Source organism: Hordeum vulgare, chromosome 5H (assembly GCF_904849725.1).
Source record: "Hordeum vulgare subsp. vulgare chromosome 5H, MorexV3_pseudomolecules_assembly, whole genome shotgun sequence".
Taxonomy (NCBI): domain Eukaryota; kingdom Viridiplantae; phylum Streptophyta; class Magnoliopsida; order Poales; family Poaceae; genus Hordeum; species Hordeum vulgare.
The window spans coordinates 490,681,309-490,751,789 of NC_058522.1; the positions used below are offsets into that span (position 1 = coordinate 490,681,309).

Genomic DNA, 70,481 nt, shown 5'->3' on the forward strand with positions numbered 1-70,481 from the left:
CTAGAGGCAGTGGTGGGATAGGTGGTGGACTTACTAGGACTGGTATGCGTGGATACCTACGAGGACCATTTCCGTATGTCACATATTTCACTTATCTTTATCATGTTGTTTTTTATGCTCCTTTGTGTGTTATTTTACTAATTATGAGCTTTGATGCCTGTTTTGTAGGTATGGTCGCTTCTCAACCGAACAAGGCAAAAGCGGAGTGGGGGGAGGAGAAGGATGCAGCCAGTGAGGAGCAGCTGTTGATGGAGAGGGCTACAAAGATGTTGAGAGAGGAGGATGCAGTGGAAGCGCGAAAGAAGAAGGATGAGGAGCATAAGGAAAAGATGGATGAGGACTGGCAAATGTTCCTTGAGCATAAGCGATATGAGGCTAGGATAAAGGAGAATGACAGGAAGACGCTAGAGAAACGTAAAAAGAATATGAAGCTAACTTTAAGAAGATGTGGGCAGAGGCCGCAACAAAGAGAGAGAGGGAGCATCAACGCTTCACGGGGAGGGTTAAGGAAGAGGCTTCAAAAATGCGCAAAAGGGAAGAGGAAGAGGAAGAAGAGAGGAAGAAGAAGAAGGGTAAGGGGCCTTGCTCGACCCAATAGAGCCGGATGCTTCTATTCTATGTGTTGTTGAACCTTGTTTGGTTCCGCGCTTTATTACTATGAAACTCCACTATGTATGCACTTTTGGACGTATGTTACTTCAAGAACCGTATGTATGTTTGAACTCCACCACCACTACTATGCGCTTTGTGTTGTATGTTTTAAGTATGTATTTGAACTCCTCCACCACTACTATGTGTTGTATATTTGTGATGTATATTTGAACTCCTCCACCACTACTATGCAGTTTTCAGCATGACAGAATGAGCCTTAGGCGCCACACAATTGAAAACCTACTGGCATCGAAAATGCACACTTTCTGTTCCTCTATTTCACATGTGTGGCACCTAAGCCTAAGGCGCCACACCTCACATGTGTGGAGCCTAAGGCTTATGCGCCACACATGTGAAACAGAGTAACCTGGCTAGTCTTAGTTTCACTTTGTTCTAATTTTTCTCTTAGTTTCACTATGTTGGTCTTAGTTTCACTATGTTGGTCTTAGTTTCACTATGTTGGTCTTAGTTTCACTTTGTTCTCATTTTTCTCTTAGTTTCACTTTGTTCTCTGTTTCATCAAGACTTTGTTTCATTATCCTTGCTGAAATTAAGATAGAACTTGCTCATACAACTTCGTGAAATCTACTGAGTCCAACGTGGATGTTTTCCTTTTCCATCACTGGCTTCTTCTGCTGCCTTGGCCGCACGAGCTCTTTCTCTCTTTCTCTCCCTCTCAGCTTCACGGGCTTGTTCCCACTGTCTGTAAACCTCCTCCAGCCCTAGTTTATCTTCTTGGTTTTTCCTTATCATCTCATCAAGAAAAGCCCTCTGCTCCACACAGTACTCTTGCCACTCTTTCTTCTGCGTTGCTTTCTCCTCTGCTTCAGCCTTCTCCCAGCGCTCTTCCAAGTCCCAGCTAGCCCATGCACGGCGACCTCTTTCACGAATCTCGGTCACCGCCCAGTCCGGCATTTCCGTGTCAATCCAACGATAGTACATGCAGAGAGGAGGAGGAGACTACGAGGAAGATCAGATTCAAGTAAACAAAAATATCACATAAACAATAATCTGGATGACTTGAGCATACCGGAGGACTGATGTACGCAGAAATACATTCGGGTGGATCAGATTCATAATTGGCGCACATGAAAAACTTCATGCCCAACCAATCTGAAAAATCCTCCACCTCCTTCACCTTGCAGAGATCACCGCACCAACATTGAACTGCTTCCACACCCCGAGGTAAACTTGCACTCTTCATTTTCTTAGGCCTGATGCTTTGATCCGAGCAAGGCAAACTCATATTGACTAAAGCGGTGGTAGTGTTCTCAAGCTAGGGTGGATGACAAAGGAAGGCAGTCCAATGCCTCCTTTTATAGACCGGACGAGGGAAAGGTGGCGGGAACGAAGGAGGGAAAGGTGGCGGGAAAGGAAACATGGAAATTTAGGCGGGAACGGAGGAGGGAATGGTGGCGGGAAAGACGTCATGGAAATTTAGGCGGGAACGGAGGAGGGAAAGGTGGCGGGAAAGGAAACGTGGAAATTTTGGCGGGAACAGAGGAGCCAAAGGTGGCGGGAAAGAAGACGTGGAAATTTTGGCGGGAACGGAGGAGGGAAATGTGGCGGGAAATAGTGGGCTTTGAGATTCCAGCAGGTTTTCACATGTGTGGCACCTAAGGCTTAGGCGCCACACATGTGAAAACCTGCTGGAATCTGAATTTAGACAGCAATACAACAATTTTGACAGCATCAAGTGCAACAGCATCATCATATATGTACACTACATTTCTGACAGCATCAAGTGCAACAAGTGAAATCATCATATATCAAGGAATCATCAAGTGCAACAATTATTGACATCATCATCATAGCCAACAACTAAATGGTTCACAACAAGTGCAACAACAACTAAATGGTTCACAACTCGAAATAGTTCACAACAAAAGTAAATAGTTCACAACACAAGTGCAACACCAACTCCAAATCACTTGGGGCCTCGTCCCCTCTTGGATACTAGCTTCTTCCTTCTCGCAACCACAAATTGCTCCGGGTCATCCAACTCATCGTCATCGTCATCCTCAACCTCATCGTCCATGTTTCTCATCCTTGACAAACGAGAGCCCTCGGCCACCGTATTCTTTCCTTTCGCATAATCATCTGGTGAGTACCGCTTAAATTCCTTCCTGGGCTTCAACATGTAAGCGGAGCGTTGGAGAGCCTTCAACGTCATGTTGTCCGCAGCCTAATACATATGAAGGTTGAAAGTTCAAATTTGAAGGTTCAGAGCTGAAGGTTGAAAGTGCAAATTGTATGGCTATGTCATACCTCTGGAGTGTCAACATCATCCTCTACAGTATTTCTTTGGGTATTAGCCGCCGAGGTAATGTCACCATCATCCATACGAGCGCCCGAAGAAGCTGAATCGTCAAGAGTATTTCTTTCGGATGAACCGGATCTCGAAGGTGAAACATATTCAGGGTCAGGGCAACCTAAAATGTTGGATAGGCACCGTAACTTCTGGCCCTGTTCCTGTTAGATTCAAATATGAATGACATATATTAGGTAACCTATAATGTTGCATTCGTGGGCAAAATAATAATAATGACACATCACCTTTATGAATAGACGAAGTGCAGATTCTCCCTTTTTTCCTCCAGCAGTGTTATCTAGAATATCTTCGGACTCATCAGCTTGTTTCTTGACCTCTTTGCGCTATGATCACAAGACAATGACAACAAATAAGTGCAAGTGAATAGGTCCACTAGAATTCATAATTTACATAGGGGAGCACACATACCACAAAGTTCAGGACAGGGGCGAAGGAAGTTTGGTACCCTTCGCGAATCAACTTGTTGTAACGGCCTTGGGCAAGTGCATCGTACTCAGTGGGTTCTTCCAATATGCCCTCCTCGTAAGCCGGCGGACAAATCTCGACACGAGTACTCTCGTAAAACCATCTTAAGTAGTTGCTGAACGCAAGAGGACAATGATGGCGGTACTGGGTTCGTCGTATGCTCGAAGCTGCCTGCACACTTTGCTCGAACATAACGACATAGCTCTTATGATGCTTCTGCCAATCCTTGATTTTTCGCTGCCTCCTCCTATCCAACCTGCTTTTAACAAAAGACATCAGCAGCTCGCTCAACACTAAGAACAAAACTAATCAGTACTTTTTTTTTACCTGTGAAGCTGTGTGTCCGTGTCCACCCACTCCGGCGGGTGTGGCTGAAAGTACCCAAATTGACGCATCACAAGATGCGGGAGATGAAACTCAACCGCCCAATTGCACATTAGGGGTCAACGCATTAGCCAAAGATGTCTTTCCTGCAGGCATAGTGGATTCAGGTCGAACGTGTGTGCATCACCAAAGTTTTGCCCGACACCATATGGCTCCCATTCAACCTACAACACAAGATGAAAAGCACAATTCATTTTACTCACAACATAGAAGCTGGAAGTCAACTCTGAAACAATCTTACCTGCTCGGGGGTAAGCGAATCCATCTCGTTGGTGTATTGCTTGTACAATAGGTTAACTTCGCTTGCCACCTCCGATACCAAGTCCCACTTGTAAGCCCATGTAGGTTGTCGTACAGAGTTGCCGTGGTCATCCCAGGTATTCCACTGTGAGCTTTTAGGGCGTCCAACAGGTAGGCGTTTCCAGCTCCATGCTGAAAGTAGGAGCATACAACCACCAACTCCACCGTCCTTTGTCGTCCTGCGACAAGCATCGTCCAACTACAAGTAACAACAAACATGCATCAGTTTAGCAGAAAAAGATAACAGAGAGTACTTAATACTAACAATTTATTACCTGCCGATACAAGTAAGCCAGTGCGGCCGAGCCCCAGCTGAACTTGTTGTCGAAAATAGTCAACGCCTTCAGCCACATCCATGGAGCATTCTTGCCTGTGCCGTCAGCAAAGATAGTCCTAGAGATGACGTACCACATGTAGACGTGAGCATACCTCTGGATCACCTCGTCATCTGCGTCCTCAGGACAATGAGCAAAGTTGGCGGCAATCCAAGTGAAAGTGGCGCCGACAGGGACTCTATCTTTCTTCCCTCCATCTTCTACCTCCGGCTCCTGCAGCGACATACCAATAAGAGCCTCCATTTGTGTCGCCATCCCTCAGAATCAGTGCTCATACATAGTGGCTTCCCCTCGATCGGAAGAGCGGTGATCATGGAAACATCTTGAAGAGTAACCGTCATCTCTCCGGTCCGGAGGTGAAAACTATGTGTCTCCGGCCTCCAACGATCAATGAGTGCTGTGACTGTCGCAGTGTTCAGATTGGGAGTTGACCGACTCACAAGCTGCACGAATGGAAGGAGTCCCGTCATCTCGATGTACGGGGTGTACCGCTCATCATAGTGCATTACAGAGGATGCCCCATGAGACCGGATCTTCAAGGGCGTAAGCTCCTGCAAACATATAGGAGAAGAAGATATCAAGTGCTTATTACATTTTCAAAAAATTACTCATCTACTAATCATTTTCTACTTACCATCTTCTTCTCCGACATGAAATAGGCCCGGTGTTCAACGTCATAAACATTATTCAGAAGCCACACCATCCTACAAATCATAAATTATTACTCATATACTAACTAATATTCAAATAAGACTCATATTCAAAAAATTACACCATCCTACAATCCTAAGAACTACTACTAATACTAACTATACTCATATGAACTACTACTAATACTAACTACTATGAACTACTACTAATACTCATATTCAAATAAGACTCATATACTCATATGAACTACTACTAATACTAACTACTATGAACTACTACTAATACTCATATTCAAATAAGACTCATATACTCATATGAACTACTACTAATACTAACTACTATGAACTACTACTAATACTCATATTCAAATAAGACTCATATACTCATATGAACTACTACTAATACTAACTACTATGAACTACTACTAATACTCATATTCAAATAAGACTCATATACTCATATGAACTACTACTAATACTAACTACTACTACTAACTACTACTACTACTAACTACTCATATACTCAACCAAAACCAAAACCTAATACAATTTCTATACCTACTACTACTACTAACTACTACTACTACTAACTACTAACTACTCATGTACTCAACCAAATCCTAACTCATATCCTAACTAGTCAAATCCTAAGAACCTACTCAAATCAATCTACTCAACCAAAACCTAATACAATTGGATAGAAGGATGGGAAAGGGAAGGGATAGGGGAGGACATTACCTTGGGGGATCAATCCAAGGAAGAAATCCCCAGATCTGAAGGAGATGGGGGAGGGGATTTAGGGAGGGGATGAGAGCCGGCCGCAGTGGCAGTTTCTGTTTGAATGAGGGAGGGGTGGGGAGGGGGTGGGGAGGGGGGCTGGCCCGTGGCTGTATAAGTCAATGTGTGGCGCCTAAGCGTTAGGCGCCACACATTACAATGTGTGACGCCTGAGGCTTAGGCGTCACACTGCCCGGGGGTGGGCCCCTCCCTGCCACGTGGTCGGGGGGTGTCGCACCGAACCTCTAGGCGTCACACAGTACAGTGTGGCGCCTAGGTGTCGGGCGCCACACAAAAGGGTCAGGCCGGTGAATTATTTCCCCCGAGGGGTCAATCCGTGAGTTCTTTCGCTGCAGGGGTCATTTTTGTCAATTTTGCCCAGACTTCCCGGGTTTGCTAGATAGTCATAGCAGGGGATCCAGCATTTCCTTCTTTCTCGCTCTTGCTTATTCCGGTAATGGGTGTGTGATTTTCATAGCAGCCACCTCACCGAGTAAACTTTGTTAGACCGGGCATTTTGAATACAGACTCGTAAATATGTCTATACGTTGTAACAAAAAACTATTAAATTATGCACGTGTGATAGATATATAAGAAGTCTAAATCAAATGCCAAGCTTGTAGTCGGAGTCCTCTAGGAGAGTTGTTAGGTGATTTTGAACTCGTCCCCTCCCTGCTGCCCGTGCCTCCCCTCGCAGCCCGCGGGATGGTTACCACTGGCGCGGCCGTCTCTTGCGGGCGCGCGGCCCCGCCCTTGCAACCGGCTCCCATCCTGTGCATCTCCCCATTCGCTGTCCCTTGGGCGGACCTGGCTGAGGAAGATGGCCGCGTCTGTGTTGATGCCCGCCGTTGGTCCTCGGATGGTGCCGCCACCTCGTCTGGCCCTCCCGTTCCCCTCATCTCCTGACCCAGGCCCACCTCCCTTCTGGTTCCGCATGGGCGCCGGTTGTTCCCACTGCGTCCTCGTGGGCCAACCCTATCGATGATGTCGTGGGCTTCGGTCGGGTCGAGGCAGCGGTGTCCCCCTCCCCCTCGTGTTTGGAGACTTCCTATGCGCAGTGCGAACCTGCCTACCTCGATGGAGTCGTGCTCCACGTCGGTCTTCCCCCTCGTCGTCCCCTGCTCCACTCCTCGTACCACCGCCGGCGCCCCCGCGTTGCATTGTCGTCGCAGTTTCCCGACCGCGAGATGCCTCTGTGCTTCCCCAGCCTGGCCTTCTGCTTGCCCTCGGTGCCTCGCCCTCCGGTAGGGTGGCCTCGTAGGCTCTGGCTACAGTGGCTACCTAGCCGGCGGTGGCGGCGCTGCCTAGGGCTAGTGCGCTGTGACCGTCGACCGTCGAGGGAGGGGATCTGCGTTGCGGGCCGACTCTGGCCTATGGCGTGGGCCGCCGCGGTGGGTCGTGGGTCAGCCTCCAAGCAAGGCGGCGAAATGGTGCAGCGAGCTGGGTCGGCTTGGAGGTGCAGTGGGCTTCTCCTGCAGCCCGCGTGGCCCTAGGCCTCGCCAATCAGGCCTGGTGGCTCGCCCGGAAGATCCGGACTATTGGGTCTCGATCCAGTGGGGATCGGTCGATCCGCGGCTGGGGTGGCCCGCGTTTAGGGCAGATGTGAAGCGCTCGCGATCTTCTGCCGCCCACTCCCTCGTCCGCTCCATCTCCCCTCGGTGTCGCCACCCCTTCTCCATGCTCCGCCTCCCCGCCCCTGCTCCCAGCCAGAGTCGACCTCGCCTTCCTCTCCGACTCACTTCCCTACCCCTCTTTCCTACCGCGACACCCTTATGGCCCGCGAGTCCGGCGACGGCCAGCCGTGCCCCAAGCGCTCGCTTCTTGCTAGCTCCGGTGAGGCTCGGCCCTCGTCCATGGCTTGTCCCTCCCGGCGCGAGCTCTCCTCCGACACCTACCCTCACTCGTCATTGCACCGTCCTCCGCCACCTCGGGACCCTGAGCATGACCCCCACCTCCCGCTGTCTGGTTCCCCGGGAGACCGTCGCCGGCTGGTGGCTGAGCGCCGATGGGATGAGAACCACGCCCGGGAGGATGTGTGATAGCCTGGCTTATTAGGGATGATAGACTACTCATATCAGTAAGGAATTCCTTCTTTTCCGAAAGCCCATTGGAATAGAACTCCCAGGTTAAGTGTCTCGGCTTGGAGTAGTTCTACGATGGGTGACCGATCGGAATTTGGTCCCGGGTGCGCTTGAGTGAGGACAAAGTGCGCAAAAAAGACTAGTATTGATATGTGGGACCAGTCTAGATCCCGCCAGGAGTAACGAGCGTTGACGGTGTGTCCGGGGCGTTACAAGTTGGTATCAGAGCCAGGTTCTTGCGGTTACATAGATGTTTGCGAACGGGTATGTAGTCATGTTGTTCATGACGTTTGTGATCCGTCGTGGCACACGGCATGGCACATGTACTAGACTGGACGCACAGACGTTTGTGCTAAGAGGGAACACTCGTGTGGCTCGACGAGGACGTCAGTTTCTCTGAGTGATGGTGTATGTGATAGTCTGGCTTATTAGGGATGATAGACTACTCATATCAATAAGCAATTCCTTCTTTTCCGAGAGCCCATTGGAATAGAACTCCCAGGTTAAGCGTGTTCGGCTTGGGGTAGTTCTAGGATGGATGGCCGCATGGCAATCGGGTGCGCATGAGTGAGGACAAAGTATGCAGAAAAGACTAGTATTGATATGTGAGGGCCAGTCTAGATCCCGCTAGGAGTAACGAGCGTCGGCGGTGTGTCCGGGGCGTTAAAGGATGACCTATCTCGGGAGCTGGTGTCCCGACCCGCTGGCCCATTCCGTGCTGGGGGGGGGCTCCTCGTCCTGGCGCGACCTTCGCCCCAACCGTTCGGCTCGAGATGACCCTCGGGTCCGTCCCCGATCCCCGGATGCTACTCCTCGGTTCGCTTATGGGAGCTCTCGCGATGCTCGGGGCGAGTCCCGTCCGTCGAGGTCCGACCCCCGTTCTAGCGCCGCGAGGAGTCCAGTACTTGTGATGCTCGGTACTCGCCGCCCCGTCCGCCAGGAGTAACGAGCATCGGCGGTGTGTCGGGGGCGTTACAGGATGACCTATGCCGGGAGCTGGTGTCCCGACCTGCTGGCACATCCCGTGCTGGGGGGCTCCTCATCCTGGCGCGACCTTGGCCCCGACCGTTCGGCTCGGGATGAACCTCGGGTCCGTCCCCGGTCCCCGGATGCCCCTGCTCGGTCCGCTTATGGGAGCTCTCGCGATGCTCGGGCCGAGTCCCGTCCGTCGAGGTTCGACGCCCCGCTCTAGCGCCGCGAGGAGTCCGGTCCTTGGGATGCTCGGTACTCATCGCCCCGTCCGCCCCTTGACATCTCGGGTGCCACGGCTCTCCCCAAGAAGAAGAAAAGCAAGAAGAAGAAGACTCCTAGGGTGGTTGCAGGTCCCGCTACTGTAGGGATGCCGGAGCAGGAGGCTCCGGCGTCTCCTAACTCTATAGTACGTCGCCCTAGGTCTCATGAAGGAACGATCTGCATGAACCGTGGTTGTGCGGGTCACTTCCTAATCTTAGACCATACAACAATCGTAAACTCATGTTTCGATCTAAACAACGTGACTTCATTGGATATAGTGCCCAACATAAAGGTGAAAATGCCTAGGTGTGTCTACTGGGCGGGCATATATCTCCCGTGATGTTGTCTTTGATGAGACTAAGTTTTCCTTCGCTGTTCTTCATCCTAATGTCGGTGCCTTACTCCGCTAAGAAATTTTGCTTCTACCTTCTTCTCTCACTGGGTCTGATCAAAGGGGGGATGATAATTGTGTTGATCAATCATTGACTAATCCTCATAACCATGTGTATGAGTTCTGTGGTGATGCAGCAGAAGAAATTGCAGGTGAAACTAGTGAAGAAATCACTCCAAAAGCTCAAGAAATCAGTACCAATGGGCATTATTTCATCTATCCGCAGCTGGGAAGCAAATCCTCCTCGGGATAGCCGCTGCAGCACCTGCCCAGGCGATCCTCCTTGGAAATTGAGCTGCTGCATGCGCCAGAAACCACATCTCCCACTAGGTGCAGAGGCGACAACTCCTCAGGCGACATGCGGCGTGTGACGGCCTGCTGCCTCTTGAGCTTGCGTTGGTTTTTCCCTTGAAGAGGAAGTAGTGATGCAGCACAGGAGCAGTAAGTATTTCCCTCAGTTTGAGAACCAAGGTATCAATGCAGTAGGAGAATCAAGCCAAGTGTCCAGAGTACCTGCGCAAACACAAACGAGCTTGCACCCAACGCTATAAAGGGGTTGTCAATCCCTTCAAGATTGATTGCAAAGTGAGATCTGAAGGCAGAAAGTGCAACGAAGTAAAAGTGTAAGACTGAAAATATGGTGTGAAGTAGACCCGCGGGCCATAGTGTTCACTAGAGGCTTCTCTCAAAATAGCAAATATCACGGTGGGTGAACAAATTACTGTCGAGCAATTGATAGAACCACGCAAAGTCATGACGATATCTAAGGCAATGATCATACATATAGGCATCACGTCCGAGACAAGTAGACCAATACTTTCTACATCTACTACTATTACTCCACGCATCGACCGCTATCCAGCATGCATCTAGTGAACTGTTCGTCTTAAGCAAGATGACATGATGTAGAGGGATAAACTCAAAGCAATGATGTAAACCCCATCTTTTTACCCTTGATGGCAACAACATGATGCGTGCCTCGCTACCCCTTTTGTCACTGGGAGAGGTCACTGCACGGTATGAATCCAAAACCAAGCACTTCTCCCATTGCAAGAATCATAGATCAAGTTGGCCAAACAAAACTCACAACTCGAAGAGAATTACAAGGATATGAAATCATGCATATAAGAGATCAGAAGAAACTCAAATAAGATTCATAGATAATCTGATAATAAATCCACAATTCATCGGATCTCAACAAACACACCGCAAAAGAAGATTACATCGGATAGATCTCCATGAAGATCATGGAAAACTTTGTATTGAAGATCCAAGAGAGAGAAGAAGCCATCTAGCTACTAGCTATGGACCCAAAGGTGAACTACTCATGCATCATCGGAGAGTTCATGGTGTTGATGAAGAAGCCCTCCGTATCCGAATCCCCCCTCCGGTAGGGCACCAGAACGTGCCCCAGATGGGATCTTGCGGAGACAGAAGCTTGCGGCGGCGGAAAAGTATTTTCGTGGATCTCTCGCGCAGTTTTGGATTTTTCAGGAATTTATAGGCGGAAGAGGTAGGGCATACGAGCCACAGGGGGCCGACAAGCCTGCTAGGCGCGGCCCCCCTGGTCGCGCCTAGGGAGCTTGTGGCGTCCCGTGGTGGCTTCTGCCTTGGTTCTCACGTCTCGTGTGTATCTTCTGTTCCGAAAAAAATCTTTTCAGAAGTTTTATTCCGTTTGGACACCGTTTAAAATCCTCCTCTGAAAAGGGTCAAAAACACGGAAAAAACAGGAACTGACACTTGGCACTGAGTTAATAAGTTAGTCCCAAAAAGATATAAAAAGGCATACAAAACATCCAAAGTTTGACAAGATAATAGCATGAAACCATAAAAAATTATAGATACATTGGAGACTTATCACGGCCCCTTGTCCGCCCGAGAGGCGTTGGCCAGGTGATGGGCACCGTTGCTACGAGCGGGGACACACGGGCTCGGAACCCGACGCTGATCCAGCCAGCCCCTTGCACTCATTGCACCATGATGGGGTTGCAGGGGTTGCAAGATCCTCTGTGCCACCTACGACCGACTCGTCTCCCGCCACAGCTGCAGAAGATCATGGGTTGGCGGACGCTACATCAATAGCAGTAGGTGCATCTGCCTCTGGATTGGGTGCAGGATCGTGTGTGCCAAGGGACGGTGTTGTCTCGCCTGTGCAGCCTCAAACTCGTCTTCAAAAAGGGGTAATCAAGCATGTTAATTATAAAACAAAGTTTGATTTGGCCTGCTGCACCATAGGTGAACCTGGCACGGTTGAGGAGGCTCTAAAGGACGCACGTTGGAAGAAAGCCATGGAAGAAGAATACTTGGCACTCTAGAAAAACAAAACGTGGCACGTGGTTCCTTCAACATGAGGTAAAAACTTGATTGATTGCAAATGGGTATTCCGAATCAAAAGGAAGTCTGATGGAACCATAGACCTCTACAAAGCAAGACTTGTGGCAAAGGGGTTCAAACAAAGGTATGGCATAGATTATGAGGAAACTTTTAGTCCTGTTGTTAAAGCTACCACCATTCGCTTTGTATTATCTATTGTTGTGTCCAGGGGATGGAGCCTTAGACCGCTAAATGTGCAGAACGCATTCCTTCATAGTGTTCTGGAAGAGGAAGTATACATGAAGCAGCCTCCTGGGTTTGTATGCAAGAACTCATCATCTTATGTGTGCAAGCTTGATAAAGCTCTATATGGACTAAAACAAGCTCGTAGGGCATGGTACTCACGCCTTAGTCAGAAACTACAAGCATTTGGCTTCATTGCTTCTAAGTCTGATACATCACTGTTCATTTACAATAAGTCAAACACATCCATATTTGTGCTTATCTATGTTGATGATATCATTGTCACTAGTTCATCTGATGAGGCAGTGACAGGACTGTTGAAGGACTTAAGTGTTGAGTTTTCTCTGAAGGATCTGGGTGATCTGCATTTTTGCTTAGGGATTGAAGTAAAGAAACATGATGATGGTCTTCACCTCTCTCAAGAAAAATATGTTGCCGATCTGATAAGAAGAGTTGGTCTTCAAGGATGTAAACCATCACTAACCCCCCTGTCTAGTTCGAAAAAATTATCACTTTCAGAAGGTGACCTCTTGAATCAAGAGGATAGTACAAATTACAGAAGTCTGGTAGGAGCACTTCAGGACTTGACTCTGACAAGACCTGGTATTTCCTTTGTTGTTAACAAAGTATGTCAGTTTCTTTATGCACCCACTATAGTTCATTGAACTGCTGCTAAGCGTATAGTGAGATATGTGAAAAATACTATGAATCTTGGTCTTACTTTTAGTAAGTCTTCATCCAATCTAGTCAGTGTCTTTTCTGACTCTGACTAGGCATGATGTATAGATGACAGACGCTCCATTGGTGGGTTTGCAGTATTTTTCGGACCCAACCTAATATCATGGTGTGCAAAGAAACAAGCTACTGTGTCAAGATCAAGTACTGAGGCTGAGTACAAGGCACTTGCAAATGCCACAACTGAGATCATCTGGGTACAATCCATGCTGAGAGAGCTCGGTGTCAAGAGCACCAAAGCTCCATGTCTATGGTGTGATAACCTTGGTGCTACCTACCTATATGCTAATCCTGCGTTTCATGTAAGAATAAAACATATTGAAATAGGTTTCCATTTTGTCAGACAAAGAGTTGTAAATCGACAGTTGAAAATCCGTTTTATTCATTCCAGGGATCAGGTTGCAGATGGCTTCACAAAGTCCTTGCCTATAAGGAGCTTTGAAGAATTCAGGCGTAATCTTAACTTGATGAAGTTGTGATTAAGGGAGGATGTTAAACCACGATCGTAACCATGCAGATACAAGTCTTGGAGTCCAAGACAATGAGCCGAAGATGGATAGATTAGGTTGGTAGTTTCAGTTCTTATCTATACTACTAATAAAAGATCAAACGTAAACTTCCCTAGGTACACACAGGTATTACCCCCACAAAAACAAACATCAATCTGCACTACACAATTAGGAAAGAAATAAAAATCTAACGGCTATCCACCATCCACGCAGCACCACAGTGTGCATTTACCAATTACAGTTAGGCTGACCATGCTCCACCTCCTCCTGCAGAGAAAAACTGTATGCACCAGCACGGAAAGAAAACAGAGGAGCCAATCAAGTGCACAAAATTAGGAGGAATAAACGGTAGACGTCGTGGCCTGCAACTTCGCCGTGGCCTCCGCGTCCAACTCCCCCTCCCCGTCCGCCTCCTCCTCCCCCTCCCCTGGCCTGAAGCGTCGCCATCGCGAACTGGCAAAGGACCAGCCCGGTCCGGGTCCAACTCCCCCTCCCCGTTCGCGTCCTCCTCCCCCTTCCCCGTCGGCCTCCTCCTCCCCCTCCCCGTCCGTCTCCTCCTCCTCCCCCTCCGCTGGCCTGCAGCGTTGCCATCGCCAACTGACAAAGGATCAGCCTGGAGTCCATCCTGCAGTTAGACGACCGGGACGCGAGGCGACAGAACGCGGCTGCAGATACAAAAAGGAAGCACAGGCGCACAGTTATATGAAAACTGGAGAGTTTAGCATTTAGCATCAGCTAATCTATTATATGTTTGTCAGCAGATTTTTTTTTAACATTTAGCATTTAGCTCATATTATCTAAAAACTGGAAAGTGTAGCATTTAGCAGAATTGTATTATATGTTCGGCAACAGAAATGTATTATATGTTTAGCAGCAGAAAACTGGAAAGTTTCGAATTTAGCAGAATTGTATTATATGTTTAGCAGCAGAATTTTTCATCTCACTACATGAACCTGTTAACTGACATTTGATAGCAGCAGAATTTTTCATCTCACTACATGAACCTGTTAACTGACATTTGAAAATTATTCAATGGATGGAATAAGTTCATCTCTCTACATGAACCTGTTAACTGACATTTTACAATGGTTTGAAAATAAGTATAAGTTAATCATACATCCCATAAGAAATTCAAAAGTGAGAAGGTAGATTGTTTTTCTAAAACCTTGAAAGGTACCATCTCTCCAACTCAATTGGGTACAAAGAACATTTACACATCGACATCTACCCATTCATTGTATGATTGTATTGTATCCAGTGAATTAAAGTTAGTGCAGAAGGTATAATTGTGTTGGTCCTTGGGACAAGGCAGCCTTTACATTTAGCAGCTGAATCAAAGCCAGCAAAATCGTTGCAAAAAAACCGACCTGGTTGTGAACCATGTAAACGAAGGTGGGTACAGCAGGGCAAGAACGGTGCTCCCCAGCACCACATGGGGAATAAGGGAGTTGGCACTCTTGAGAACCTTGAGGAAATCAACGCTGCCCTCCTCCACACCCTGCAAGATACAAAGAGTCCTCAAGTGTAAAACAGGCAGCCATGGAAGCCAACAACCACGCTAGAAACAAAAATACAGTGGTAACAATATTATTATTACTGGTCGCCGAGTACTGCATCAGAAGGGCACCTGAGGAGAAGGAGAAGGCGACGCGGCGTCCGCCCCAATGCGATCTTGCTCGAACGAGCCGCCGGCCTTGGCCCAGACCCGTTCTTCATTTTTTTACGCATTAGCATCAGCTCATCTATTATATGTTTGTCAGCATAATTTTTTAGCATTTAGCATTTAGCATCAGCTCATATTATCTAAAAACTGGAAAGTTTAGCATTTCGCAGAATTATATTATATGTTTGGCAACATAAATGTATTATATGTTTAGCAGGAGAAAACTGGAAAGTTTAGAATTTAGAAGAATTGTATTATATGTTTGGCAGCATAATTGTATTATATGAAAAGTTTAGTCACGTATGCAAAGAGCTGGTTCTATGTAGATACAATATATAAACAATGTATGATCTGCAAATGACTGCTACTTGACTCTAAGAAGGGAATAAAAGAATCATAGCAATTGCCTACATATAGTATGATAGAACATAAATCTTAATTGCATGTTGTTTATGGCAACTGTTTTGGCTATTGCAATTATGTAACATCTTTAATCATGTTTCTTAAAATTAAATGACATCAATATTCATTTGAAGGCTAAGATATGTCTGATTCCAACGGTGCGGGGGCGCGCACTCCATTTGAGGATATAAGTAACAACCAAAATTCGGGTAACTATCAACAACCTTTCCTAACTTATAATAATGTTATTTTTGTTTATGTCCCAACTTGCTCTGTGTATTTATGCAGACCCTAAAGAATTAAAGAGGCAGAGAAACAGAGAGTATTATGCACGCAATAAAGATGCCATTCTTAAGAGACGTCGTGAGGCCCGTGATAAGAAAGCTGCTTCAACACCAGTGCTTACTGACCAGCAAAATGAAACAAATACGTCCGTGCCTATGTCCCTAGGTAAAAAAGAGCTCATATTGCATTACTATGTGTTGTTCATACAACTGATGAGATGTCATGCACCAAACTAACACTAAGGTGCCATAGATGTGGACACGATTGAGCTGCAGGGGCAAATGGTTGGCGAACATTATTCGCACAATGTGGATGATGCATGCAGTGGACAACTTCGAGCTGAACATGAAAATGAAACACAAACCCAGTTGTCCATGCTCATTGGTAATGATGCTCAAAACAGTAGATACAACCGCATGTGTTCATACTAATTACCTTTGTATGCAAACCCTAAGGAGTTGAGGAGGCAAAGGGACAAGGAGCGATATGCACGAAACAGGGATGAGATATTAAAACGCCAACGCATATCCCGTGAAAGGAGAAAGACTGCAAGTCGACTCCTGAACGATGATACCACTGTGTCACCGAACTACAAAGCCTGACATGTGATGTTACAGGTTTGTGGGTTAGCATGTAATATGATTGTGTGTTCTTGGCTCATCTAACATGACCAAACCAATGTTTACTGCACTGTTGCTGAAATTTTCTCGCAGGCTTATCAAGTATGCAAAATTCATCTCATGCACGCGTCCCGGTTAACCAAGAGATTAATTTAACAAACGAGGAGGATTCCAATTGGTTGCATAGGAATGATGCGTATCAGAGGCAGCAACGACATGGAAGCTCAGAAATCGCTATTGATGTGCCTCTAGGCCGGCTAATTTAACCAACTAGCAGCATCATCAGAGATATTGCACAAGGTATATTTAAGTGGCTTTGTTATGTTGGTCATGACATTTTGGGTTTCGATTAGATCGTGGCTGTGATCATTCCTGGATGAAAATTTATTTTGCATGCAGGGCATCTCACCCAAAATTCAGTTGTTCATGTACCCCAATTGAGCATACTACATGGTAAAGATTCCACAATCGAATATGCGGGTTAGTTCAGAGATATAATCATTTTTTATGTGCCCAACATGATTTGTTTTGGCATAAATCTGGGTTCTCTACCGTATGTTCAGGTATACAACCTTCAAACGGATCCAATCAACCTGTAAATAGGCCATGTAATGATACGAGAAGACCTGCTGAACCGGCTTCGCATGGTACTGAAAACACTAATAACCTGTAATGGGATATTGCGACATTCATATGGTCTAATGATCTTGTGATTTTCTACCAGGAGAGGACGAGGATGATGATCCATATGGAATTTTTGAGCCCGTTGTTGAACATACCAGTTTACAAGGTAAAACACATACTTGCGTTCACGTATAAAGGTCGTCAACCATAAGTTAGAACTTCTGTCTGACCAATATATTCCCTGCTAGACTGCTTGGAACCATTGCATAGTGGAGAACGTGCATACCATGAGCCTGATGAAGAAGCTAGAATTTATATGGGTCAAGGTGTGTCCATTGTGTATTTCGTTTTCATTGTTTAGCACCCTCAAGTGCAAATTTTATAAGTGTTTACTCATGATGTGATGCTTGTGTCTACCGTTGTAGATGTTTCTTTCGAATCGTTCCAAGATGGACGTCATAGTACACGAGCAGCACCCGTAGCAAGTACAGATGAATTAATATACCGGAACCTACCTACAAAGCATCACGTCCTAAGAAAGGTTGCGGATTGTCGCCACTGTGGGGCATTGCGGTTTCCATTCGAGGGCCCAGCATTTTGTTGCAGAAAAGGAAAAGTCGGATTATTTACTCCAGATGTTCCAGAAGAATTGAGACGGTTGTTCACAAGTCAAGATGATGAGGACGCTAAATATTTTAGAGAGCATATTCGGTATTTCAACTCGCACTTCTCATTCACAAGTCTAGGAGTCACCCTTGATCATCGAGTAAGCACTGCGGCAGGAACTGGCGTATATACATTCCGTGCATGTGGTGGGTTGTACCACGCTCTTGACGATCTGGTGCCGGGTGATAATGGCCCTCGGCATTTGCAGCTATATATTTATGATACAGATCAAAACTTGGTTCACAGGGCTAATAGGTCTCCAGATCTTAATATAGACCTCATACGAAAGATTCTGAGAATACTAGAGCGTAACCCGTATGCACAAACTTTCAGAAGGCTTGGGTCGGTTCCAAATCTAGATGAGTACAAAATCTCACTAAACACGGATATCAAGTTGGATCAGCGAAGGTACAATGCGCCAACGACCTCCCAAGTGGCAGCCATATGGTTTGAAGGCAGTGACCCACAAAATTGCTTCGACAGGAGTGTTGTCGTCCATGCGAAAAAAGGAAACCGGCCACTATATATTAGAGCATACTGTGGGTGCTACGACCCATTGTCATATCCACTATTCTTCCCATGTGGAGAGACTGGTTGGAATCGTTGCATTCCATATATTACACAACAGGATGACGCGACCCATGAGGCCACGGCCCATGATTTGCCTTCAGGTATCATTCATCATTGCTAAATATCCGATTTGTATGTTGTCGACCATTATAGGTAAAACCACCATACTGATATTTATGTTCGGTATCTTAAGATGACAATGAGGAGAACCCAGATGAGGATTTTGCTGACAATGAAGGAGATGTAACACAATCCAGGAAATTTGTTACTGCAAGGGAATACTATTGCTTCAAGCTACAAGTCAGGAGGAAGCTTTTTTAACATAGTCTTCTTCGGGGGGCGACTTTTCCAACAATGGGATGTTGACATGTATATTAAGATCGAGACTATGCGGCTTGACTTGTACTCAAAGCCGGAAAATCAAAAGGTCATCCGCGCTGACCTGTACCAGGTAATGTGCTTGTGTTTATTGTAATACTCCCTCTGTCCCAAAATAACTGTCTCAACTTTATACTAGCTCTAGTACAAAATTGTACTAAGCTTGAGACACTTATTTTGGGACGGAGGGAGTACATCATAATATAACTATGTGGTGGATAACACATGCTTTGAGTATAACCTGGTATGCTATTACAGGGTCTTGTTGACACAGTCGTTGCCGGTGAGTCACGCGGTGATCGAATTGGCAAAAGAATCGTGCTTCCACGGACATTTCCTGGTGGTGATCGTGACATGCAGCGGAGGTTCTTGGATGCTATGTCAATAGTGCAGCGGTCGGGTAAACCCGATTATTTTATCACGATGACTTGCAATCCATATTGGCAGGAGATAACCGAGGAACTGTTGCCTGGACAAATGCCGCAGGACCGCCCAGACCTGGTTGCAAGAGTATACAGTGCTAAACAGCGAGATATGATGGACTTGCTAACTAAGGGGAAGCATTTCGGAGAATTCGCAGCCTATGTACATGTCATCGAGTTTCAAAAGCGAGGTCTCCCGCATGGCCATGTACTTCTAATCATGAAAGCAAAAAGCAAGTTAGCGACTCGAGATGACTATGACCGGGTGATATGTGCAGAGATACCCGACAAACAGAAACACCCAATTCTACATGATCTGGTCGTCAAACACATGTTGCACGGACCATGTGGTGAGTTGAAATTTTTTTGCCCATGCATGGTTGATGGACAATGTCGGTTCCATTACCCCCGAGATTTTTGCGATGCCACACAACAAGGGAAAGACTCATATCCCATCTACAGGAGGAGGGACGATGGGCAGCGAATTAGGATCCGAGGAGCAGATTTGGACAATAGGTGGGTGGTCCCTTACAACCCTTCTCTGCTTATGTGATACAACTGCCACAGTAATGTAGAAGCATGCTCCAGCATCAAGGCAGTCAAGTAGTTGTTCAAGTACATCTATAAAGGGCATGATCGTACATCCTTTGCATGCGAGCAAGATATCATCAATGATGGTGGAATCATCAATGAAATCCGGCAATATAGGGATGCACGCTATGTACCTCCTCCAGAGGCTATATACATGATTTTTCATTTTAAACTGTTTGGTGTCAGTCCATCTATGCTACAACTCCAGCTTCATTTGCCAAATATGCATACAGTTGCATTTAAAGCTTGTGAAAATCTGGAAGATGTTGTAGCACGACCGTCTTCTTCCAAGTCCATGCTTACAGAATACTTTGAGATGAACCGGAAGTTTCCAGTAGCACGGAACTTATTGTACAGAGAGTTTCCAGAACATTACAGATGGATACCTGAAAAAAAAGTGGCAGAATAGAAAAACTAAGAGATTACAGATTGAAAGACTTGTGTATGCACACCCTGCTGAAGGAGAAAGATACTACTTGCGTGTGCTCCTAAGTCATGTCCGAGGTCCCACTTCATTCGATGCTTTAAAAACTGTAAATGGCAATCCATCCAGTTCCTTCAGGGAGGCATGTGAGCACTTAGGCCTGATTGAGCACGATAGAACTATCGATGATTGCATGATGGAGGCAGCCACATTTCAGATGCCTTCTGCCCTGAGACGGTTATTTGCGACTATACTCGTGTTTTGTGAGGTAACAGATATCCGACAGCTATGGGACAAACATCTAGCATCGACGTCTCAGGATTACCGTCGTAATCAATGTTGGGGAACGTCGCATGGGAAACAAAAATTTTCCTACGCGCACGAAGACCTATCATGGTGATGTCCATCTACGAGAGGGGATGAGTGATCTACGTACCCTTGTAGATCGTACATCAGAAGCGTTAGTGAACACGGTTGATGTAGTGGAACGTCCTCACGTCCCTCGATCCTCCCTGCGAACAATCCCGCGATCAGTCCCACGATATAGTACCGAACGGACGGCACCTCCGCGTTCAGCACACGTACAGCTCGACGATGATCTCGGCCTTCTTGATCCAGCAAGAGAGACGGAGAGGTAGAAGAGTTCTCCGGCAGCGTGACGGCGCTCCGGAGGTTGGTGATGACCTTGTCTCAGCAGGGCTCCGCCCGAGCTCCGCAGAAACGCGATCTAGAGGAAAAACCGTGGAGGTATGTGGTCGGGCTGCCGTGGAAAAGTCGTCTCAAATCAGCCCTAAAACCTCCGTATATATAGGTGGGAGGGAGGGGACCTTGCCTTGGGGCTCAAGGAGCCCCAAGGGGGTCGTCGGAGTCCAAGGGGGAAGGCTTCCGCCCCCCCCCAAACCGAGTTGGACTTGGTTTGGTGGGTGGGAGTCCTTCCTTCCCTTCCCACCTCCTTTTTTTTCTTTTCTTTTTGATTTTCTTTCCTAGGCGCATAGGGCCCTTTTGGGCTGTCCCACCAGCCCACTAAGGGCTGGTGTGCCACCCTCAAGGCCTATGGGCTTCCCCGGGGTGGGTTGCCCCCCCCGGTGAACTCCCGGAACCCATTCGTCATTCCCGGTACATTCCCGGTAACTCCGAAAACCTTCCGGTAATCAAATGAGGTCATCCTATATATCAATCTTCGTTTCCGGACCATTCCGGAAACCCTCGTGACGTCCGTGATCTCATCCGGGACTCCGAACAACATTCGGTAACCAACCATATAACTCAGATACGCATAAAACAACGTCGAACCTTAAGTGTGCAGACCGTGCGGGTTCGAGAACTATGTAGACATGACCCGAGAGACTCCTCGGTCGATATCCAATAGCAGGACCTGGATGCCCATATTGGATCCTACATATTCTACGAAGATCTTATCGATTGAACCTCAGTGCCAAGGATTCATATAATCCCGTATGTCATTCCCTTTGTCCTTCGGTGTGTTACTTGCCCGAGATTCGATCGTCAGTATCCGCATACCTATTTCAATCTCGTTCACCGGCAAGTCTCTTTACTCGTTCCGTAATACAAGATCCCACAACTTTCACTAAGTCATATTGCTTGCAAGGCTTGTGTGTGATGTTGTATTACCGAGTGGGCCCCGAGATACCTCTCCGTCACACGGAGTGACAAATCCCAGTCTTGATCCATACTAACTCAACTAACACCTTCGGAGATACCTGTAGAGCATCTTTATAGTCACCCAGTTACGTTGCGACTTTGATACACACAAGGCATTCCTCCGGTGTCAGTGAGTTATATGATCTCATGGTCATAGGAATAAATACTTGACACGCAGAAAACAGTAGCAACAAAATGACACGATCAACATGTTACGTCTATTAGTTTGGGTCTAGTCCATCACGTGATTCTCCTAATGACGTGATCCAGTTATCAAGCAACAACACTTTGTTCATAATGAGAAGACACTGACTATCTTTGATCAACTGGCTAGCCAACTAGAGGCTCGCTAGGGACGGTGTTTTGTCTATGTATCCACACATGTAAATGAGTCTTCATTCAATACAATTATAGCATGGATAATAAACGATTATCTTGATACAGGAATTCTAATAATAACTATACTTATTATTGCCTCTAGGGCATAATTCCAACAGTCTCCCACTTGCACTAGAGTCAATAATCTAGCCCTCACATCATCATGTGAATTACATTGTAATAAATCTAACACCCATACAGTTCTGGTGTTGATCATGCTTTGGCCGTGGAAGAGGTTTAGTCAGCGGGTCTGCTACATTCAGATCCGTGTGCACTTTGCATATATTTACGTCCTCTCCCTCGACGTAGTCGCGGATGAGGTTGAAGCGTCGTTTGATGTGTCTGGTCTTCTTGTGAAACCGTGGTTCCTTTGCTAAGGCAATGGCACCCGTGTTGTCACAGAACAAGGTTATTGGATTCAGTGCGCTCGGCACCACTCCAAGATCCGTCATGAACTGCTTCATCTAGACACCCTCCTTAGCCGCCTCCGAGGCAGCCATGTACTCCGCTTCACATGTAGAATCTGCTACGACGCTTTGCTTGGAACTGCACCAGCTTACCGCACCCCCATTAAGAATAAATACGTATCCGGTTTGCGACTTAGAGTCGTCCGGATCTGTGTCAAAGCTTGCATCAACGTAACCTTTTACGGCGAGCTCTTCGTCACCTCCATACACGAGAAACATCTCCTTAGTCCTTTTCAGGTACTTCAGGATATTCTTGACCGATGTCCAGTGATCCACTCCTGGATTACTCTGGAACCTACCTGCCATACTTATGGCCAGGCTAACATCCGGTCTAGTGCACAACATTGCATACATGATAGAACCTATGGCTGAAGCATAGGGGATGGAGCGCATATGCTCTCTATCTTCATCAGTTGCTGGGCACTGAGTCTTACTCAATCTCGTACCTTGTAGAACTGGCAAGAACCCTTTCTTGGACTGTTCCATTTTGAACCTCTTCAAAACTTTATCAAGGTATGTGCTTTGTGAAAGTCCTATCATGCGTTTTGATCTATCCCTATAGATCTTAATGCCTAGAATGTAATCAGCTTCTCCTAGGTCCTTCATAGAGAAACTCTTATTCAAGTAATCCTTTATGCTCTCTAAAAACTCCACGTTGTTTCCAATCAGCAATATGTCATCCACATATAATATTAGAAACGCCACAGAGCTCCCACTCACTTTCTTGTAAATACAAGATTCTCCAACGACTTGTATAAACCCAAATGCTTTGATCACCTCATCAAAGCGTTTGTTACAATTCCGAGATGCTTGCACCAGTCCATAAATGGATCGCTGGAGCTTGCACACCTTGTTAGCATTCTTAGGATCGACAAAACCTTCGGGTTGTATCATATACAACTCTTCCTTAAGGAAACCGTTAAGGAACGCCGTTTTGACATCCATCTGCCAGATTTCATAATTGAAAAATGCAGCTATTGCTAACATGATTCTGACGGACTTAAGCATCACTACGGGTGAGAATGTCTCATCGTAGTCAACTCCTTGAACTTGTGAAAAACCCTTTGCCACAAGTCGAGCTTTATAAACGGTCACATTGCCGTCAGCGTCCGTCTTCCTCTTAAAGATCCATTTGTTCTGAATAGCCTTGCGGCCCTCAGGTAGTACCTCCAAAGTCCACACTTTGTTCTCATACATGGATCCTATCTCGGACTTCATGGCTTCTAGCCATTTGTTGGAATCTGGGCCCACCATTGCTTCTTCGTAATTTGCAGGTTCATTGTTGTCTAACAACATGATTGATAAAATGGGATTACCGTACCACTCTGGAGCAGCACGTGGTCTCGTCGACCTGCGTGGTTCGACAGAAACTTGAACTGGAGTTTCATGATCATCATCATTAACTTCCTCCTCAACCGGCGTCGCAACGACAGAGGTTTCCCCTTGCCCTGCGCCACCATCCAGAGGGATGAGAAGTTTGACAACCTCGTCAAGTTCTATCTTCCTCCCACTCAATTCTCTCGAGAGAAACTCCTTCTCGAGAAAAGCTCCGTTTTTAGCAAAAAACACTTTGCCCTCGGATTTGAGATAGAAGGTGTACCCAACTGTCTCTTTTGGGTAACCTATGAAGACGCATTTTTCCGCTTTGGGTTCCAGCTTTTCAGGCTGAAGCTTTTTGACATAAGCATCACATCCCCAAACTTTAAGAAACGACAACTTTGACCTTTTGCCATACCACAGTTCGTATGGTGTCGTCTCAACGAATTTTGATGGTGCCCTATTTAAAGTGAATGCAGCTGTTTCTAATGCATAACCCCAAAACGATAATGGCAAATCAGTAAGAGACATCATAGATCGCACCATTTCTAATAGAGTACGATTACGACGTTCGGACACACCATTACGCTGTGGTGTTCCAGGCGGTGTTAACTGTGAAACAATTCCACATTGTCTTAAGTGAGTACCAAACTCGAAACTCAGATATTCACCCCCACGATCAGACCGTAGGAACTTGATCTTCTTGTTACGATGATTTTCCACTTCACTCTGAAATTTCTTGAACTTTTCAAATGTTTCAGACTTGTGCTTCATCAAGTAGACATAACCATATCTATTCAAATCGTCAGTGAAGGTGAGAAAATAACGATATCCGCCGCGTGCCTCCACGCTCATCGGACCACACACATCGGTATGTATGATTTCCAACAAGTCACTTGCACGCTCCATTGTTCCGGAGAACGGAGTTTTAGTCATCTTGCCCATGAGGCATGGTTCGTACGTGTCAAGTGAATCAAAGTCAAGCGACTCCAAAAGTCCATCAACATGGAGTTTCTTCATGCGCTTTACACCAATATGACCTAAGCGGCAGTGCCACAAAAACATGGCGCTATCATTGTTAACTCTAACTCTTTTGGTCTCAATGTTATGTATATGCGTATCGCTATCAAGATTCAATATGAACAATCCTCTCACATTAGGTGCATGACCATAAAAGATGTTACTCATAGAAATAGAACAACCATTATTCTCTGACTTAAAAGAGTAACCGTCTCGCAATAAACAAGATCCATATATAATGTTCATGCTCAACGCAGGCACTAAATAACAATGATTTAAGTTCATCACTAATCCTGATGGTAAGTGAAGTGAAACTATACCGACGGTGATTGCATCAACCTTGGAACCATTTCCTACGCGCATCGTCACTTCATCTTTCGCCAGCCTTCGTCTATTCCGCAGTTCCTGTTTCGAGTTGCAAATATGAGCAACAGAACCGGTATCGAATACCTAGGCACTACTACGAGAGCTGGTTAAGTACACATCAATAACATGTATATCAAATACACCTGATTTTTCTTTGGCCGCCTTCTTATCTGCCAAATACTTGGGGCAATTGCGCTTCCAGTGACCCATACCCTTGCAATAGTAACACTCCGTTTCAGGCTTAGGTCCAGCTTTGGGTTTCTTCGGCGGATTGGCAACAGGCTTGCCGCTCTCCTTCGAATTACCCTTCTTGCCTTTGCCGTTTCTCTTGAAACTAGTGGTCTTATTCACCATCAACACTTGATGCTCTTTACGGAGTTCAGACTCTGCGACTTTCAGCATCGCAAACAACTCGCCGGGAGACTTGTTCATCCCTTGCATGTTGTAGTTCAACACAAAGCCTTTATAGCTTGGTGGCAGTGATTGAAGGATTCTGTCAGTGATAGCCTCTTGCGGGAGTTCAATCCCCAGCTCAGCTAGACGGTTTGAGTACCCAGACATTTTGAGCACATGTTCACTGACAGACGAGTTTTCCTGCATCTTGCAAGCATAGAATTTATCGGAGGTCTCATACCTCTCGATCCGGGCGTTCTTCTGAAATATAAACTTCAACTCTTGGAACATCTCAAATGCTCCATGACGCTCAAAGCGACGTTGAAGTCCCGGTTCCAAGCCATACAAGACTGCACATTGAACTATTGAGTAGTCCTCCTTACGTGCTAACCAAGCGTTCTTAACATCCTGATCAGCCGTAGCGGGTGGTTCATCTCCTAGCGCAGCATTAAGGACATAATCCTTCTTCCCAGCTTGTAAGATTAGCTTAAGATTACGAGCCCAGTCTACAAAGTTGCTTCCATCATCTTTCAACTTAGCTTTCTCTAGGAACGTATTAAAATTCAGGATGACTGTAGCGTGAGCCATGATCTACAACACAAATATATTCAAAGTGGACTTAGACTATGTTCAAGATAATTAGAGTTTAACTTAATCAAATTATTCGCTAAACTCCCACTCAAAAAGTACATCTCTCTAGTCATTTGAGTGGTTCATGATCCACTTACACTAGCTCAAGTCCGATCATCACGTGAGTTGAGTATAGTTTCAGTGGTAAGCATCCCTATGCTAATCATATCATCTATATGATTCATGATCGACCTTTTGGTCTCATGTGTTCCGAGGCCATGTCTGCACATGCTAGGCTCGTCAAGCTTAACCCGAGTGTTCCGCGTGTGCAACTGTTTTGCACCCGTTGTATGTGAACGTTGAGTCTATCACACCCGATCATCACGTGGTGTCTCGAAACGACGAACTGTAGCAACGGTGCACAGTCGGGGAGAACACAATTTTGTCTTGAAATTTTAGTGAGAGATCACCTCATAATGCTACCGTCGTTCTAAGCGAAATAAGGTGCATAAAAGGATTAACATCACATGCAATTCATAAGTGACATGATATGGCCATCATCACGTGCTCCTTGATCTCCATCACCAAAGCACCGGCATGATCTTCTTGTCACCGGCGCCACACCATGATCTCCATCAACGTGTTGCCATCGGGGTTGTCGTGCTACTCATGCTATTACTACTAAAGCTACATCCTAGCAAAATAGTAAACGCATCTGCAAGCACAAACGTTAGTATGAAGACAACCCTATGGCTCCTGCCGGTTGCCGTACCATCGACGTGCAAGTCGATATTTTCTATTACAACATGATCATCTCATACATCCAATATATCACATCACATCTTCGGCCATATCACATCACAAGCATACCCTGCAAAAACAAGTTAGACGTCCTCTAATTTTGTTGTTGCATGTTTTACGTGGTGACCAAGGGTATCTAGTAGGATCGCATCTTACTTACGCAAACACCACAACGGAGATATATGAGTTGCTATTTAACCTCATCCAAGGACCTCCTCGGTCAAATCCGATTCAACTAAAGTTGGAGAAACCGACACTTGCCAGTCATCTTTGAGCAACGGGGTTACTCGTAGCGATGAAACCAGTCTCTCGTAAGCGTACGAGTAATGTCGGTCCAAGCCGCTTCAATCCAACAATACCGCGGTATCAAGAAAAGACTAAGGAGGGCAGCAAAACGCACATCACCGCCCACAAAAACTTTTGTGTTCTACTCGAGAAGACATCTACGCATGAACCTAGCTCATGATGCCACTGTTGGGGAACGTCGCATGGGAAACAAAAAATTTCCTACGCGCACGAAGACCTATCATGGTGATGTCCATCTACGAGAGGGGATGAGTGATCTACGTACCCTTGTAGATCGTACAGCAGAAGCGTTAGTGAACGCGGTTGATGTAGTGGAACGTCCTCACGTCCCTCGATCCGCCCCGCGAACAATCCCGCGATCAGTCCCACGATCTAGTACCGAACGGACGGCACCTCCGCGTTCAGCACACGTACAGCTCGACGATGATCTCGGCCTTCTTGATCCAGCAAGAGAGCTGAGAGGTAGAAGAGTTCTACGGCAGCGTGACGGCGCTCCGGAGGTTTGTGATGACCCTGTCTCAGCACGGCTCCGCCCGACCTCCGCAGAAACGCGATCTAGAGGAAAAACCGTGGAGGTATGTGGTCGGGCTGCCGTGGAAAAGTCGTCTCAAATCAGCCCTAAAACCTCCGTATATATAGGTGGGAGGGAGGGGACCTTGCCTTGGGGCTCAAGGAGCCCCAAGGGGGTCGGCCGAGTCCAAGGGGGAAGGCTTCCCCCCCCCAAACCGAGTTGGACTTGGTTTGGTGGGTGGGAGTCCTTCCTTCCCTTCCCACCTCCTTTTTTTCTTTTCTCTTTGATTTTCTTTCCTAGGCGCATAGGGCCCTTTTGGGCTGTCCCACCAGCCCACTAAGGGCTGGTGTGCCACCCTCAAGGCCTATGGGCTTCCCCGGGGTGGGTTGCCCCCCCGGTGAACTCCCGGAACCCATTCGTCATTCCCGGTACATTCCCGGTAACTCCGAAAACCTTCCGGTAATCAAATGAGGTCATCCTATATATCAATCTTCGTTTCCGGACCATTCCGGAAACCCTTGTGATGTCCGTGATCTCATCCGGGACTCCGAACAACATTCGGTAACCAACCATATAACTCAAATACGCATAAAACAACGTCGAACCTTAAGTGTGCAGACCCTGCGGGTTCGAGAACTATGTAGACATGACCCGAGAGACTCCTCGGTCAATATCCAATAGCGGGACCTAGATGCCCATATTGGATCCTACATATTCTACGAAGATCTTATCGTTTGAACATCAGTGCCAAGGATTCATATAATCCCGTATGTCATTCCCTTTGTCCTTCGGTGTGTTACTTGCCCGAGATTCGATCGTCAGTATCCGCATACCTATTTCAATCTCGTTCACCGGCAAGTCTCTTTACTCGTTCCGTAATACAAGATCCCGCAACTTTCACTAAGTCACATTGCTTGCAAGGCTTGTGTGTGATGTTGTATTACCGAGTGGGCCCCGAGATACCTCTCCGTCACACGGAGTGTCAAATCCCAGTCTTGATCCATACTAACTCAGCTAACACCTTCGGAGATACCTGTAGAGCATCTTTATAGTCACCCAGTTACGTTGCGACGTTTGATACACACAAGGCATTCCTCCGGTGTCAGTGAGTTATATGATCTCATGGTCATAGGAATAAATACTTGACACGCAGAAAACAGTAGCAACAAAATGACACGATCAACATGCTATGTCTATTAGTTTGGGTCTAGTCCATCACGTGATTCTCCTAATGACGTGATCCAGTTATCAAGCAACAACACTTTGTTTATAATCAGAAGACACTGACTATCTTTGATCAACTGGCTATCCAACTAGAGGCTTGCTAGGGACGGTGTTTTGTCTATGTATCCACACATGTAAATGAGTCTTCATTCAATACAATTATAGTATGGATAATAAACGATTATCTTGATATAGGAATTATAATAATAACTATATTTATTATTGCCTCTAGGGCATAATTCCAACAATCAATCCAATGATGCAGCACTTGAGCAGATGGTCCTCAGAGATATTAGGGATATGTTGCAATCCATGGGGAAGGATATTGCAGGATATGGACTTCCGGAATTGCTTGACACTGATGGTTCTGATGACGGTGAGTACAAAGAGGTAACAGAGGAGAGGGAAATCAGCGTGGACAAAGAACACCTAGATTTATTTAGCAGTTTGAACAATGAGCACCTTGCTGGTTACAATGACATAATGGATCATGTGATGAAACAAAAAAGCCAGATATTCTTTGTTGACGGTCCAGGAGGCACTGGCAAGACATACTTATACAAGGCATTGCTTGCAAAGGTGCGTTCAATGGGCCAGATAGCGATCGCAACTGCTGCATCAGGGATAGCGGCGTCGATAATGCCCGGAGGACGGACTGCGCACTCCAGGTTCAAAATTCCAATCAAGCTCACCAACAACACCATGTGTAGTTTCACTAAGCAGAGTGGTACAACGGAGTTGCTTAAACAGGCGTCATTGATTATTTGGGACGAGGTTGCTATGACAAAACGTCAAGCAGTGGAGACGCTTGATAGATCGCTTCAGGATATAATGGGATGTCCTTTGCCGTTTGGGGGGAAGGTTGTAGTCTTTGGTGGGGATTTCAGGCAGGTTCTTCCTGTTGTGACACGTGGGACAAGAGCACAAATCACAGATGCTACACTTCTAAGATCCTATCTGTGGGAGAAGATCCGCAAGATACGCCTCACGCGCAATATGCGGACACAGGCTGATCCTAGGTTCTCCGAATACCTCCTGAGGATCGGCAATGGTACAGAAGAGACAATTGGTGACGACTATGTGCGTCTCCCTAACGACATTGTGATTGCCTATACCGAGGATGAGACAGCTATGAACAAGCTCATCGAAGATGTCTTCCCATCGTTGCATGCCAATGCTAAATCGAGAGAGTACATGAGCACACGTGCTATTCTTTCGACCAAGAACGATCATGTCGATGCCCTGAATGACAAGATGATCTCAAGGTTTCCAGGCGAAGAAAAGCTATACCATAGTTTCGACTCAATCGAGGATGACATGCAGAATAATTACACGATTGATTTTCTAAACTCAATCACACCAAATGGCTTGCCCCCGCATGTATTGAGATTAAAGGTCAATTGTCCGGTCATTCTGCTACAGAACCTCGACCCATATAATGGCCTATGCAATGGAACACGGCTTATGATTAGAGCCTTCCAGGATAATGCAATCGACGCAGAGATTGTTGGTGGTCAGCATGCTGGAAAGAGGGTGTTCATACCTAGGATCCCTATGTCGCCCTCGGAGGACATCTCACTTCCTTTCAAACTTAAAAGAAAACAGTTCCCCATCCGCCTGAGTTTTGCAATGACAATTAACAAGAGCAGGGTCAAACGATCTCGAACGTCGGTATTTACCTTCCCGAGCCAGTATTCTCACATGGTCAGCTATATGTTGCATTGTCAAGGGGGGTGTCGAGGGAGACGGCACGGATTTTGGCCAAGCCAAACAAGGAGGTTGATAAATCTGGGAAAAGCACCAAGAACATTGTCTATAGAGATGTTTTGAGAGATGAGGGAGGTGCGTTATTCCATTATTTATTTGCACACATGAATATGTTAATTTATCTAAAACTACTCCTGCATTTAATGTTAATTGTTTTTCATTTACAGGCTTAACAAATGAGAAGAAGTAGCGGATGAGGGGGTAACACAGTAGTATCTTCTTCCATCCTGCAAAAGGTAAGAGCCTTTCTCTACTTCTGCATGTGATCCCCCTTTGATATAAATGTATGCTACTGTGTTCTTGTGCTACTGTTTTGAACTGTTGTGCAACTTTTTGTGCTAAATGAGCTAAGGGTATGCTAATATGTTGTCCTGCTAATATGGTTTTTTCATGGACGGACATGTGTTTAAAAACGTTGCTGAAAACTTTAAAGTGTAGTGGGTTTACCTCTTTCTCTACTTTTACAACATCTTTGAAATAAATGAAATGTTTAGTTTGCCTACAATCTGTTTAATTTCTGCCGTGCAGGCTGATGTGTTACTTTCATGATATTTCCTGTCTTTTGATCATGAAAATTATGCAATAAATGAATCAAGGCAGAATGATTAGTTTGAGAAGCTAAACAAGAGCAAAATACTTACTTATCACCAACATTTGTGAGATTAGCTGATGCTATGAATCTCACTGCTATTTGTCGGGGTTCTAACATTTTTCTCTAATGATGTACAGTCTTGCAAATATCAGATTAATGTTGAATTTGAAAATGTAAGATATTTTTAATGCAAGGAGTACTGGATATAGATTCGGGAACGTTATCCAATCATCTCATGGGCTTGCATTTATATTTTGCAAAGGTACTCCGTCCGTCCCAAAATACTGGAAGAGGCACACGACAGATTGAGTGTCGAGGTGCATATTAAGCGAGAAAGAGGAGAAAGAAACAACACATCACATGAAGACGGGGCACACAAAGTTAATATGTTGTGGTCTTAATAAGATGATGTATCTATCATAATTATTGTCTTTTGCTATTTACTCGCTCATTATCTATATTTGGGCCATCGCATTTTCCTGCTCTGATGATCAAGCGGTTGCGCTCGTTTTAGTGTAACTGATTTCGGCTACGATTTTGGGCCATCATATTTTCCTGTTATGATGATCAGGCTCCAATTTGGGTATGATGTATCTATCATAGTTACTGGCTTTTGATATTTTCGTGTAGTGTATTGTATCAGGACCTACTTATGGTAGTACTACCATTAGTTCATGTGAAATACTCCAATCTTGTTATCTAGGTACATGCTGAATATGTATTCTCTTCTCAAAAATTTTACATGGAAACACTTACTTTGATGCTGCTGTAGCACCAATATTAGACACGATCAGCAACAATAATAATAAAACATAGCAACGAAACTCACCTTCATGGTTTCCGTTTTGCTCGAACAACCGAAATTGATGTCCATTAACTATCTGCGAAGACAAAATGAAACAAGAATTATATTTCGGAACAGAAAAAGATACATTTTTTCTGTATAAAAATGTATAACAATGAGCACATAAAAATTCCAAGAAACTATCCGATGAGCCGAATCAAATATTAGTATATTAAAGTAATCTGGCACGTGCAACGCACGTATAAACATTCAAAAAGAGAGCGTACATACTCCATGGTATCAAGGCGTAGTATGAAAGTGCATTTAAGAAAAAAAAAGGCATAGTATGAAAGTGTGTTCATGCTCACCATAGATAATTTTTGTTGTTTCCTTCAACTAAGAAACATTCCGAATTTTTTTGGCTACTTTATTACATTTCTCTTAACACAAAAGACAAAACTAAAAAGTCTTGTTGATTCGCTGGTCTGCACAAATATTATAAGCATGCTCCCAGGCAACTATTTTGAAACATGAATACGATTGGAGTCCTGCTAACGGATAGGAAAATTATAATTGATAAATAAAAGGAATTGTGTGATCCAGCCACTGATGGTGGATACAAAGATATAATCCCGAAGCAGCACTTGTATGCAATTAAACTCATCTCCTAAAGTCTGAGGATATAATAATGGGAATCCTCCAAAGAATCAGTGGATTTCAGTCCAAGGATTTCACCAGCTAAGTCAACATTTCTATAAAATTCAGATTATAGAAAAAAATTAAGCTGACTCCAAACTGTCTCACAAAGAAGAAAGAAGAAAGCCCGAATAAATAATACACATTCTTTTGGGGGGCCAAGGTAAAGAATTGCACATACTTTTGGCCGCAATATTTCAGTAGACATTAGTTACTACTTACTCTGTATAAATTAATATAAGAGCATTTAAAATACTACTTTAGTAATCTAAACACTCTTATAATAGTTTGCAGAGGGAGTACTTAGGTATTACGGAAAAAAAACTCAATTCTGAACCATATATTTAAAAACCAAATCAATTCTTCGCTAACTGGGCTTGCCCATAACCAGTTATGTAGTAACTAAATTACAATGTGTAAACTTGCAAACAACAATTGACTTGATAATTCATGTTACGAAATTGCTAATTCAAAAAAAGGCATAGTATGAAAGTGTGTTCATGCTGACCATAGATAATTTTTGTTGTTTCCTTAAATAAGAAACCTTCAGAAAATTTTTGGCATCTTTATTACATTTCTCTTAACACAAAACTAAAAAGTCTTGTTGATTCACTGGTCTGCACAAAGATTATAAGCATGCTCCCAGGCAACTATTTTGAAACATGAACACGATTGGAGCCCTGCTAACGGATAGGAAAATTATAATTGATAAATAAAAGGAATTCTGTGATCCAGCCACTGACGATGGATACAAAGATATAATTCCATCAATTATATATGTGTGGGGTATAATAAAGAAGAAAAAGCAAAAGCATGGGGTATAAAAAAAGATAAAGGTCCACGATCCCAACAATTTCGGATCTCCCTCCCTAGAATCCCGCAGTCCACGATCTCCTTCCCACGACGCGGCAGTCCACGATCTCATTCCCTGATCCCCTCCTGGACCTTCCCTCTTCGCCCTCATCTCTCCTACACCTCTCTTCCACTCTCCTGGTCCTTGCCCCCGCTGCCCGTGTTGTCTCAAGTAGACCTCTGCCCCTCCCGGCGATCTGCCCTAAATCTGCTGTCCACGCCGTGGTCGCACCGGTGGCGGCTTCACGGGCAGACCTCGGCCCATCCCCGTGCGCTGTCCTAGCTGCAGTGTCCACACCGTCCTCGCCCTGGTGGCCGCACCCTCTCAAGTACACAGGTAAGGAACAGTACATACTGCTCTGATTTGTACTGTATGGAGTATATTATAAAATTTAGTATGGAGTATATGTGTATTTCCTTTTGAAACTGGAGTATAGAATTTTATTAGTTCCAAAAAATCATATAACCTTTTTTGTTTGGATCCAAGTGAGTAGTATATTCATCCAAAAAAGAGTATATTCAAACAGTGGCACATACTATACGAAAAAAGAGACGTAGTATGGCCATAAAACGGATGTGATGCCATTTTTTAGAGAGTACGGTGTATATATTTTCAAAAAAAGTATGGAGTATTTCCCTTTCCAATTAGTATGGAGTGTACAGTATTAAACTTTTTTTTATATAAGTAGACACTGCACATTAGGATTCTTACCAATGGCTTTATGCACTGCAAAATTGTTGCCAAATGACAGCATGTTTAATACAAATCCCTGTCTTCGGAAATACTGTATGATACCATTATAGAAGATCCATATATTCCAGCTGGTACAGATGTTCCTATTATTTAAAATGTCGTGTTAGGTTAAAATCACAGAAAACAATATGTAATTATTATTTCACATGTCATTATTATTTTCATTCTGGCGGAACAAAACAATATGTAATTTGTGCTATGATATCAAATATAAAACTGTTTACTCACCTTCATAATATTCTCTCTTTTATATGGACTATTCATTTCTAAACAAAGCATGGCCGAGGAACTAATACTAATATATGCTTTGATTTTCAGGAAAACATGGACGAGGAAGGCAAGGACAAGCATGCGGAAAATATGGTTATTGAAGGCATGATAACGAAAGACGAGGATGTGAACCCCGAGTCATCAAAGACAATAGAACAACAAGCCATCATGGATGATACAGAAAACATACATATTAATGAGGTCATTATTATATTTTCACATGTCATTATTATTGTTATTCTGGCGGGACAAAACAATATGTAATTTGTGCTATGATATCAAATATAAAACTGTTTACTCACCTTCATATTATTCTCTCTTTTATATGGACTACATATTGTATAATATTATATTATTGTGTATTTCAGTTACTAATCAAGGAAGAATCAAGTGGAATAAATGACAAAGATGAAGTAGAGAAAAAGTATAGCACGCAGGCCACTGATTGCGAAGGACACAGGCATGCTTTCTTTTCAAAGTATCCCAAATAGTTATAATCTAATTAAATTATATTTTGCATAGGGCTTACTCTTTGTAATGTTGCTCTCAGGAATTAACAAGGCAGGGAACAAGTGAACAAATGCAGCCTACTCAAGACATTGAATTAGCACAAATGTTCGACACCGAAGGGGGGAAAACTATAGGGGACAACTTGGCAGATTCAAATGTACGAGCCGACAAAGATGAAGAGGAGAAAAAGAAGAGCACACAGTCCACTCATTCCGAGGTGGCAAAGTCATCTTTTCTTTTTCAACTATGTCCTATATAAATAGTTCTAATGCGAAAGTCGACTTTTCTCAGGACATAACCTTCAAGGAAACAAGTGAACAAATGCATCAAGTTCAGGACGAGGAATTAGAAGAGACATGGGGCACCGAAGGGGCAGAAACTATAGGGGATAATCTGGCAGATTCAAATGGAATAGCCGGCAAAGATGAATTGGAGGAAAATAAGAGCACGCAGTCCACTGATTCTGGACTCTCCGAAGTGACAGAGGTATCTTTTCAATTCCAACTATGTCGCAAGTAGTTCTAATTCTAATTCTATTATATCTTGCATACAGATGATTCTTTAATATGTTGCTCTCAGGAATTAACAGACAACGAAACAAGTAAACCAATGGACGCATGTGGGGACGAAGAATTAGAACAAACGTCCGGCAGGGACCGGCAGAAATTATAGGGGACAAGCTGCCAATGCCCGCGCAAACATTATATCCTATCCGACAGCATAACAAACCTAAGAAGGCACAAGACTACGTGGTGGCTCCAGAAGGCACGGACAAATCTTTCTATGCCCTGGTTTTGCTACATTTGTTTTCCTCGTTATTAATAAATGTTATTACTTCCATCATGATAGATTACGCCTGCACCGGCCATGATTGGTCCGTGATTGAAAATATCATGTCTGAACCAAATGATAAAAGAACTTTAGTGAGCATTGACGACTCAAATCTCCAAAGAAGACAGTTGGAACGTCTTTTATTACCCGGAGAATTTCTTGGCGACGAAGTAAGTATATGTAGCTTTATGACGAGACGATGCTATTTGAACATGAGTTAATATTTTGTCCTATAACCAAGGTGTGCACTTCGTATTACAGATCATAGACGCATACATACATTGCATAAGTGCTAAAGAGCATCTAAAGATGAGGACAGGTGGAAGTGTGTTCTTAGAGAATGCATGCATCTCTAAGTTGATAAAGGAATTTAAGTTTATACAGGATGACACACTAAGATGGGTGTTAGACAGAGCTACAACTTATTTGGAACATGATATGGTGAGTCTCAGTTCTTTACATATTACTATGGATTCAATCATGGATGAATGTTTTTTCCACTTGGGACCTAAACTAACAAAAACTCTATTTACAGATATATGTTCCAGTAAACATTAAAGACTTTCATTGGTACCTAGCAGTTATAAATAGCGGGGTGCGACGTATCCAGGTGCTCGACTCGCTAGGCCCAGGAATGAACCGCAAAGACCTCACTGCTATGGTTAGTTATTAGTCTCAGTGCACCATCTTTTGATAATACGATTTCTGTTATTCTTCGGTTGGGATGCTAATACGTTGTCATTTATTCATGCAACAGCTCGAAGGACTGGAAAATATATTCCAATATGCATCACTTCAAATTGAACTAAAATTTGATAAGTGGAAAGACGTAAACATTACAACATGGCCAAGGGAAGAATGTATTAAGAGCAGTTTGCAGACAGATGGGTATACCTCTTTCGAATCAAACTTGTTGCGCCCATCCCCTTTCGGCACCTCCTTCTTCTTCACGATATCTGAACCATTAATATTAATACATATGTTGTAAGAATGTCATCCTTTGTCGTCTCAGGTTCTAGAATAACTACAATTAGTACAAGTGAGAATTCTATGTTTACATATATGCGGAATATCTTAAACTCTATTTCTAAATACAGCATATAAAAAGACAGTTTTGGAGAATATCTTAAACTCTATTTCTATAAATCCATTTGTATATAAAACACTTAAAAATTGATAAAACAATAATGGATATATTTAATTTCTATAATCATATATAGGTCATCTTGTGGTCTCTGGATGATAAATTTTATGGAGTACTTCACTGGAAATGATTTGTCTGACACTCCTACGCAGGTAAAGTTTATCGTAATACTTATTCTATGTTGTATCATTACTTAACTCTTATTTCTATTTTAATAGGATCATATGACAGATTTTAGAACAAAACTAGCTGTCATTTTAGTGGACTCGGAATTGAATGATGATAATATAAGAAATCGAGACATGGAAGATGACGAAAACAATATAGATCCCATGGATTGTATGATTCTGGATGGACCCCCTCAAAATCTCGAAACATCGAATACATCATCAGCTGTTGAGTTCATCTCACAGTCATATATCCTTTCACCGTCTGTCAACCCAACAAACGATGACTTAATAGACGAACTGTGCTTGTTCATCAGTATGGTTGATGATGACGCTTTACTAGAGTAAGCCATGTTCTTTTAGTTCATTTTGTATTCTAATAAATTACTCTGATGTCACTATAATTGACAAAATTTTGATTTTACAGGAGCGAATGGGTGAAAAGCTCTGATCCTTACCCTATCAGCTTAAAGTTGAGACAAATAAAAAACATACTAAACAATGATGAATATATGGATATTGATTGCTTTAACATGGCTGTGCGGATACTAGCGCGCCACGAAGTCCAACTTCTTAGAGACATTCCATCTCACTACATGGATCTAAACTTTTGTGTAAGTTACTATAGTTGCGTTTTACGTTTTTTTCCTCATAGAACTATTGATTTCTTATTTTTATTTTAGTCCATGTTCCACTATGCACGAGACCCAAGTCATCATGAAAATATGGACAGTGCTACATTTAAACGATTGTTTCATAGCTGGCCTGACAGCAATGAGTATCACATCTCACAGTGTGATATGGTAAGATTTTAGTTTTTCATTTCTAATAGTGGTTTATTTGGTTTAAATTAATATTTAATGTATTTATAAATGTATGCATCATTACAGATTTTATTGCCTTGGGATATTTTGGATTGTTTCTATTGTTTGTCTTGGATCAAGATAAAAAAGTTATCTCAATTTTTGATCTGATACCAATACCTACTTTGGGAAAGAATATACTTAAAATCGTGGTCAGTAACCTAAACCTCGCACTCCAAGTTGCAAACCCTGCATTCAAGGATGATATCTCCAAATGGGAATGTATAGTTCCGGTTGTTCCAACAAACTCACACTGGTATGAATCTTTTTAATGCATTATAATATTAAATAATTCATTCATTCAACACACATTATGTGTTTATTTCATACATGTAGTGCCTTGTCGGGTATTTGGTTTTTAACTACATGCACTCATTGTGCGATGGAAAGCTATATTTTCCTGTACCCCAGGTGAGTATTTACACCATGCTTATTTATATACACATTGCACATACAAACTTGTTATAACAATGTTGTCTAATGCATATGTAGGACTGTTTTGAACTGAGGAAGCGATTTTTGGTGCATATTTTAAAGTATGAAGAAAACGAATCTCAAAACAATATCCCATACATTGAAGGAAGCATCGTAGATCGCATCTATAGATGGACTTTCATTGCTTGAAAAGATGGACCATCAAGACGTGCTTAGTCCTGGTTTTTAAAACATATTGCTGTAACAATTATTGTGTGGTCATTAATTTTGTGTGGAGACATGTTTCCGGATCGTATGTTACGCACGTTCTCGTATTGTTTTAAATAAAAGTCATATTGTTTTATATAAGACACCGATAAATTGCTCGATAAAAAAACTCAAATATGTTTTACTATATGTTATTATAGGTGTGTTGGATCACAAATATGTCACAATTTTGAAAATACAATTTGAGTGACATAATAACATTTTGTAATAGTCTGAAAAAAATCAGAAATTATTTTAGGGATCATCTTCTATAAATCAACAGTAATTAGTACTAAGTTAATGAAGGATTTATTAATGTTATTTGGGTCAATCAACAGTAATTAGTACTAAGTTGTAAGCAGGTAAACTTACCTAGTGTTGGCAGCAGGACCGTGAGAGCGGCAACGCCGACGATCTTGATGGGCATGCCGGTGACCACCATGTCCTTTATGGTGATGTAGCCGATGCTGAACCACACCACAACCTGGGCGGAGAGAGAGAACAAATATCAACTACTGGCCTGAACCCATAAATAAAAGAAAAACCAAATAGAATACCAAATAGAATTCAAAAGTTAAGTATGTGTGCTACTGGAGTTGACTACTATATAGTGCCAAAACAAACAACTAATGAGACAACACTCCACACCACCAACTTACCAGTTAGGACCAAGTGGCACTACAAGCTCCATACATCCATCAATCGATATTCTCGCCCTCCACAAGATCAAACTTCGCGATAGCTGAGGGTACATGCAACTTCCTGGGCACACACACACACACACAGAGAGAGAGCATGATTAACTGGTATCATCAACCCACATAAAAAAAATAGAGAATTTAAAAATTAAGTATAAGTGCTACTGACGCAGACTTCTACAAGTTTAGATAGGAGCTATCTAGCACATGCAATATATAGGAAAAACAAGCAGACCTTACAGGTTAATAGTGTTGTGAAACACATCGTCCATGTCATAAAGATCAAGTAATCGTTATAGCTCAGATATTCATATTGATATCTACTACTGTTTAGGTACCATAGTTTTCTCTTATTAGGACTTCTACTCATGTATAAAATGTTGACCAAATGAGACTACATCAATATAGAAAAATTATCCCAGGTATATATGAATTAAATAGATACACAATATTTATGATGTTGCTCAATCCATATTTTCAAAATTGAGATGTCATTGTAGGCATGTTGTTGCATATAAACAATAAAATATAGTGCATATAAACAATAAAATATAGTGATTCATCCTCCAAATCCCTATGGTAAAACAGAGTGAGTCACTCGACAAGCTAATTCCACCGTGATACCTAATACAACATGATTAAGTGCAACTACTATTTATAGTCTTCAATATCACATATTATAGATTGCTCCCTATTTTCCTGACTGTAGCACTTAGATTTCTCCATGGACTCGGTAAAACTCACCATTTTGTGTGATTCATTCGGACTGAAAGAGAAATTGTCAAATAGAACTATGAATACATTTCTTAGAAACTGAAATCGTTAAGTTGGTCCATCATTCTAAAAGAACTTGTAATTAAAAGTTTGAAAACAGTCTTTGATGTAAATACGCAAGAAATTGGAATCTATAGTGTTTAAAGTGGTAATTCCAGAAGGAGTAAGAGTTCTCCTTGAAACCAGAAATATATAAAGAAAATGGGAACTACTGAATTTTTCCATGGTCAACCATTCAGAAGTTTAATGCATCACAAAACTACAATACATCCACAAAAGATCTCCATTGATCACAGGGAGGCGCAACCAACATATTGCTAAATGATAATATGTACTAAATAAAAGTTGGTAGAATCTGATTTTGGTTTCACATCCATCTACTGTAAAGCAGCGGCCCCTGCCATCAAATGCTAATGGGGAGACTCTGACATGTGAATGTCCATTACTTTCTTCCTTAATAGCTACACAAAATGTGTAATATATGAATGGGGACAGGTTCTACAGCAAGACAAACCAATAGGAACATCTAACCTACAACCATAGAAATATAGCTACTGAAACATATTATTATTTTCCACATCCCATCTTTACTAAAATGAAGCCAACAGAAAATAGAAATAAATTCAGGTCGTAAAACAACGTTGTACCTCACAAACAGTGACCAAAGACCGTAAGACGGATGGAGACAGGGTAGCACCAATACCCAGAAATCTACAAATCCGCTGCTTTGATCTGAAGGTATTTTCTCATTTTTAGAAGTAGAAATCGCATGAAAATTCACCTGCAAAGGAGCAACATAGGAACTTATAGCAAAAGCTGAAGGCATGGCAATTCTGGGCAGCATTCATGGTTCTGATGGAACAACATGTGAGTGCAAGCATGATAATGAAGGTGGTGTGCCATTGCATCTATTTAATATATATGCAAAGCTATTGACCTTGAAAGATCCGCTTGTTTGGTTCATCCTCTACATATCTATACACGCAATTTATTTAGTTAAAAATTCATGTACTTTAACACTAAAAGAATCATAAAAATTGATTGACTTCAATGCAATATCACAATAAAATGAATGCGATGAGAAAGAGGAAAGGTGGATCACTTTGCTTACCTGAAGAAGATGGACGATGAACCCTGCTTCGGCGCGTTGACCATGGCCTTGTGCATGTCTATAAATAGATTATTGCGGCCTCATGCTTCATGGGTACTATGAAGCACCGACAACACGGATACGGCGATCCTAAAATTGGGATACATCAATTTCTATACACAACAATACGACGATACGGCAGGTATATATAAATAATTAATAAATGTTATATAAAGAAGGAAAAATAATCTATGTGTGAGATGACATAAGATTAAAATAGTGATTCCTGGATCATCATAATTGAATGTTGTGTGTCTTTGGACCCGGTCCCTGGCTAATACATGAACAACATCAGGAGCTCCACAACAACAACATCAACGGTATATATAACAAAGCATAGCTGCATACAAGATGCAAGCCTTATACAAATATATATAGCAAAGCAGTAGCAGCAGGCCATGAATGACAGCCAGCCAGCATACAACATCAAGCTATCTCTCTCTCTCTCACAGCAAGCAAGTTAGGAGGACCGGAGTCAGAGCCGGACTTGGCTGGGGCCTGTTCAATATAAAAAAGTAAGGCCCTTTGTTCGTCAACAGTAGCTTATGGGTTCAAGTGCCATAGATAGCTGTTTTCTTTGGATATCCTGTATGTGCATAATAGCTAAAGAGCAACACGACCTTGCTGAGCTCGGTGTCGGAGATACGGCCGTCGCCGTTGATGTCGTCGACGTCGAAGGAATCACGCAGCTCGGCGTCCAGCTCGCGCTCCCCGCGGCCGTGACCGTGGAAGGCGGCGAACTCGCCGAGGTCCACGAAGCCGTCGCGGTCGGTGTCGAGCTCGTCCATCATGGACGCCACCTCCCGGCCCCCTGCCGACTCGGTGGCCGGCGGCGCGATGGCGCGCGACACGGCCGCCAGTTCTGACGGCGAGATCCTGCCGTCCCCGTCCGTTTCGAAGCCATCTTCTTCGCCTTCGCCGCCACCGCCGCCTCTCCCTCTGCGGCTGCGGCGCTGGTGCTCAGGGCCCTCGGGGTTGTGGGCGGCGCGAGCCCCAGGGACCGCCGGAGAAGCTACCCCGCGGCCCTCTGCGCCATGAGCTTCGGTGTCCGGGGTCGCCTCGAGAGAGGAGCGCGAACGGTAGGGGAGCGGCGGCGGCCGACGGGGCTGGCTAGGGTTTCGCGCGGAGCTTCGCAGTGCACTGAGAGGAGGGATAGGATAAGGATCGAGTGGGGAGAGGGTTGTGGTCAGTACACTGAGAGGATTCGCCGCCACCGCCGCCTCTCCCTCCGCGGCTGCGGCGCTGGTGCTCAGGGCCCTCGGGGTTGTGGGCGGCGCTGTTGGGGAACGTCGCATGGGAAACAAAAAATTTCCTACGCGCACGAAGACCTATCATGGTGATGTCCATCTACGAGAGGGGATGAGTGATCTACGTACCCTTGTAGATCGTACAGCAGAAGCGTTAGAGAACGCGGTTGATGTAGTGGAACGTCCTCACGTCCCTCGATCCGCCCCGCGAACAATCCCGCGATCAGTCCCACGATCTAGTACCGAACGGACGGCACCTCCGCGTTCAGCACACGTACAGCTCGACGATGATCTCGGCCTTCTTGATCCAGCAAGAGAGACGGAGAGGTAGAAGAGTTCTCCGGCAGCGTGACGGCGCTCCGGAGGTTGGTGATGATCTTGTCTCAGCAGGGCTCCGCCCGAGCTCCGCAGAAACGCGATCTAGAGGAAAAACTATGGAGGTATGTGGTCGGGCAGCCGTGAGAAAGTCCTCTCAAATCAGCCCTAATACCTCAGTATATATAGGAGGGAGGGGGAGGCAAGAGGCAGCCTCAAACCCTCAAGGTTTGGCCGAAATTGGAGGTGGAGGAGTCCTACTCCAATCCTACTTGGAGTAGGATTCCACCTTCCCACTTGGAAACTCTTTCCACCTTGTGTTTTTTCCTTCTCAAACCTTATGGGCCTTAGTGGGAACTTATTCCAGCCCACTAGGGGCTGGTTTATCTCTTCCCATAGCCCATGAGACCCCTTGGGGCGTGACACCCCTCCTGATGGTCCCCGGCACCCCTCCCGGCACTCCCGGTACACTACCGATGAGCCTGAAACTTTTCCGGTAATGCACGAAAACCTTCCGGTAACCAAATGAGGTCATCCTATATATCAATCTTCGTTTCCGGACCATTCCGGAAACCCTCGTGACGTCCGTGATCTCATCCGGGACTCCGAACAACATTCGGTAACCAACCATATAACTCAAATACGCATAAAACAACGTCGAACCTTAAGTGTGCAGACCCTGCGGGTTCGAGAACTATGTAGACATGACCCGAGAGACTCCTCGGTCAATATCCAATAGCGGGACCTGGATGCCCATATTGGATCCTACATATTCTACGAAGATCTTATCGTTTGAACCTCAGTGCCAAGGATTCATATAATCCCGTATGTCATTCCCTTTGTCCTTCGGTATGTTACTTGCCCGAGATTCGATCGTCAGTATCCGCATACCTATTTTAATCTCGTTTACCGGCAAGTCTCTTTACTCGTTCCGTAATACAAGATCCCGCAACTTACACTAAGTTACATTGCTTGCAAGGCTTGTGTGTGATGTTGTATTACCGAGTGGGCCCCGAGATACCTCTCCGTCACACGGAGTGACAAATCCCAGTCTTGATCCATACTAACTCAACTAACACCTTCGGAGATACCTGTAGAGCATCTTTATAGTCACCCAGTTACGTTGCGACGTTTGATACACACAAAGCATTCCTCCGGTGTCAGTGAGTTATATGATCTCATGGTCATAGGAATAAATACTTGACACGCAGAAAACAGTAGCAACAAAATGACACGATCAACATGCTACGTCTATTAGTTTGGGTCTAGTCCATCACATGATTCTCCTAATGATGTGATCCCGTTATCAAGTGACAACACTTGCCTATGGCCAGGAAACCTTGACCATCTTTGATCAACGAGCTAGTCAACTAGAGGCTTACTAGGGACAGTGTTTTGTCTATGTATCCACACAAGTATTGTGTTTCCAATCAATACAATTATAGCATGGATAATAAACGATTATCATGAACTAAGAAATATAATAATAACTAATTTATTATTGCCTCTAGGGCATATTTCCAACAGTCTCCCACTTGCACTAGAGTCAATAATCTAGTTCACATCACCATGTGATTCCAACGAATCCAACACCCATATAGTTATGGGGTCTGATCATGTCTTGCTTGTGAGAGAGGTTTTAGTCAACGGTTCTGAAACTTTCAGATCCGTGCGTTCTTTACAAATCTTTATGTCATCTTATAGATGCTGCTACTACGTGCTATTCGGAAATGCTCCAAATATCCACTCTACTATATGAATCCGTTTCACTACTCATAGTTATTCAGATTAGTGTCAAAGCTTGCATCGACGTAACCCTTTACGACGAACTCTTTAACCACCTCCATAATCGAGAAAAATTCCTTAGTCCATTTGTTACTAAGGATAAATTTTGACCGCTGCTAGTGATTCAATCATGGATCACTCTCTGTACCCTCAACAGACTTTGAGTCAAGGCACACATCAGGTGCGGTACACAGCATGGCATACTTTAGATTCTACGGCTAAGGCATAGAAGACGACCTTCGTCTATTCTCTTTATTCTGCCGTGGTCGGGTTTTGAGTCTTACTCAAATTCACACCTCACAACGCAACCAAGAACTCCTTCTTTGCTGGTCTATTTTGAACTCTTTCAAAAACTTGTCAAGGCATGCATCTTGTTGAAACTTCTATTTAAGCGCTTTCGATCTATCTCCATAGAACTTTGATGCTCAACGTTCAAGTAGCGTAATCCAGGTACTCCTTTGAAAACTTCTTTCAAACAACCTTGTCTGCTTTACAGAAATTCTACATTACTTCTGATCCACAATATGTCAACCACATATACCTATCAGAAATTCTATAGTGCTCCCACTCACTTCTTTGGAAATACAAGTTTCTCATAAACCTTGTACACACCCAAAATCTCTGATCATCTCATCAAAGTGCTTATTCCAACTCCGAGATGCTTGCACCAGTCCATTGAAGGATCACTGGAGCTTGCATACTTGCTAGTATCTTTAGGATCGACAAAACCTTCTGGCTGTATCACATACAATGTTTGCTCAAGGAAACCGTCGAGGAAACAACGTTTTGACATCCTACGTGCAATATTTCATAAATAATGCAGCAACTACTAACACAATTCTAACAGACCTTTAGCATCGCTACGAGTGAGAAAGACTCATCATAGTCAACTGTTTGATCTTGTCGAAAACATCTTTGCGACAAGTCGAGCTTTTCTTAATAGTGAGTTATCACCATCATCGTCTGTCTTATTTTAAAGATCCATTTTACCCAATAGTCCCATGACCATCAAGTAGTTCTACCAAAGTCTACACTTTGTTTTCACACATGGATCCTCTCTCGGATTTCATGGCTTCCAGCCATTTGTCGGAATCTGGGCCCACCATCGCTTTCTCCATAACTCGTAGGTTCACTGTTGCTCAACAACATGACCTCCAAGACAGGGTTACCGTACTACTCTGCAGCAGTACGCGACCTTGTCGACCTACGAGGTTTGTAGTAACTTGATTCGAAGCTCAATGATCACCATCATCAGCTTCCACTTCAATTAGTGTAGGCGCCACAGGAACAACTTCCTATGCCCTGCTACACACTGGTTGAAGTGATGGTTTTAATAACCTCATCAAGTTCTACTACCCTCCCACTCAATTCTTTCGAGAGAAACCTTTTCTCGAGAAAGGATCCGTTTCTAGAAGCAAACACTTTGCTTTTGGATCTGAGATAGGAGATGTACCCAACTGTTTTGGATATCCTATGAAGATGAATTTATCCGCTTTGGGTTCGAGCTTATCAGACTGAAACTTTTTCACATAAGTTTCGAAGCCCCAAACTTTCAAGAAACGACAGTTTAGATTTCTCTAAACCTCAGTCTATACTGTGTCATCTCAACGGAAATACGCGGTGCCCTATTTAAAGTGAATGTGGTTGTCTCTAATGCATAACCCATAAACGATAGTGGTAATTCGATAAGAGACATCACAGCATGCACCATACTAAATAGTGCGTGGCTATGACGTTCAGACACATCATCACACCATGATGTTTCAGGTGGCACGAACTGTGAAACAATTTCCACATTGTCTTAACTGTGTACCAAAAACTCGCAACTCAGATATTCATTTCTATGATCATATCGTAGATAGTTTATCCTCTTGTTACGACGAACTTCACTCTGAAACAGAATTGAACTTTTCAATATTTCAGACTTGTGATTCATTAAGTAAATACTCCTGTATCTACTCAAGTCGTCAGTGAAGTAAGAACATAATGATATCCACTGCGTGCCTCAGCACTCACTGGACTGCATACATCAAAATGTATCACTTCCAACAAGTTACTATCTTGTTTCATCTCAATGAAAACAAGGCCTTGCTCATGTGGTATGATTTGCATGTCACTAGTGATTCGAAATCAGGTGAGTAAAGATCCATCAGCATGGAGCCTCTTCATGCAATTTATATACTAACATGACTCAAGCGGCAGTGCCACAAGTAAGTGGTACTATCATCATTTAACTCGTATCTTTTGGCACCAATGTGTAACACTACAATCGAGATTCAATAAACCATTGAAGGTGATTATTCAAGCAAATAGAGTAACCATTATTCTCTTTGAATGAATGATCGTATTGCAATAAACACGATCCAATCATGTTCATGCTTAACGCAAGCACCAAATAACAATTATTTAGGTTCAACACCAATCCCGATGGTAGAGGGGGCGTGTGACGTTTGATCATATCAACCTTGGAAACACTTCCAACACGTATCGTCACCTCGCCTTTAGCTAGTCTCCGCTTATGCCGTAGCTTTCATTTCGCGTTACTAATCACTTAGCAACCGAACCGGTATCCAATACCCTCGTGCTACTAGGAGTACTAGTAAAGTACACATCAACATTATGTATATCAAATATACTTCTCTCGACTTTTGCCAGCCTTCTTATCTCCCAAGTATCTAGAGTTGCTCCGCCTCAGTGACTGTTCCCCTTATTACAGAAGCACTTAGTCTCGGGTTTGGGTTCAATCTTGGGTCTCTTCATTAGCGCAGCAACTGTTTTGCCGTTTCACGAAGTATCCCTTCTAGCCCTCCCCTTTCTTGAAACTTAGTGGTTTTTCAAACCATCAACTATTGATGCTCCTTCTTGATTTCTACTTTCGCAGTGTCAAACGTCGCGAATCGCTCAAGGATCATTGTATCTATCCTTGATATGTTATAGTTCATCACGAAGCTCTCAAAGCTTGGTGGCAGTGATTTTGGAGAACCATCACTATCTCATCTGGAAGATTAGCTCCCACTCGATTCGAGTGATTGTCGTACTCAGATAATCTGAGCACACGCTCAACGATTGAGCTTTTCTCCTTTACTTTGTGGTCAAAGAATCTTGTTGGAGGTCTCGTACCTCTTAACAAGGGCACAAGCATGAAATCACAACTTCATCTCTTTAGAACATCACTTATGTTCCGTGACGTTTTAAAACGTTTTCGGTGCCTTGCTTCTAAGCCATTAAGTACTTTGCACTGAACTATCGTGTAGTCATCAGAAACGTGTATGTCGGATGTTCACAGCATCCACAGACGACGCTCGAGGTGCAGCACACCGAGTGGTGCATTAAGGACGTAAGCCTTCTGCGCAGCAACGAGGACAATCCTCGGTTTTACAGACTCAGTCTGCAAAGGTTGCTACTATCAATTTTCAACTAAATTTTCTCTAGGAACATAAAAAAAACAGTAGAGCTATAGCGCAAGCTACATCGTAATTCGCAAAGACCATTAGACTATGTTCATGACAATTAGTTCAATTAATCATATTACTTAAGAACTCCCACTCAAAAAGTACATCTCTCTAGTCATTTGAGTGGTACATGATCCAAATCCACTATCTCAAGTCCGATCATCACGTGAGTCGAGAATAGTTTCAGTGGTAAGCATCCCTATGCTAATCATATCAACTATACGATTCATGCTCGACCTTTCGGTCTCACGTGTTCCGAGGCCATGTCTGCACATGCTAGGCTCGTCAAGCTTAACCCGAGTGTTCTGCGTGTGCAACTGTTTTGCACCCGTTGTATGTGAACGTTGAGTCTATCACACCCGATCATCACGTGGTGTCTCGAAACGAAGAACTGTCGCAACGGTGCACAGTCGGGGAGAACACAATTTCGTCTTGAAATTTTAGTGAGAGATCACCTCATAATGCTACCGTCGTTCTAAGCAAAACAAGGTGCATAAAAGGATTAACATCACATGCAATTCATAAGTGACATGATATGGCCATCATCACGTGCTTCTTGATCTCCATCACCAAAGCACCGGCACGATCTTCTTGTCACCGGCGCCACACCATGATCATCCATCAACGTGTTGCCATCGGGGTTGTCGTGCTACTTATGCTATTACTACTAAAGCTACATCCTAGAAAAATAGTAAACGCATCTGCAAGCACATATGTTAGTATAAAGACAACCCTATGGCTCCTGCCGGTTGCCGTACCATCGACGTGCAAGTCGATATTTCTATTACAACATGATCATCTCATACATCCAATATATCACATCACATCGTTGGCCATATCACATCACAATCATACCCTGCAAAAACAAGTTAGACGTCCTCTAATTTTGTTGTTGCATGTTTTACGTGGTGACCAAGGGTATCTAGTAGGATCGCATCTTACTTACGCAAACACCACAACGGAGATATATGAGTTGCTATTTAACCTCATCCAAGGACCTCCTCGGTCAAATCCGATTCAACTAAAGTTGGAGAAACCGTCACTTGCCAGTCATCTTTGAGCAAAGGGGGTTACTCGTAACGATGAAACCAGTCTCTCGTAAGCGTACGAGTAATGTCGGTCCAAGCCGCTTCAATCCAACAATACCGCGGAATCAAGAAAAGACTAAGGAGGGCAGCAAAACGCACATCACCGCCCACAAAAACTTTTGTGTTCTACTCGAGAAGACATCTACGCATGAACCTAGCTCATGATGCCACTTTTGGGGAACGTCGCATGGGAAACAAAAATTTTCCTACGCGCACGAAGACCTATCATGGTGATGTCCATCTACGAGAGGGGATGAGTGATCTACGTACCCTTGTAGATCGTACAGCAGAAGCGTTAGAGAACGCGGTTGATGTAGTGGAACGTCCTCACGTCCCTCGATCCGCCCCGTGAACAATCCCGCGATCAGTCCCACGATCTAGTACCGAACGGACGGCACCTCCGCGTTCAGCACACGTACAGCTCGACGATGATCTCGGCCTTCTTGATCCAGCAAGAGAGACGGAGAGGTAGAAGAGTTCTCCGGCAGCGTGACGGCGCTCCGGAGGTTGGTGATGATCTTGTCTCAGCAGGGCTCCGCCCGAGCTCCGCAGAAACGCGATCTAGAGGAAAAACTATGGAGGTATGTGGTCGGGCAGCCGTGAGAAAGTCCTCTCAAATCAGCCCTAATACCTCAGTATATATAGGAGGGAGGGGGAGGCAAGAGGCAGCCTCAAACCCTCAAGATTTGGCCGAAATTGGAGGTGGAGGAGTCCTACTCCAATCCTACTTGGAGTAGGATTCCACCTTCCCACTTGGAAACTCTTTCCACCTTGTGTTTTTTCCTTCTCAAACCTTATGGGCCTTAGTGGGAACTTATTCCAGCCCACTAGGGGCTGGTTTATCTCTTCCCATAGCCCATGAGACCCCTTGGGGCGTGACACCCCTCCTGATGGTCCCCGGCACCCCTCCCGGCACTCCCGGTACACTACCGATGAGCCTGAAACTTTTCCGGTAATGCACGAAAACCTTCCGGTAACCAAATGAGGTCATCCTATATATCAATCTTCGTTTCCGGACCATTCCGGAAACCCTCGTGACGTCCGTGATCTCATCCGGGACTCCGAACAACATTCGGTAACCAACCATATAACTCAAATACGCATAAAACAACGTCGAACCTTAAGTGTGCAGACCCTGCGGGTTCGAGAACTATGTAGACATGACCCGAGAGACTCCTCGGTCAATATCCAATAGCGGGACCTGGATGCCCATATTGGATCCTACATATTCTACGAAGATCTTATCGTTTGAACCTCAGTGCCAAGGATTCATATAATCCCGTATGTCATTCCCTTTGTCCTTCGGTATGTTACTTGCCCGAGATTCGATCGTCAGTATCCGCATACCTATTTTAATCTCGTTTACCGGCAAGTCTCTTTACTCGTTCCGTAATACAAGATCCCGCAACTTACACTAAGTTACATTGCTTGCAAGGCTTGTGTGTGATGTTGTATTACCGAGTGGGCCCCGAGATACCTCTCCGTCACACGGAGTGACAAATCCCAGTCTTGATCCATACTAACTCAACTAACACCTTCGGAGATACCTGTAGAGCATCTTTATAGTCACCCAGTTACGTTGCGACGTTTGATACACACAAAGCATTCCTCCGGTGTCAGTGAGTTATATGATCTCATGGTCATAGGAATAAATACTTGACACGCAGAAAACAGTAGCAACAAAATGACACGATCAACATGCTACGTCTATTAGTTTGGGTCTAGTCCATCACATGATTCTCCTAATGATGTGATCCCGTTATCAAGTGACAACACTTGCCTATGGCTAGGAAACCTTGACCATCTTTGATCAACGAGCTAGTCAACTAGAGGCTTACTAGGGACAGTGTTTTGTCTATGTATCCACACAAGTATTGTGTTTCCAATCAATACAATTATAGCATGGATAATAAACGATTATCATGAACTAAGAAATATAATAATAACTAATTTATTATTGCCTCTAGGGCATATTTCCAACGGAGCCCCAGGGACCGCCGAAGAAGCTAGCCCGCGGCCCTCTGCGCCATGAGCTTCGGTGTCCGGGCTGGCCTCGAGAGAGGAGCGCGGACGGTAGGGGAGCGGCGGCGGCCGACGGGGCTGGCTAGGGTTTGGGTGTGAGCTTCGCAGTGCACTGAGAGGATGGATAGGATAAGGATAGAGTGGGGAGAGGGCTGTGGTCAGTGCAGGAGGATAAGGATCGGGTGGGGAGGGAGGGGAGTGGGTGAGATTGTGTTTTTTTTTTCAGAACGGGAGTGGGTGAGGTCTTTTTTTTATAACGGGAGTATGTTTTTATTTTTCTTTTTTGTACCTTTTCTGTGTCTATCATGTTTTTATTTTATAAATCTTTTTAAATTTTCGAATATAAATCACGTATGGATCAAAATTAGTAAATCTACACTCTAAAAATGTCTATATGCATACGTATGTAGTGCATAGAATTTTTCAAAAAGACTTATATTTAGCCACGGAGGGAGTATACAGACAATAAATATCCCATATGTTCTTTACGGAGAAATTCACCATGTTGATTGCTTTGGATGTCTGATTTTTGCTAATTATGAGCAAGGAATTTTCTGTGTACGATTATTCGTGCGTTGCACGTGCATGCTTACTAGTCTCTATAACAACTCTATCACTATCTCTATATTTCTTGACAAATAAGATTGTAATCTGATTGTTAAGATTGTAATCTGATTGTACGCGATCTGGTGAGTTGCGCCCCAGTCTATATAAACATGAAACCGTCTACCACAAAAAGTAGGACATTCAAACCTATTTCACACAGACAACATGTCTTGCATCTTCACAGCCATAAACCCCGTTTGCTGCCAATCAAACGACATGTATCAAACCACCTCATGATACAACTTAGGCAAACAAACAACATGTTTATCAAACGACCTCATGGTACAATTGAGAATTTGCATTTACTGTCTACCTGCTGGTACGTGATTTCAATCCCAAACCCAACACTTTTCATATCAACATATTAATATTTTCAACATACACATCAACATAGACATATATATTAGGATCAATGGCTGCATGCATCGATTGATGCAGAGGCCGGGGGTCACTCCCCCTTTTCCAAAAAAAAAAAAACATACACATCAACATAGACATATATATTAGGATCAATCCAATCCAAAGAAGCAGAGACCTATATATAAACCCTACTGCTCACGCAAAATTCAATTTTTCATCCAAAACAATAAGCATCCTCCCAGGCTTATTCGTGCATTCTCCTCTTCGTGGGAAGCGTGAAGAAGTGTGACAATAACTCAAGATCACTGGGAGTAGGCGTTCCCAGGCAGAGCCACCGGCCTGAGCTCGCCGCCACGGAGGAAGCTGGTGAACCACTTGGCGGAGTGCCTCTGGTACCTCGTCCTCTCCTCGGAGTTGAAGTCGACGCCATAGAGGCCGAAGCCCATGCGGTAGCCAAACAGATACTCGAACACGTCCAGAAACGACCACACGAAGTAGCCTCGCACGTTGGACCCGTTCCTGATCACCCAGCAACAGAGAGGCAATTGGTGAGATAAACTGTGTCGTCAATATATTTCTGGTGTCATATCGCTCTTGTGCTGAGATGAATGGATGGTGTTGGTACCTGCTGGATTCGAGGGTCGCCTCGATGTAGTCCTGCAGGTACTGCGACCTGAACTCGTCGTCGGGGGCGTTCCCGGCAGAAGGATCCGCAATGCTAGCAGCTCCTGGTAAATATGAACATTGTAGACATGATATTTTTGGTTGATGATTCCTAGGGATCATGATGTTTTAGGCCTTTACGGTTAGCTGAAAGTTCTGTCAGTAGAATTTACCGTTCTCGTGGATCATCACAACAGGGTTCTTGTATTTGAGCTGCAGATGCCCCAGCATTTTGTTCAGAGCCCATGGTGTCGATGGCGTGAAATCTTTTTTCAACCCAAACAGGAGCTGTTACACAGTTAGAGTTTAATTTTAGCCACACAGACATACATACGATCTAGTTATGTTGGGGACAAAGTTCATTTCGCAACTAAATTTATTAGGGATGAAATGGATTGTATCGTGAAATACCTGGTTCTTCGAGTTCAAAAATGGCACTGCAAAGGAATACATTTGCAGATGAGTTAGGTTAATCCATTTCTCTCATTGCGCATTTCACACATGACAGGACTTTAGGTTATTAGAATTCTTACTGTCATATTTCACTGCTGCATCACCCATGTAATCTCTCAGCTCATCGTTCAGCTTGCTAAGATCAGCCTTCACATATACCGCAATGTAGTGGTTAAATCCGACAAAATCAAAAGATCCAAGCACCGTCTTCAGTTCTTCGTCAGTGAAAGATGGTAGCCTGGACCCAACATTCTTCCTCATCACCGGCGGGTAATCTCCGTGCACCAACGGATGCATATACCTGTGCCATGGTCAGATGATCTTTAGCTGTGGTTACACACAAATTATAGCTGTTTCTATGAAACTTGAGTTCTAGAGAAGAACAGACCATCCAATGTGAAAGTCGTTCATCCTTTCAGCTGCTGCTATATCATCAGGTGTTTGTGTCGCAGGCTCGTACCACCAACCGAGCAATGTGAGCCCAATATTTCCTCCTTGCTTGGCCTGATTATCAAGAAATAGAAAGGAATATCATACCTGTGAGACGCTGCTGAGGCATGTGCAAGCAGAATATTATACAGTTGTTCAGTAAATGGTGGCATTCGTTCCTAACCTGGTACTTCTCTTTATACAGGGACGCTGCTGAGGCATGTGCAAGCAGAAGATGGTGAGCTACAATGTAGGGCTCTGTGGTAGAGTTGCCGTTGTCGCAACTGAGGACGCCGAAGGGGAATGAGCATCGCCGCGGTGGGAGGATACCCTGATCATATCCGCCAATCGGCTCAATGTTTGGCTCATTGACAGTGCTCCAGTACTTCACCCTATCGCCAAAGTTCTTGAAGCACACTTCTGCATACGCCGTGTAGTCATCTCTGCAACCATGTGACAGAAAGGCAAAGAACAAATTATTTCTTCTTCTCTTATGGAACTGCAATTGTAGTAACAGTGTTGATTGGTGGGGCAAGAAGAAAGTACACGAATTTGCGACTAAGCATCCCGTTGTATTCGTCTTGAAGAGCCTGAGGGAAGTCGAAATGATATATCGTGACGTGAGGCTGGATTCCTACGTGAAGCAGAGAAAGATGCATGAGTTACTCATGTGCGGCTGGGCATCTGAAAATCCTTGAATTTTTGTTCTTCAGATAAGGAATCAGTCTGCCAAGGATTAAGTACCATGAGCCAGGAGTTCATCGATAAGGTTGTTGTAGTACTCCAGCCCCTTTGGATTGACAGCTCCTCGGCCATCTTCATGGATTGCAAATAGTCATATCAGTGAACTGACGGCCTCATTTATGAAAGACATGGTCAGCATGACACTGTGGGTATGGCCTTACCGGGAATAAGGCGAGGCCAGGCAATGGAGAATCTGTACGCATCGACGCCCATGTCGCTCAAAAGCTTTACATCTTCCTGTTGTCAAACACAAAGTCAGCATGCTACCATAAGTTCAACACCAAATTCTTGGTCTGGAAAAATCATCCATTCAACATTATTTGGCCTCACAGACTGACCTTGTACTTGTGATACTGATCTGCAGTCACATCGGCATTCGATCCATCGACAGAGTAGCCTGTGGAATCGTTACAAACTCCATGTTATACCTGGCAATAGGAGAATGCATGGCAGATAATTCAGACGCACAGATCACGGGGAAAGTAGAAGTAACCTGAGTGGGTGAACGTGTCCCAGATGCTGGGTTTTCTTCCGTCCTCTGCAACCGCACCTTCAATCTAAAAAAGAAAAACAGCCGAATGTTCATACCAGTAATGATAGCAGAGTACTTTAAACAATCGCTGAATTGCAAAGCTTTTTTATTACTTGTGGTCTGAATTCACATGGTTCGGAGGGGAATAACCAAAATCTCGACCATTCTCTAAGAAAATTAGTTTCGATCCCTTTCTCATATAATTTTGAATTCTGAACCTTGTCCGAACTCTGAGGTCCCAAGTCCTAACAGCATACTCATGTCCTTCTTAATAGTGAGGATATATCTTGAAGAGCGTCAGGCTATTTATGGTTCAGATCCTGCCGAACATCACTGTCTATCCATCTGCCGCTTTCGGCGATCAAAGATACTCCGCTTGGCTGCAGCCAAAGCAGAAGAAGCATCCAAAGGAGGAGAAATTAACCACCCAGCCAGAACCAGTGACGTCGAACTGAGGTCGGCGAGAGAGACTGCCGGGAAGGCGACCCCTCGGTAGGTTGCTTTGTGAACACATCACCCTGCTTACTTGGTATGGAACGGACGAAGAGGTCGTCGTCAGAAACAAGAGGCGACCAAGAATATGAACGAACGCGAGCTGTAACACGCCACATATATATGCCTGAATTTAAGTAGGAGTAAGTGTTTACGTTTAATTCTTTGGATGGGATGCGTCACGTGTGACGGATGAAAAAGACCAAGGAGCAGACTAATGAAAAGGGAAGGAAGGTCCCCTCAAAAAAAAAATCCGAGACCAGTGAAGTCAAAGTGAGAATGATAGCTCTCGTTTGTTTCTTATATATGGAGGTGTAAGAGCAGATATTTGTGAGTTGAATGGTGCCGGTGATGCTGCTAGGAAAAAAAACCAGCCACAAGAGCGACCTATTTTACTGCCAATGAGCATGCCTTGGTGAAAAAACAAAGCATAGGCGAAGCGACCGGCCAATGAAGGCGTAGTCATAATCTGGTGGGAGGAGAGGACGGCCGGGCTACAACTGGTGATGGTTAAACCTGCAAAGGGTTTGCAGGTGCATCAACAGGCAGGGAAGGGATCGGATGACATGATCAGAGATGGACGTAACGTACGGTGGTATTTGTGCGAGCTTCTCCCAAAATGGCACTGTCATGCGCCCTCGCCCATCCGTCGCAGCGATGGGCGACGGGTCAGCTCTTCCTTCACTCGTTTAGAAAGGACGCGGCGCGTCACGTCACGTGCGAGGAAGTCCAAGGAGAGCAGAGGAGACGAACGGAAACGGAAAGCCAGGACAGTGACTTTCCATGGAAGTGTGAAGACAAGTCGAAGCATCTCCGCGTATGAGATGAACAACACGTGGTTGGTTGAGCCTTTAGCGGTGCAGATTGACCGGCGACGACGGCAGGGAGCAGAGCAGGCGCCGGTGGTGTAGCTCTGTGGTTCTACTATACTACGCTAGCTAGCAAGCAACGAACGCACACGCTTGGCGTAGTAAGATAGGGCTGTACTTGGCAGCCCTGCGGCAAGATAACACTGATAGTCGTATTGTTCTTTGATGGAACCAACGCAGATGGCTTTCTGTGAATTAGATTAGGTCACCGAGAAGGTGCCATGGTGCTGTCATGTCAGCACCGATCCTCACTGATGACTTTCTGTAAATCAACAGCTTTGACCGACGGCGAGGAGGAATCCCCACGCACGAGCGCGAACCACCGGCGACATATACAACGGCGAGGGCGAGGCGGTAGCCGGCCTGCCGGCCGGGGTGACAATTAATCAGCAGGTCGTGGTGGTAGTAGTACCTGGTAAGCGGAGGAGCCGGTGCCGAAGATGAACCCCGGGGGGAAGTCGCGCTTGGTGATCGCCGCCGCAGCCGGAGACGCCACGGCGAGCAGAAGAAGAAAGAGCGCCTTCGCCGCCGCCATCATCGATAGCTCCGTCCGTGCTCTCTCTCTCTATATATCTCTTTCTTCCGGTTCCGGTGGTGCTATGGCTGCAGGCCTGGGCCGGACGCGCGGGTTTTTATACGCCGTTTCCTTTCCTTCTCGGTGCTCAACCGCTGGCTATCGAGCCTGCTACAGGCCAAACCCGGCGGCCACGTCGTCCATGACGCACACCAAGCGTGGGCGAAGCGAAGCTGGACTCACACACTCGGTCCTCGGGGCGCGGCACGTGTCGCCACACGGGGATGAGCGCGAGTGGTGTCCGTGCCCGTGTGGCATGCGACGGAGACCGCCGCCCGTCTCGTCTCCTTCCCGATGAATGATACTCCAGTACAGCAGAGCGAAGCTGCCCATACGACGACGTGCATCTCACGCCGTCGGCTGACCGACCGACCACCCCCGTTTCCGCCCACGTCGATGTCCGTTAATTAAGGTTTTAAATAAAGAAAACGATCAGAATCAACCGGCTGATCTCTGTCTCTCGTAAACCTGTTCCTCGGTTCAACACGTGTCCGGCCTTAGCCTCATCTCTTCTTCATCTCATCCTCACACAGCCACGAGACATCTCCCTCCCCGACGTCTCTCTTTCTTCTCTCTTTCCTTCTCGCCTCTCTGATGCAGACCGTCGGGAGGGAAACAGAGCCGGCCGTCGCCATTGCCGGAGACTTGCCCCCCTCCTTCTTCCCCTCCTCCCCTGTCGCGTTACAAGGACGTTGCAAGCCGTGCCTCCAAAAGCCGTCCTGCTTGTGCTGCAACGGAGCATCAATGGAGGGTTGCCATGGTCGTCAGCGACGGAGGCAGCCGATGCTGCAAGCCTCGCCGCTGCAATGAAGGGCGGAGTTGCAATAAAGCTCCTTCGGATGCACCTGTGCTACGTTGAAGCTCCATCGAAGTTGCTATGCAGCTTCGTCGGAGCCGACGATGCTGCAGTGGAGCTCGACGCGGGTTGTAACGGAGCTTCACCGGAGCGTCGGTATTGTAATGGAACTCGACTGGAGTTGCAAGGAAGCTTCGTCGGCGCTATAATAAAGCTCATTGGACGTCGTCAATGCTTCAGTGAAGCATCGTGTGAGGATGCAATGGCGCTAGCTGAAGCTGTGACGCTGCCCTGCCGGTTGCTGTGATTCAACGGTCATAGATCATACGGCTGAACTTTCACTAAGAAATCATCTGACCGATTCGTAGCAGCGTCCTTTAAATAAAAGCCAATTAATCCAAACAAGTCAATCTTTTACCAAACGTCAATGTTTCACCAGCCTATGTATAGTACTGTACGAGCTTGCTCCACGTACGAGCGGGTGCGGCTCTGACCAGACCAGCGGTCCAGCCCCATGCACGGAGTCGGTCAGTTAGGATTCGACTTGATGTTTGATGATGATTGTGCGTGGCCATGTATAGTATAGCTCCCTGCTTGCGTTACTTTCTGGCTTTCTATCTGCCTTCTCGATCGTGGCGGTGTGACAGTCCCACACACGCCCAGATGGCGCCGGCGCAACGAGAGAATGACGGGACCAACTCAAATCAAACTGGTAAACGTAACTAACTGTGGTGTCCCGTCCATATAGACGCTCTCTTCTTCACGGGGATCTTCTCCGTCTGCTTCTAGAACGTGGGGCCTGCGTATCGCCTTTTTTTTTAACTTTTTCCCTGGGCGAGCCCGGCCGTGTGGCGACCATTGGCCGGCAACGGGTGTGCTTTTCAGTTTCTGTTCGAGCGTTACCAACTCAAACTCGTAATGGTAATCTCCTTCAGAGTACACACCCATACAGAGTAGTTTTGAGAACAGTATACTACGGACTACGGCTTCCTGCGAGAATTTCTAGGAATATACGCTAATACTTTCTTCGTCTCATAATATAACTTTCGAAAATATAACGCACACACGTATAGATCGTCGTACATTCGAGTATGCATGAATTTCGACATGATTTGCCAGATTTTGTGTGTCACGTACGTAGAAAGGGGCTAGTGTATTGGCGTTTATTAGTTCACCTACACACCTCTTTCACGCACGCAAAGCTCACGGCTGTCAACTCAACGTGTGATGAAACTGTCCTCGCGTCCACACGTCCGCACGATCGCCACACGTCTCCTCTTCCCGTTCCTTCCACAACTCTTGCTTTACCCAAAACCGTCAGTTGCCATGTTTTTTCCAGTGGTATAGGACAACTGTCAAGTGCTTTTGTAAGCAGATGGCAACTCTCCCTCTTATGCAAATATATTATTTGTCATGTCTTTTTCGTAGTGTTTCTTTGGCAACTGTCTAGTGTGCTTAGAAGCATATAGTCTATACCTCAATATATTATTTTGCATTGTCTTTCCAGTATTACATGACAACTGCCTAGTGTTAGTAGGTGGCAACTCCTACAGTTTTTAAATCATGAGAACTGTAGTAGACCAGGCATGGCAACTGCAAGTGATAAGTCATGATAGCTGTAGTTGGCCATGCATGGCAAGAACTGCAGTTGTCCATAGATGACAACTGCATTTGACCTGAAAGGGCAACTGCAGTTACCCAGACATAACGACTACAGTTGAGCAACCATGACAAATGTAGTTGTCCAAACATGACAACTGCGGTTCGGTAACCATGAAAACTACAGTTAAACAAACATGGAAGAGGGTCCTAGCAGGTTTGGGATGAGGGTGCATGGTGACTGTCACGGGGGAACACTCCAATTTTGTTGGACGTCGGGCACGCAGGGCCGTGAAATGGGACGTTGGGTGTGCGGGATCGCGAGGTGGGAGGCCGAATGTGCGGGGCCCGAGGCAGGAGGCCAGACGTGTGGACGTTACCTGTTTTACCCACACGTAAGTGTACGTGTTGTTTCTCTTACATACCACACGGGACGTATGGTAAAACCCCCTTAACGCCCACATATCAGAACCCTATAACTTTTATAAGTTGTTACAAACATTCTGAAGGACCTTGTGCGCGGGAATGTGCGTGCAACACAAAATGCTAGATCTTATGGCCTTCCAGTCTAACTTAGATGGTTAGGTTTTTTGCGATGAAACAAGGTTCGAGTTTTAGATTTGACATTGATTATCGTATTTTTTAGATATATTTTATTTTATTGACCAAGACATTTTTCATTGGCTACGAAGCAGTTAGGATGACTTTATCATTTTTAAAATATTATGTCAGATTGGTCTTTTAAAGGTCTAGCATCCTTGATCGACTGATTAATCAACTCCCCGCACCATTGTCAATCCTCGCTCTTAGGTATAATGTCATAAAACAGAATAACACCTATGTCTCCATGATGAAGCACAGAGATCCAACGATCTCTAACTTGTGGCTTGCGATCCTTCTTTATTTCTCTCCATGCTTCAATTTGGAGTCTTTTTTATTTTGATTTGAGGTTACTCGAGTATGGAGCATCGAACTCAGCTCTCAGCGGGCTTTTAATTTTCATATGACCTTTTGGGTGCATCAACAGAGGCACTACATCATGTGGCAGTTGTTGTTGAGGAACATAATAATAACCTAGTTAGCAATGTAATCAACACCATTTATGCAATAGTAGAGCGTACTTAATTATGAAACTCTTATCAACATATTTCGGCAAATGTCATCCGTCCTCAACCTATGCACTAGTGGCATGTAAAATGTATAATTTTGGCTAATTCCAAAATTATACGGGAAGGTATCCCTAGAAACCAGAACACCAACAAGAAAGTGGAGAAGAACATCCTTCTCCTCTCAAGTTAGATGTGATCCATACGTGTAGTGTGTCGTGTCAATTAATTTCCGTAATTCACTCGAAGAAATGAAATAAGCTATAAATTATAATTTAATAAATTTAGTATATGGATGAACCCCAATTATTTCTAAATATAAATGCAAATTACTTGACAAATATGGTTGAGGAACTCACATGGAGGTAAAACAGGAAGCTGATACGTCTCAAACGTATCTATAATTTTTTATGGTTTCATGTTGTTATCTTGTCAACTTTGGATGCTTTATGTACCTTTTATATCTTTTTGGGACTAACTTACTAATTCAGTGCCAAGTGTCATTTCCTGTTTTTTCCGTGTTTTTGACTCTTTTCAGATCTGATTTTGGAACAGAGTCCAAACGGAATAAAATTTCCGAAATAAATTTTTCCAGAACGGAAGAAGATCAGGAGACTTGAGGGCCAAGGCAGGAGAGCCACACGGGGCCCACAAGCCCTGTAGCCGCCACCAGGGGGGCTGCGGCTACCAGGCTTGTGGCCTCCCTGGCGCCCCCTGACCTAGCTCCTTCGTCTATATATTCCCTAAAATCCAGAAGAAAAAAATAGGGGAATCCACGAAAACACTTTTCCACCGCCGCAAGCTTCCGTTTTCGCGAGATCTCATCTAGAGACCCTTCCCGGTGCCCTGCCGGAGGGGACTTTGGAGTTGGAGGGCTTCTACATCAACCTCATCGCCCCTCCAACGACTCGTGAGTAGTTCACTTTAGATCTACGGGTCCGTAGTTAGTAGCTAGATGGCTTCTTCTCTCTCTTGGATCTTCAATACAAAGTTCTCCATGATTTTCATGGAGATCTATCCGATGTAATCCTCTTTGGCGGTGTGTTTGTCGAGATCCGATGAATTGTGGATTTGTGATCAGATTATCTATGAATTATATTTGAGTCTTTGCTGATTTCTTATATGCATGATTTGATATCCTTATAAGTCTATACGAGTCTTGGGTTTTGTTTGGCCAACTAGATCTATGATTCTTGCAATGGGGGAAGTGCCTGGTTTTGGGCTCGTACCGTGTGGTGACCATTCCCAGTGACAGAAGGGGCAGCAAGGCATGCATCGTGTTGTTGCCATCAAGGGTAACAAGATGGGTTTTTATCGTAGATATGAGATTGTCCATCTACATCATGTCATCTTGCTTAAGGCGTTACTCTGTTCTCATGAACTTAATACACTATATGCATGCTGGATAGCGGTCGACGTGTGGAGTAATAGTAGTAGATGCAGAAAGTATCGGTCTACTTGTTTTGGATGTGATGCCTATAGATATAATCATTGCCTTAGATAACGTCACAACTTTGCGCGGTTCCATCAATTGCTCGACAGTAATTCGTTCACCCACCGTCTACTTGCTTTCATGAGAGAAACCACTAGTGAACGCTACGGCCCCCGGGTCTATTCACAACTATCGTTTCCACTTTCGCTTTTACTTTGCTTTGTTTCTTTTTGCTTTCAGTTCTCACTTGGCAAACAATCTATAAGGGATTGACAACCCCTTCATAGCGTTGGGTGCAAACTCTTTGTGATTGTGCAAGTACTTGTGACAATCCTTCACTGGATCGATACCTTGGTTCTCAAAACTAAGGGAAATACTTACCGTCGCTGTGCTACGTCACCCTTTCCGCTTCGAGGGAACACCAACGCAAGGCTCCAAGGCCACGGGGGAATCCTTTGCATATTTGCCAAGGAAGTCCCTAAAGGCGTAGCCGTAGGAGAAGGATTCCTGGTGCCGTTGCTGAGGAGTATGAAGACAAGAATAGTCTCCCGTCAACACGTTTGTTTCTGGCGCCGTTGGAAGGTCTTTTGTTGCAGTAGCAGAAGCATATCGACAACCACCCAAATGTCGATGTTGCCTGGCATATTATCTTCAGGACGAAGATCGAAGGTTATTTACATACCCTCCTGAAATCCATATGCCTTGCAAATATCTTCCCAATTTGGGCACCCAAATTCTGTTTGAAAAACTGAATTAAATACTTTGATAATAAATGTGTGACCATGCATAGTCATGAGGTTAGCGCTCTCGTCTCAATTCTCTCGTGGTCTTCGAAACCGAGCCTCTCCAACACATATCTTCTTGCATGGCAAGGGAGGAACATATCTCCATTCTCATCAAGCTTCATCATGAAGAACCTATCATCTCGCAAGTGAGGCGTGTCGCACATCTACTTACTAATCATCCACTTTGAGATATCTATCTAGAACATCTCTCCGGTATTAAGTTGCGAGCTCCACACAAAGTGTAAACTCAAAGCAACGGACAACTGTATTAATGAACTATGCGTAAGGTAAACAATCCTTGCAACCATGGTCACAAGCACCGTTGTTTTCTCCCTGGTGGCAACAACACATCCCCTACACTACATGAGTTAGCTTCTTTGTCGTCTGTCATCACAGACGGCAAAGAGTAAATCCCGGATGGCAAAGAGAATATCACAGACGGCAAAGAATCCCACGGCCGGCAAAATTTCTGCGTCAGCCTACGACGGCATCGTAGCTTCTTTGCCGTCTGTCTACCCAAAGCGTACGACAAAGAGCTTTGTCGTCATCTTTTCATAGGAGCAGTCGGCAAAGTGGTCGAGACGGCAACCGACAGGTGTTGCCTCCGTTAGGGGCTAACGGAGGCTTTGTCGTCTGCCTCCCCCTCTTGTTTGTCGCCTGCCTCCCCCCTCTTATGTGTCGTCAGCCTCCCCTCTCCTCTTCTTTGCCGTCAGCCTCCACCTCCTCCACCCCCTCCTCTGTGCCCTCTTCTTTGCCGTCTGCCCCCCTCGAAGCAGGCGGCAAAGATACTATATGGCCAGGTGTTGCTGCCCAGGTTGCACAGCTGGGCGTCACGTGGCACCTTTGCTGTCGGCTGGCAGACGGCAAAGACCTTTGCCATCAGTTGGCAGATGACAAAGAGCCTATATTGTCATATTTTTGTTTATTTTTTCTATTTCACAGCACATATACATATAATTCATAGCACATATATGATAAATAGGTCACAACACATATATGATATACATATAAAGCACATCAATGCCATTTGTTCATCAACGTACATCCCATATATCAAAAGAACCAACACATACAAAGTTTCATCCATATATACATACATATAGTTGCACATATATTGTTCATCCATATATACATATACATATAGTACCACATTGTTCATCAACTCAAATAAAAACAGAAACTAAAGCACTCCAATGCCAGCTTCCATGCATGTAGTACATCCAATCTGCAAAATGGGAATAAGAAAGCCAGAAGAAGAAGAACAACAACATATATATGACAAATAAGCTAAATTGAAGAAGAAAGAGAAGACGGAAGAAGAGAACAAGGAGAAGAAAAACAAGAAGAAGGAGGAGGAGGAGGAGGAGGAGGAGGGGAAGGGGAAGGAGAAGGAGAAGGAGGAGGAGAAGAAGAAAAAAGAAGAGAAGAAGAAGGAGAAGAAGGAGGGCTCCTTCTCCTTCTTCTCCTCCTTCTCCTTCTTCTTCTCTTCTTCTCGTCCTCCTTCTTCTTCTCCTTCTCCTTCTCTTCTTCTTCTCTTCTTCTTCTTCTTCCTTCTTTTCATTTCTCATCTTCTCCTCTTTTTGGAGCTAAATTAGCTAACTATGTCTTTTGGGAGCTAAATGGGCTAATTATGTCATTATAGAGGAAAACAAGCTAAGTATATAATATAATGAGCTAACCAAGGTTCTTATGCCATTTTGAGCTTATAATGTCTTTTAGGAGCTAAATTGGCTAATTATGTCATTGTTGGGGAAATTAAGGCAAGGAGAATATGAAAGAGGAGAAGAAAGAGGAGGAGGAGGAGAAGAAGAAGAAATAAAGAAGGAGGAGAAGGAGGAGGAGGAGGAGAAGGACTAGAAGGTCCTTGGCCTTCTCCTCCTTCTCCTCCTCCTCCTCCTCCTCCTCCTTCTTCTCTTCTTCTTCTTCTTCTTTCTTTTTATTTTTCCTATTTCTTCTCCTCTTCTCCTCTTGTTGGAGCTAAATTAGCTAACTATGTCTTTTTGGAGCTAAATGGGCTAATTATCCCATTTTAGAGGAAAACAAGCTAAGTATATAATATTAATGAGCTAACCAAGGTTCTTATGCCATTTTGAGGTTATTATGGCATTTTGGAGCTAAATGGGCTAATTATGTCATTGTTGGGGAAATTAAGGCAAGGAGAATATGAAAGAGGAGAACAAAGAGGAGGAGGAGGAGAAGAAGAAGAAATAAAGAAGAAGGAGGAGAAGGAGGAGGAGGAGGAGAAGGACTAGAAGGTCCTTGGCCTTCTCCTCCTCCTCCTCCTCCTACTTCTCTTCTTCTTCTTCTTCTTGCTTTTCATTTTTCCTATTTCTTCTCCTCTTCTCCTCTTCTTGGAGCTAAATTAGCTAACTATGTATTTTTGGAGCTAAATGGGCTAATTATCCCATTTTAGAGGAAAACAAGCTAAGTATATAATATTAATGAGCTAACCAAGGTTCTTATGCCATTTTGAGGTTATTATGGTATTTTGGAGCTAAATGGGCTAATTATGTCATTGTTGGGGAAATTAAGGCAAGGAGAATATGAAAGAGGAGAAGAAAGAGGAGGAGGAGGAGAAGAAGGAGAAGGAGGAGGAGGAGGAGGAGAAGGAGGAGAAGGCCAAGGACCTTCTAGTCCTTCTCCTCCTTCTCCTCCTCCTACTTCTTATCTTCTTCTTCTTCTTCTTTCTTTTCATTTTTCCTATTTCTCGTCCTCTTCTTGGAACTAAATTATCTAACTATGTCTTTTTGGAGCTAAATGGGCTAATTATGTCATTGTTGGGGAAATTAAGGCAAGGAGAATATGAAAGAGGAGAAGAGAAACTTACCGTAGTGGTCATCAAGGAGGAGAAACACCTGGAGAAGGATCGTGCGATGCCGCTCAGGAGTTATTCTACAGAATAGATATTTTGCAATGTCTCAGTTAGCATGATGACACTCAATTATTAATACTAGTTTATAATGAAACTCACCGTGCCAATCTAAGAGAAGACGGGCATCGGCGGAGGGACTTGACCGCTCTTCTCGCACAGACCCTGAAGAGTGGGTCGTATTAGTTAGTAATGAAACAGACATTAGACACATGATTTGTCCATTTGCGAATGCGGCTTTCACAAATTCCTTTGTTTTTACAAACCATTCTTTCGTCATCTCTTTCTGACTAGGGTGACCGGTATACATCCACGCATGATCGCTCATCTTGCCTAGCTACTAAAGGCAGAAGAAATATATTTATATATAATTTAGCATTTATATTCATCGGTTAATCAGGTTCGCCATTTTTATTACGTCCACGCAACCTACACGCTAATAGGTAAAGATAGGTCCTAATCCCGCCCGAGTATGCGTAGATTGGGTTCGTTTTCCCATGCTTTGCTCCGGATCCAACGCAAAATTTTGGCAGCACCTCCCCGCTGTTCTCCCGATACACGTCTCCGCAATAAACAGAGGGGATGTGCATCCGGAGAACAACAGGGAGGCACTGACGAAATTCCGCATCGGATCCAGAGCACAGCATACGGGAAAACGAACCCAATCTACACATACTCGGGCTGTCCATGGATAATGTTGGACAATTCGAAAGGATGGCGGTTATAAATATGCAAAGACATGCATATTTATAGATGTCGCCCTTTCGAACGGGAGACGCATACTGGTCACGCATACTGATAAATTAATTTAATTACCTAAATCTAGAAAGTTTCATCCAGAAACCGAGCCATAGTAAATGAAGGGACGGGGAGGAGATGAAATTTGTACTGACCCACGAATGCACGGGCGGAGCTAGTACAACGCACGGGCAGGTCTTCGCACAGCAGACCTCACAGCGACGAGACAACTATCACATGTAAATCCACCCGATCAACACAAATATTCTAATTATGTCATTTTAGAGGAAAACAAGTTAAGAATATAATATTCATGAGCTAACCAAGATTTTTATGCCATTTTGTAGCTAAATGCGCTAATTATCTCATTGTTGGGGAAAATAAGGTCAGGAGAATAAGATAGAGGAGAAGAAAGATGAGGAGGAGAAGAAGAAGAAGAAATCAAGAAGAAGGAGAAGGAGGAGGAGGAGAAGGAGGAGAAGAAGGAGGAGGAGAAGGTATTCTTCTTCTCTTCTTCTTTTCTTCTTCTTTTCTTCTTCTCCTTCTTATTTTTGTCTTCTCCTCCTCCTCCTCTTCTTCTTTTTCTTCTTCTTCTTTTTCTTCTCCTCCTCCTCCTCTTCTCCTCTTCTCCTCCTCCTCCTCTTCTTCTTCTTCCTATTCTTTCTATTAAGCTAACTAACTAACTAACCTAACTAACGAAGCTAACTAAACCTATCGCTAAACCTACATACCACTAAACAGCAAAAAAATAACAAAAACAGAATCTACCACTATAACAAAAACAGAATTTACCACTAAGTAACTAGAAAAGAATAGCTACCACTAAATACCAAACAATAAAAAATCAACTTCTTCTTCTTTTTTCTCTTCTTCTCCTTCTTATTTTTTTCTTATTCTCTTCTTCTCTTCTTCTTCTCTTCTTCTTTACTTCTTCTCCTTCTTATTTTTTTTCTTCTCTTCTTCTTCTTCTTCTTCTTCTTCTTCTCCTTATTTTTTCTTCTCCTCTTCTTCTTCTTCTTCTTCTTCTTCTTCTTCTTCTTCTTCTCCTTCTTATTTTTTTCTTCTCCTCTTCTTCTTCTTGTTCTTCTTTTTCTTCTCCTCCTCCTCCTACTCCTCTTCTTCTTCTCCTCTTCTCGTCCTCCTCCTCCTCCTCTTCTCCTCTTCTCCCCCTCCACCTAACTAACCAAGCTAACTAACTAACCTAACTAAAACTACTAACCTAACTAAATCTACCACTAAAACTACTAACAATAACAACTACTAAAACTAGTAAAACTACTAAAACATAATGCGGGTGGGGGTAGGGGGTGGGGGTGTGGGGGCTCACCGGGAGGGGCGGCTGTGGAGGGGACGGGGTGTTGGGGGTGGCGGGGCGGTGACGGGGGCGCCACGGGCGGCGGCGCGACGGTGGTGGGGCAGCGGCAGCGGGGGCGAGGTGGGGAGAGAGAGAGAAAGGGGCGGCGGCGGGGGCGACAGGGGCGACAGGGCGGCGGTGGGGGCGGCGGGTGCGGCGGCGCGACGGTGGTGGCGGCGGTTGTTACAGAGAGAGGGGCGCGCGGGGTGGGGAGAGAGAGAGAGGGGCACGCGGGGTGACCGTTACACAGAGAGAGGGGTGGGTGGGGGAAGGCCGGAGCCGTTAACGGAGTTAGCGCGTTGTCGTCTGCCGGCGGACGGCAAAGAGTCTAGACTCTTTGCCGTCTGCCTCGGGACTCTTTGTCGTCCGCTAGCAGACGTCAAATGTGTGACTCCAGTTTGATCTAGCCACCCCGCGGTCAGGTGGGCCCATCTATATCTTTGTCATCTGCCTCCGGACTCTTTGTCGTCCGCTAGCAGACGACAATGACTAGGCAGATGACAAAAACACTTTATGCCATCAGCCTGTGCTTTGTCATCTGTTTTGCTGAAGCTAACGGCAAAGACACTCTTTGCCATCAGCTAGCAGACGGCAAAGACTAGGCAGATGGCAAAAAACTGTTTTCCAGTAGTGCTAGTCTCATGTTTCTGTCACTCAAGCTAGACATCGAGGGGCATGAACCCACAATCATGCATAACGCTCCCTCTTGGAGTTACAATCTACTACTCGGCCAAAGCAATAAATAGCAACGGAGAACATGCATGAATCACTAAGGAACATAATATAAAAGGATAATCAAATATATAACTTATAACAATCTGAACATAATCTCATAATCCATCGGATCCCAACAAACCGAGCATAGCAATAGCAAGAGAATTACATAGATGCCTTGATCATGTAGGGCATCTCACAAGGACTAACCATTGAAGCACAACATTGGAGAGAAGACATCACATAGCTACTGGCCATGGACTCATGGTCCAAGTAGGACTACTCACGGCACGTCCGAGAAGCGTCCATGGCGGCGGAGAAGCTCTCGGAGGTCAATCCTCCGTCCGGCAGGGTGCCGGAAAGAGGTCTCCTAACGCTCCCGATCTCGCAAGCGCTGCGGCGGCGGAACGATGGAGAAATTCACGATTCTGGAAGTTCTGGACGGGTTTCCTCTCGGGACTCTAAATATAGGCCAAAGGAGGGCACTGGAGGAGGTGGGGCCCACCCAGGCGGCCTCCTGGCGCGGTGTAGGGCCTGGCCGCGCCAGCAGGTCGCCTGGGCAGCCCCTGCCCCCCCCCTATGGCCCATCTTCGGTGATCCAAAAGCTTCTGTTTCGCTGATTTTTTTATAATTTTCATGGAATTTTTCGGGCTTCGAAAAATTGGCTAAAAGCCCCTGCAAAATAGACATGAGCAGACAGAAACTGGCACTAGGTGCACTGAGTTAGTAGGTTAGTCCAAATATGTGTAAAATGATATAAAAGGGTAGCAAAGCATATAACAATGTCACCCAAAAGATCATGGAACAAGCAGAAATTATAGATACGTTTGGAACGTATCATGTTGCCACTCCAAACAAGTGCAATCATGCATTTCAGTGTTAACAACATGCCTTCTATCAGTTTTGGTATCTCTAACTTCAGCACCCGAACCAGAAGATTTTTCAAGAGATAAATGCGTAAGATTTCTGCTCCTGTTGACCACCTGTTGTACCACTGCAGGAAGCTTATCCCCTTTTAGACAATCCCCAATCCTTCTTCTCAATACCCACAAGCGCATGATCATGATCCTGATTTGGTCAACCATGTCATGCACAGGCAAATTTTTTAACTGCTTCACCTTGTTGTTAAAACTTTCTTGTCATACACATTTAACAACTTTCCCACTGCAATAACAGGGTTTTCCTTGTCATACACATTTACCAACTCGTCATACATCATATGCAGCATCTTCCATCAGTTGTCCATCAACATCTTCAGTTCTATCTCTGGTAGCATCAGTATTAGTAGGCATACTAGATTCACCATCCTTCTCCTCTTTATCTTCATCAGCTACTGGAATGCCAAAAAATTTGGCCATCTCAGTGTCATCCATTGGTGCAATGACTAAATCAGTTGGGTCATTTAATTCTACTAAATTCCAATCAACAGAAACAAACCTTGCAACACCATGAGAGCCCTCTTCCACATGAACCACCTCAGATAATATTGTCACTTCACCTGTACACATGGGCATTATCTGCCTCTGTGAAGCCCAATCATCATCTGCCATCTATGAAGCTAACTTTAAGTGCACATATCCAACCTTAGAATCTGATTTCAGATCAACAAGCTCTGCATGAACATAGTCTGTTTGGTTGTCCAGCCATCTTGTCGATCGATTTCATCAACCATCTCTTCACCATCCTTAATTCTCACATACTCTCCTTTCCAATTATCAAACCGTAACAATGCTACCTCTTGCTCTGGACCCCAAAAAATGCTCTCCCCAATTTTTTTCCACCATATTCTTCACGGCCTTCTCTTCCATGCTCTGTAGGTCTTTTGGATCAATCTCTCCAAAATCAATCTCCCACTTCACAATTGT

At 44.5% G+C, this 70,481-nt stretch overlaps 1 protein-coding gene across 1 annotated transcript; it reads right to left on the minus strand.

Annotated features, from left to right (window-relative positions):
- Positions 1-52,434: 52,434 nt before the first annotated feature.
- LOC123399850 (beta-glucosidase 31-like) lies at positions 52,435-57,267 on the minus strand. The gene is made up of 13 exons (XM_045094232.1): positions 57,062-57,267; positions 55,250-55,313; positions 55,095-55,153; positions 54,918-54,993; positions 54,757-54,828; positions 54,559-54,646; positions 54,197-54,455; positions 53,972-54,087; positions 53,664-53,884; positions 53,542-53,567; positions 53,304-53,418; positions 53,093-53,195; positions 52,435-52,986 (listed from the first exon to the last, which is right to left on the minus strand). The coding sequence occupies exons 1-13, from the start codon at positions 57,185-57,187 to the stop codon at positions 52,770-52,772; spliced, it is 1,542 nt and encodes a 513-aa protein (XP_044950167.1). The 5' UTR covers positions 57,188-57,267; the 3' UTR covers positions 52,435-52,769.
- Positions 57,268-70,481: the final 13,214 nt, after the last annotated feature.

Bases quoted from the DNA above. Each gene is read 5' to 3' on its own strand.
- LOC123399850 (XM_045094232.1), bottom strand. From the start codon at position 57,187: ATGATGGCGGCGGCGAAGGCGCTCTTTCTTCTTCTGCTCGCCGTGGCG. The intron at 54,994-55,094 runs GTCAGTCTGTGA...GTTTGACAACAG, and splicing joins ATCAGTATCACAAGTACAAG to GAAGATGTAAAGCTTTTGAG. The intron at 53,568-53,663 runs GTAAGAATTCTA...ATTCCTTTGCAG, and splicing joins TGCAGCAGTGAAATATGACA to TGCCATTTTTGAACTCGAAG.